Source organism: Poecilia mexicana, unplaced genomic scaffold (assembly GCF_051168715.1).
Source record: "Poecilia mexicana isolate PSO_F unplaced genomic scaffold, ASM5116871v1 scaffold_3, whole genome shotgun sequence".
Taxonomy (NCBI): Eukaryota; Metazoa; Chordata; class Actinopteri; order Cyprinodontiformes; family Poeciliidae; genus Poecilia; species Poecilia mexicana.
The window spans coordinates 10,881,818-10,953,906 of record NW_028263372.1 but is presented as its reverse complement, the minus strand read 5'-3'; the positions used below and the strand labels follow the sequence as shown (position 1 = coordinate 10,953,906).

Below are 72,089 nucleotides of genomic sequence, written 5' to 3'. Positions count from 1 at the left end.
AAGGACAAAAAGGGATCCAAGTCCCCCACCTCCCTGAAGCGACACCATGTCATTTTAAAACTGAAAAGTTTTCTGGAAAATCCTCACTTGTGGTTATGTTGACTTTCGCTGCGTTTTCATTAGAGAATTGCTCAAATTGAAATGAACTGAAATTACCGAAATAAATTAGTTCAATGGAAACAAACCATTTTCAAAGAAACATATTTTTTTGTGCTGTTCAGCTGTATAGGAAACAATGGCAGAAATGTGGAGGGATCTTTGGAGCTTAAATTTTTCAGAACTGAACTCCTAGGCTATTTCCACTGTATTCCTTGTGCTGACAGACAATATATACAGTGACATTGTGACTGGCACATGAATCGCCTGCAGGCGCAGTGACCTTATGTGTGCCCTTAACGGCAAGATAACAATCATCTTTGTGAAGCCAAAGTAACACAGGCGGCCATGTTTGATGCCACAAGATAAGATGCTGCAGCCGTCCCTGTGGAGAATGTGTTGATTTGAGGGCAGGTAAGTATACGTTCTCAAGACACAGGCTACATATCTGCCTGTGGCTGCTACTGTTAGAGATAAGGACTGGTTCACCTTCCGATTTCTGTCCTCTCTTGTGTAGGAGTGTGTTGAGGTAAACAGTTCTGTAAAATACATTCACCCAGCGTAGGCATCAGTACATGGGGTGCTTTTAAGTTTTTTAACCCTTCAGAGATAACCTTGGACAAATACACCCAAAGGACAATTAAGAGTGATTAATTAACCTAATGTTTTAAGTAGGGATATGAATCTGAGATCTTACTTTGAGGTTATGGTGCAAAATAAAGAGGTCTACCATGCAGCCCTTTGAATTTTTTATTTTATTTTATCTAATCTGTTGTGATTTGTGTGACCGACCGACACAATGTACTGATAATTGTGAAGTGGAAGAAAAAAAAAGATTAAAATGAGACATCGGTGTAGCATCGTTTTCTTTTCCCTGCTGGAATGTGAACCTCTTCCTCAGAGTCAAGTTGTTTGCTGCCTCCAACTGTTTGTTTTTCCAAGATTGCCCCACATTTACCTCGACCTATCTTCATATTAACTTTAACCGGCTTCTCGGTTGGTGCTTAAGGGAAACATTTCCGCAGCTGGAGACTGCCACTAGCATGCTTCTTATTCAGGGTGGCTTGTTTTTAGAGTGACGTGCTGGCCACCCTTTGTGCATTGGCCAAAACGTTTAATTTAGGTCTCATCTGGCCAGAGTCGATGAGATGTTTGCCGTGTCCTCTAAATGGCTTTTGGCAAACTGCAAATAGGACTTTCTATGTCTTTCTGCTTTCGGGCTAACAGCTGTTGTATGGAAAGATTTTACACGGACCTGTTGGTTGAGTCTCTAATTACTGCTCTCTTTGTCATTTTGGGCGCATGTGATAGACTTAAGAACGGTGTGAGAGATAGTCACAGCTTGGGATATTGTCTTTTCTTCATATTCCTAACCCTGCTTTGAATTTCTTCACGTTTGTCTCTGACCTGTCCGCTGTGCTCCTTGGCCTTCATGATTCTCTTTGTTCTCAAATGTCACAAGAAAGCTTGATTTGCAGTTAAAACAAATTACACATAAGTGAACTCTATTTACTAAAGATTAAATTTTTTATTTTTATGTTTATAGGTATCAGAGTAAATTGGGCCGAATAGAAATGCACGTTGTGATTTTATTTGGAAACGTAACTTCCCTACATATTGAGGTTTTGGGTTGTAACACGACTAAATTTAAAAATATCTGCAATGCCATAGTGTACTGCAGACATCAGGATACTCCATAAAAGGCTAAATATACATTTAAAAGCAATTGAATTTTGGAATAATTAAATGTGGGAATAACATGTACTCACCAGCATAACTGCAACATGTCCCAGTAGCTAGCGTTTGATTCACCGAACTCAGGTTGTTTTACCTGATCCAGGTTTTCCTAGCCGCCGCTAACAGAAGACACTCACTAAAGAGTGATCAGCAGTTTGGAAAAGCAGTGTTTTTAGATTAACCTCACTAGCAGTGTGGCAATCCCATTAAGAAAGTACTGTGCTCTGATGGTGTGACACAAATTGGTTACAAGTAATCTGGCTTTTCTCCAGGCATGATTCAAGGTGAAGCAAGAGCTGAGAAAACACAAGCTTACTGTCCAGATCACTGCGGCCATATTAAAGAACCATGGTACTTCCAAAATGTGGTACTTTGGGAAATAAACTTAACACAAAAAGGAAGCTGAGGTTCAGGCCTACAGTATGTGCTGCGTTCAAGAGCAAAAGAGGCAGATCACGATCAAATGCGTTCCCAGCGTTTAGCCAGAGCCGAGGCTCCCAGCAGACGTATAATCACTTCCCAGATGTGTCAGATGAGAGGGTCTCAGTGGGCAACTGCAACACACAGCGACTCACACACAAACCCGCAGTGTTTTCCAGGGCAACGCAGGGTTGCATCATAAAGCAGAGTCACTCACATGCACTTTAAATGACAAATAGATTGTGTGGCTTTGGTGCATTTACTGTACTGTATGGAATCCTAGGAGCCTGCAGAGGAAAAGCAAAAATGGCGCAAAATAAATAAATAAATGAAGAAAAAAACAAAGAGAGAGAGAGAGAGAGAGAGAGAGCGCACACAGGGGCAAGAATATTACCACAGGTCAATTTTTACGTCATAGCTAGAATTATATATCACGTCTCCGGAGCTACGCTCTTGTTCCCCTTTGTATTCAGTTTATGTCCTCTTTCTTTTATCTTTTAATGCAGCCTATTCGTCTCATTGTCTACCACTGCCAGAAAAAAAAAATAAAAATAAGGCAGCGTCCCATTTCCTCACAAGGCTGAATAAATCATAGTCTCCCCTTAGAATCCTTCACTGTGGCTTGATCCCATCATTCTAAATCCATGTGTGTTAGGGGAAAGATAAAATATCATGTTTCTTCCTTTTGTCCCCAAGTAAAGCAAATATAGGAGACTAACAAAGGTATCCATCTGTACTCCCATGACGACTCGCCTTATCACTGTGTAGATTTTACTGAAGAAGTATTGGTTTTTTTTCTATAATACCTGACTAATATGTTGTTGTCTTACCGTGAGCTTGACTGCTGGTGTGGGAGGAGAGCCATGGATCGCCGGATGTCAGTTGCGATCAAGCAGTGCAAAGCAATTTTTTAGTGTCAAGACTTGTCCAGGCTTTGCTCCTGGATGACCTGCGTTCTGGCAGAGCAATGTCATCTCCTGTCTCCTGTTTCTGTTTTCTTTTTTAAGAAGTCCACCGTTAAGAGAGCTTGAGAGCAAATCCCGATCACTGGTTTTGTAAAATTCTGATCTGGTGATTCCAATTTTAATCTACTCATTTCTCTTTAAGAACAATAAACAAAGGAAGTAGTTTTATTTATTTATCTTTTTAATCTTTCTAAAGCAATTGAAGTGAATGATGCTCTTTGGAGAAACGTTTAAATTTTTGGGATGTTGACTCTCAAGTTCTCAAGCATCACTCATTCTAGTAGCAATAAAAGCATGAAATGATAATTGCTGCACATTTTGATTATTTTTTGAAAAACCTCACTGTCTCTTTATCCTTTCTGTACTTTAAAGAGACGGCAGGGGATATTATGCAAAATTGACTTTTTAGAGTTTTGTCATGTCATAATGCCATTCCCTAATCAAACACATTTCTCATTATTAGTTCATTTAAAAACAGGATAATGTGTAAAACACATTAATAAAAGATGTTTCGCATCAGATGTGACTTAAGCTTCCGAATGGAGCCCCTTAGCAGATGATTTAATAAAACAGTCTGTCATAAAGCATACAATGAAAGTCTCCATATGCCCTGTATACAATCCCTGTATGCCAAAACTTCTGCTCTACTTAGATTTTGTTTTTAGTTATTCATGCTTAATGTTTGGGGAATCACTGAATGTCCCATGGCAGACGATTGTGGTCAACTTAGCGGCTGCTTCCACAATGCCCCGCCCACTTACACAAAGCTCCGCCTCGAAGCTGCAGCCTCCAGCAGAGCTCCCACGCCACAGAGCGTGGGAGCTCCTCCCCTGCTCCTCCAGACTAGCAGCAGCAGCAATTACCAAACATCTGGTGGAATTGCGTCATGCAAACTACAACGCTCCTTAGAACGATTATAAATAGAACCAATGGAGAAGCATTGTTGCTGAAGGAGGAGTGTTGAAAGGTGTACTAAGTTCTTAAAGAGACAGGCCAATTTTAAGGCATCAGATATGGCTATTTTGTTTTTGAAATGCCCAGTATTTTCAGAACGGCTTGTAGTAACATAGTTGTTTGTTTGTGCTACAAAATGGCGCCTGGAAAATACATTAATTGCCCCTCAGTAATAGCAGCAAATAGTTGATTGAGGGAGAATTTGGCTGCTGGTTGTAGTTACCAGTTTAAAGAGATTTGGGGTTTTTTATATGAGGAATGGAGCTAATAGCGAAAGTTCAAGCTGGAAGACTCCGCCCCCTCCATTCGCCCGTCAGTGTCATGCTCATCTCCGACCTCAGCGCTGGTCCTCACCCGGCGCGTCCAATCATCAATCAAACTCTGCATAAAAGGAACCACACCCAAGCCGTCAGCCGGTTCCCAGCTGCGTTCAACCCACCACCACCCCTTCTCCACCCACAACCTTCGGCTCTCCAGGATAGCACCCTTCCCCAACCTCCACCACCAGCGTCGGGCCCTGGGGGAGAGCATCCCTAATCGGTTATCAGGAAGTTCATCGAGTTCACATCAAATCTCAGCTCAAATCAGCTGCCGGGCACCAAAGAACTGATATTCATTCCTGTCATTAAACCTTTTAATTGTTCCTTTTTCTCCGTCTGAGTCTTTCCAGATTGAATTGAGTTTACCTGCCACTTCTTTTAATAAATGTAAGCAAGCAGTCTTTTACACACTGGCTTATTTATGTGTTTAAGTTGAAGCTTGGTAAAAACGTATCTAATGGCCAGGAACTTTATCTACTACCTTTATTTATTTATTTAACTGTAAAACTGATCAAAACAAAAATAATCATGCAATTTCCCCAGACAATATACTTAGTATAAATTTATACCTGTTGCTCATCAGACGATTCCTTTGTCTCCTACTATTTTCTAGAGCAAGAATTTCCATAAAGGGACGCCCAAACCTCTGCATGAACGTGATGATTAAAATAGAGTTTCTGCGAATTATTAAATTAACTTTCAGCACAAAAGCTCTTTGTAAAATGATGTAGCCTGCATTATTCCTTGGTCCATTTTCCATCTCACTAATTGAAGTATGGCCAATCTTACCTGCTAATGTGAAATATAATATAAAAAGTGCAATTTTGGCATCGGCGTTGAACTATTTCATAGGAAGGTTTCCATCCTAAGTTTCAAAGACATTCATGTCAACATTAATATTAATAATTTTCTCTCTCCCTTCTCCTGCGTTCAGTTTCCCTCTGAAAGTGTTCCTCTTTTAATTCTAAAGTTTGTATAATAAAAACCAGAAAACAAATGCAGTGACTTGACTTTTTAGGCAGGCATTAATGTCACAGACTTCCCCTGTGCTCTTTGTTGGAGTTTGACATACTTCCTGTCTTGGACTGCACCAACATTACTCCATCACAGTGCAAACGTGTAACATGAGAGTCCTGTTTCAAAAGCTCTTCTCCATAACTTTTGTGGTCTTTGTGAAAGCATTGTGTAAGAATCTTTGAGATAAAGAAGTCTAAAACTGAAGAAGTCTAAAAATGCGTATAGAAACTCTCAAAACTTCCAAGTATATTCCTGGTTGTCTTTCAATTGCAACATATGATTAATTGTTATACATTTCTGCAACAAATGTCAGAGGTAGTTTATCATCTTCCCAATAACTACATTTACCCAAACACTGCTTTGTTAAATTTAAGTTAAAACTACAAAACTTTGAAACTGTATTTTTAACCCTAAGTATATTTTTAAAATGTCTTATTTGATATTAGGACCTGTCAAAACATTTAAAAAAACATTGTCTCAAAAGAATATGCTTTAATCCGTCCTTACAAATGAATACAGCACATTTGCTTCACCGACGTGTGACCTCTTTAAGATGACAATTGTTTTAAGTTTAGATTACATCAGCTTTGAGGGTTGGATTTTTTTTATTTATTATTGTTTCATACACCCGGTGTAAAAGCGTGACAGTTTCACACTTGAAGTTACCTTCCCAGACCACCAGCTGGTAACTTGCTCCCAGTTTTATGATGAGCAAATAGGAGGATTGAATCTTTGCTCCACCAGCAACAAAATGGCAGCACTTCTTCTGAAAGCATTTTACTAGCCATTTGTAAAGTGTCTGTGAGCAATTTGGGTGACTAACTTAAGACAAACTGTGTTTCGGCGGATTCTATTACATCTCCTAATAGACCGCAAGGACAATTTAGCAAAGATGCAGCCTGTTTTACAGCTGGAGGAACAATGCTGAGGAGAGAAGGCCGAGTTGTTGGCTGAGTTCTATCATGTTCATTATTGTTTAGTAAAAGATTCAGAGCGACTTTATTTCCCACAACACATAGTGTAATGGACTTAACGTTATACTTATTCATCTGTTTCATTTATGGTATGCCTGAATGGTGAGCTTTAGTGTATTACTGGTGTTGAGAAATAGGATTTTATTGAAATGTAAGATGCTAACGACAGTCTATCTGTACAGAAGGACTTTAACCTTCGGGTTGTGTGCAACTTGTGCAACATTGGGAAGGTACGAATTCAGAAAGGTAAGAAATACTGCAAAACTGTTTTGCAACTTTTACCAAATTTGTATAAGGGAGTATCTATCCACTGAGGTTTTTGTTCTAGCAGAGGTTATGTCATTGACTTCACATGAACAATTAAAAAATAACTCATATATACCCAAAAATAGGGATAGAACATTTGAAATAAATCACATCATACTCTGCTATTTACAGGGATGACATTGTAAGTGATTTTAGAAATGTTGCAGTTGAAAATGGTCTTTAGATCCATAAATCTATCACTACATTCAGCCTATTGTTGGTTGATGATGTTTCAGTTCATATTTATTGTGTCACTAAATACGATCTGATACTTACAGCAGTCTCTGCCTGCTGAGTGCTCTCTTTTTAATTCTCTCTTCTTCTGTATGCTCACATTTTCTTTTTTATTATTGTCTGAGATAAATAATAGAAAAAGAATAAATCTAAACTTCAGACTAAAACGTGTCTTACAAAGGTCTGTTTTTAATGTTGGTTACATTCAAACTTTCTGCTGTTCTTTCCTAAAAGTCCAGATTTCAGTTTTTTTTTTTAAATAAAAATTTGCAAAATGAAGTCAGCTAATATAATTTGGCTTTACTTACAACAGCTAGTTAAATAATTAGTTAACTCCAGGCCTGTGCTTTTCTTAGTCTCTCTAATCAAGGACAGTGCCAACTCTATGCCATGAGTGCAATCAAACAGCATGCAAGTGGAACCAAATGCCCATTAATAAATCTGCATACATTTCTATTGTTAATTCATGTGGTGCCTTCAAGTCTTAAAGTTTAAGTGTTTCAGTTTATAGCAGCTGCTCTTCCAAACAGGATCTGAGCTGTACTTGGTTCAGAAGCCTGAGACTAAGATGGTCTCTGTTTTAAGAAAGTATCCGTGTCACCAACACACTGGCTGCTCGGATAGTCCTGGGTAGTTTTAGATGGCACATTTAACACGTTTTGAGGATCACAAAGCTTTTGTTGTATTTGTGAAAACACAAAATAGAGCTTTGATTCTTCTTTCTTTACATTCTGACCACCTTAAAATAAGACAAACATAAAAAAACAGTTTCATAAATATTACATACACATTTTGTTATGCAAAGGCAAAATAAGTTTTCTTAGTTTTTCCAAAATGAAGCAAAAACAAAAATATTGGCATGTCTCTCTCTTACCTGAACCCAACATTCTGTTTGTGAAATGGATGCATCAGCACTCTATGCTTTTTCCTTCATCGTTTTTCTCTATTATTTATTTAACTTAATACACTATTAAACAAGAACCCGTGTATCATCATGCATTTCGGCGCATTGTGCAACGACAGCCTAATGTTGGTTTTGTTCCATGCAAACATCATATTGTAAAATCAATCACACTGAAACCAGCTAATGTAGAAGAGTAATTGATCAAAACAATATCATAATTACAATCACTGTGTTTATAGAGGCTCATTACCCTTTCAGGATACAGGAATTTGTTCAATTTAGCGGATGGTGACAGAGCCGCGCTTCGCCTCCCCAGACTGCTAATTTCTCGCCGCCATGCTTGCATCATTTTTCTTGGACCGAGATCTGTTCTTGAATGGAAGGATTTCATTAAGTCATCCAATAATGAGCCTGTTTGTCGAGTACAAATGCCACGACTGCCGAGGGCATTCTTTTCAAGGGCACGTTTCCCATGCTGTGTCAACTGCTGCGCTCTCTTTACCTAATCCCCGCCCACCCCACCTTAAACAAAATCATTTACATAAACGGCGGGTTTTCATGTGAAGCTAACGGTTATTTGAAGAAAGCATAGCGTGTACTCTTCCCTACATTTCACTGAAATTTTAGTTTTTTTTTAAATACTTCCTTTCAGCAGGATTTTTCTTTTGCTTTCATAATATACATTTTTAATTGGCCGCCCCTCCTCCTCCTCTCAGGCCTGCTTACATGCAGATAGTCAGTTCCTTCAGTGATGGGGTTTTACCTTGTCTGATCAATACAGAAACTCCAACAGGGTCTCTGGTACTGTCTGTCAGCGGGTCAACTTGAAGCTGTGATAACTCAACTCTGGTTTTCTTTTTCTGGAAAGGGAAAAAGACTACATGTCAAAGAACTAATTAGTATGCTGGAAGGATACATTTTGGCAAGACGGCACGTCTGAGACGAGGCCTTGCTTGATGGAATCCTTGTGACAGAGCAAACCTCCTGATGCATGAGGACGGAGAGGATCATGGTGTCACACATTTAGCCAAAGCTTCAAGTAATTTGCCTCTAAATTTGGCTGCCCCTCTGTCTTAGACTCCACCATTTAATGCACTCTCTGCTCTTCGCAACAGCTCAACCTCTCTCACCACGTCAGATATGCTTTTTATCATCTGCTGCTTTTCCGCACAACGGAAACGGTCAGAAAAATGACGCGGAATCGTACCAGTTTCCCCACCAGGTGGCCCCTGCCACACCGCCGGGCAGATGAAGGCAAGTTTGGCGCTTTGCATACAGCATGCGCAACGGTCTCCACATGCGCATCATGGGCCGGCGTAATATATTACGGCTGGAAAACACAACGGCTGGAGGGGGGGAAGGAGACAGCAGGCGGAGACGTGATGTGCATGAAGCTGTAGTTGGAAGCAGAGAACGTCCTGAATTATTTAATACCAAACAAGGTCTGGGTGAGCTCTGAGGATAACGGTTCATTTAGGTAATGCATGGTGAGAGCACTGTCAAATTTCCCCCCCAGATAGTTTTTTTTAAGTCTTTCAAAAGAATTTCAAAAGAATACAAAAATTATTATTTTTTTTTTTTTGTAAATGACTGTGTCTACATGTGAGAAAAATCATCAAGCTCATTAATCCTGAGGATTTCCTGTGGAGTTTAAAGTCCTTGAAAATTGGCTTGCGAAGAAAAGCTAAGTGATATTTATGTTTTAATCATGAGCACCAGAGCCAGGTAACCAAATACTTCTCAACAACCCTGTGTGTACGAAAGTGTTTTTAAAAGATACAAATGCATTTGATGAAAAAGACAAAAGAAACAGTTTTTCATGCAGTACTGTTGTTGATGAGTAAGGTTAAGTGGGATAAAGAATCACTGGTATCACCAGACTGAGGAAGGAATTCACTGCAATTTCTTTACCATGCACATTTTACACCTATTGGACTAGTACAGATTGTTTTCAGTTATGAACTCAAACTTGTGACAGGCCAACGCAAAGAGCATGACTGTAAAATGAAACAAAAGTTATGCATGACTTCAACTGACCTGGAATCAGACCTAGGACAGCTGCACTGAAGCATCTACTCCATCACTGATCCAGACTACACCCCTTGGCTTTTTTTAATTTTTTTTTTAAATAAGCCTTTTTAAAAAAAGTTGTATTTAGCTTACCACAGTCAATACTTACCTCAGTTTGCTGCAATAAAACAGCTATGTATTTTGAGAAATCCCTCTCCCAGTCTTGCCTTTCTACTGACTGAAACTTCTATCTGTTTGCAAAAAAGTCAAGATATGTCAGATTGAATGGGGAGTACCTGTGTGAATACTTCTCAGACTTTCATGAGTTCTCACAAGGAGTGATTCCAGCATAAGAACATGCTCTGAGGTGAACTATCACGTTTTAGCACTGACTCTATATTCAGGTCGACTGTACAGATTGGACAAGGAAGCTGTGCCAAAGTCTTGAGTTCTTTGCAATCTCAAAATAATTTACTTCAAGAATTCCCTTTAAGTTAGCTCCGTCCATCGTAGCACTTTTTAGTGCAAAAACTCATCATTCTTCACACTTTTGTGCTTTCATTCGGGTCTCTGTAGCTTCTAGAAAACAGTCCAAGTGCTAAAAGTGGCGATAGCTTCGTGTTTTTGGGTATCTGGAAAACAAGTTTTTTTTTTAAAAAAAAGCTCCCATTTGTTAAGTCACAACCGGCGACCAATGCCCCTCACCTAGGAACCCCGGCCACTCCCAGGCCCTCACCTAGCAAACAGAGCTCTGCTCAGTTCATTAGTAGAAGACAACAACGTTTGTTCAGCTGGTTTTACCACTGTATGCTCTGTATGATGGGAGCTGGGAAAGACAAGTGTTTTGTTGTTGTTTTATCTTCAGAAATCACTTTCTGCATCCTTCAGGGTTGTACAGGAGACTTCATTTCTTCTCTACTTCAGGGTCTGACTCAGGGTCAAAGACGTGCGCTCTGCTACTTGGTGATGAAGGTGCTAGCTCTGACAAACCGCCACAGGGCAGCTGTGTTTATATAGATTATGTAACATAAAGCTGGACTCTACTAATTAATAGCAGACCTTATTAGGAGCGTCTGCTATATTTTATTTAGGGGAGTTAGATTAAGAGGTCTCAGCCTCTCATTGTGTTAACAGAATTGTCTCACTTTAATATCTTCTCCTGCTGTTTGTTGTGGCTCAACGTAACAATTTTCCGTCACTCTTGTTTGCAAAGTTGCAACCTTGACTTCTGTTGCCTTGCTTGCTTCACACCAGTCAGTCCATATTTTCCATGTGTCAGTAAAATAATTCAAGTCTTTAGGCTTCCTGGTCTTATCAGTTGTTTATAGGATAGCAAGAACTGGAACTTTATTTGGGGAGGCGGCGGGGGAGGGGGGTTGGGGATTCCCTCTGGCGCTCCTTGGCTTTTTATCACAGCCTTTATCTGTGTATCTTGTGTTGAGCTTACTGTCATCAAGGAGCCCTTTCTCATATCCATCCACAGTAGTTATCGATGTCCCTATTAACACCAGTGAAAGAAGCACGCCGCTTCCAAGAGATCTTATCAAGGTCATCCCCTGGATAGTGCTGAGGAACAGAAAAACAGATAAGAGATCTTCCATAACTTAATTAGCTTTTTTTCTTTCTTACTTTCTTTCTTTCTTTTTTTTTTATCACACAATGCAATTACAAAATTGTCAAGCAGCTGGCATAAGAGGCCAGGAAGGCTTTGAAGAAACTAACAATAACAAAGTGGTCAATGCCACTGGGAGAGCGATGGCCCCTTTCACGTCCGGCACAGAGTTACACTCTGTGCCGCGGCGGCTGGATCGAGACGAAGCAACGCGTTTTATTCAGCATCCGTGGAGTAATGGTAGGCCGACGCGGAACATACCAGTCTGAGGCCAGAGCACCCACTGAGATGCTGATAAGAGAGATTAATGGTGTTGTCTGAGTGGCTGGCGTACGATCAGTGCTTGAGCAACCTAAATGTGTCTGCTATCTGAAGCATCTGTATCCCTGCAAAAGCACTGAGCTGGATGAGGCAAAAGGACGGGATGTCACATGAATAAATAAAGCGACGGGAACCGAGGAGAGGACGCCGGGCGGGGGAGGTGAAACAACCCCGTGCCCACACATTCTGGTCAATGCACAAAACCTGCATTAAGATAACTCATGAGGAAGAGACAGAGACGTGGAGATCAGCAGGGTGGGGTGGGGGTGGGGGGCATCGTGGCTTACAAGATATATAAATATAAATAAAACAAAAGGTTAAGAAGAAGAAGAAGAAAAAACAGAGGCTTTCCATTACAGTCACGCAGAATATTTAAATATTATTGTAAGGATATTCAAAATTTGCATGGATATTGCATTTTGCTCCCATGGCCCTTTGTGCGTCTGTGTGTATTTGGTAAGTGGGATCAGGGTCTATTTGTAATCTCAGCAACATAGGACTACTGAAGCAGTTTTACACATGGCCCAATCAAGTTGTGCCAAGTGCTCCGGGTTGTTTAATTAGAGTAAAAAATGATAGGAATCAGATGATGACTAAAAGTGTGGAGATGCAGGCCACTCTTCATTTCTCACAGTAAAGTTGACGTCTGAATGAAAAAGCTGCAAACTTCAGCTGTTAAAACATGCTGGTGTAGCGGCTTCTGTCCGTGTTTTCTGTAAAATTATTTACCTTGAGCAACTTCATCTGCTTCATCTGTCACTTCTGCCCACGCCACCTTTGTTCTTGCGTGCCTGACCTGAAGGATTCTGCTTTTCCTCGGTTTCCATGACTCAAAAGGTGAAGTCATATCTTCTGCAATCAGATCGCAAACGACAAAACGACGAGTAAAACCACAAATTCAATGCTAAAATAAACGAGAGCATCCAGACAGCATTAGTCTTTAACCAGGCCACATTGGTATGCAACTCAATTTCTATTATTTTCAAATTCACCACTCGCTCTTTTAACTTTACGTCACATCGTGAATGGATTATGCTTTTCTCGGTGCAATTTGGAAGATGGAGATTTCAGAATCTGACCCTCGCTGCGCATTTCTCCTAATATTTATTTCATAATTTTTATTTTTTATTTGTTTTGGAATACTATTATTATAATTTCTTAAGTTGTCTAGCGTCCAAGTGACCAACAACCAGCTAGGTACGAGGTTAAAGGAACAGAACACTTTCTTTGTTAGAATATAACCCTTTTCTTTAGTCACCCCTCATACCTAAATCTAGTTCTGCTGCTAGAAAAGCTATTATTAAATCTTCAATTTGAACAAAATTCATGCAACTCTCTCCGTCTTTGTGGACCATTTGCCTGTTGTGACTCCATTTTTCGCAATGCAAGACCAGACATATACATCCAAACGACGCTCTTATGAGGCCGATGCTTGAATCTGAGGTGAAAACTGTGGATGTAGATCAATGTGCCTGCGACCAGTTTGTCACTGTCGCTTGTCAGTGTCTGGTGCAAACCCCCGGTGCCAGTGTGGAAGTAATGTCTGTAGCCATGGCGACGGACTGTCACGGCTTGTAAACAAACTGTGTGCTGCGAGCTCACTGCAACCCTCCAAACAACTATTTGGCAGATGATTGATCCATTTCGCTGCCCTTCTGGTGGCTATGAGTGATGCCAGTGTCAAGAAAACAAAAAGGCCATATATCAAAAAGCAATCATTCAAGTTGTCATCTTCTGTTATTCCAGACTGAAGCTAACACAAAGAAAGGGAGGAGGTGGTGGGGAAACAACTTCTAGCATCATTATGCTGTATATCATTTGTCGAGATGTTTTTAATTAAATCAGATTTGTTTTATGTAATTCTCCATCCCCTTTTTGTACTCACTCTGTCCTTGGGGGTGGTCAGTGGACGAGAGGTGGGATGAACAGTGGACAGGTGAGCTTGTCTGTCAGAGGGCCACAAGGTGACAGGTAGGATAAAAAAAACATACACACACACTTAACATGCAGGTTTTGAAGGAAACCTGAGGACTCTGAGAGAATCCATCGAGATCGCCGTGGTTCTATTATGATTATTTTGCTGTTGGTTTCTCCATTTTGCTACTACATGCTTGATATTTTCCATGATTAGACTTCCTGCAATGACAGTATACAAGCTGATGGTAGAGGTGCTTTCTAACACATCCATACAAGAGTAGGTGGCTGGCAAAAAGAGCAAAACATCCTTTTGTCTCATTTATTATTGTATGTGCAGTTTGATGACACATTTTCTGACCTTTTGAAAAAAAAAAACAGGCGATAGCAACTGTTTATAAACCAATTGGTTTTTCAACAGCAATGTAAACGTTTGCAGTAGTGATGGTTGTGATGCCATTGCCCTTGAAATGTGTTGTGTTATTTACCGAGTGCTTAAAAAGCTCTAGAGAGGAGAGAAACCCGCAATACATTGCCTTAAGTTATAATGTAAAAAACAACAAAAAAACTCTCCTACAAAAGTTGTTTTCACTGTCTTTGATATTTGATTAATATTTCCTCAAACTCAAGGTGTAATTTGGTAAAAGAATCAAATGATCAGGCAGCAGATCTAGAAATATCTGAAAAAAGTGTATATTTCTTGTAGACTGAGAAGACCACAACACTCCGTTTGAGTCTGGCTCTTCATGCTTCCATCCAAATTTTGAATCCGAATTACAGGCTCCAAATCTAGATGGTTCCTCCACAAACTCTGGACTCACAATATCCAACATTCACACAATAACTTACACCAGCTTACATGAACACATGCTAAACTCAAAGCCACTCAAACAAGCCCCAACGAGATTGTTGCTTTACTCTTTAATATTTTTCTGTACTTCTGAGCTCCTGCCATAAATACTCTGCTTTTATTACAAGTGAAAGACCGTAGTTGGTATCTTTCCCCAAAGTGGACACGTTTTACTTTGCCATTGTGGCTCACTTCCAGTCTCAGTCATGATATTTCCATCAAATTGCTGTTTTGTTCAGACCAAAATAGACCACAGGTCTACCTTGGTTGGTCAGTCTGAGGTACGGATGGTCTCAGGGAATTGCTAACGGTCTGTGAGGCTCCCTTAACTTTAATTTGTCCTAAATTCTGCAATTTCCCATCAGATCGCATGCCAAAATGGATCCAGCATGTCTTGGCCTTTAGGATCACCCAGAATAATTTTGAGAGTGTCGCTGAGGAGTAGGAAGTCTGGTCTCTCCTCTTGGACTTGTTACCTGTACAACTCTACAGTTTAATTTACACATATAGATATTTTTCAGTCATACTGACCATGAAACACACTTTACATTGAAGACAGTCAGCATTTTTTCTCCCACTGCATACTGAGAACATAAACAGCAACATTTGTAGACCTTTTCCATTGCTTTTTTATATACTTAAACATATATCAGTCTCAGTCCCTATCAGAAACAAAGTTCTTTAAAATCTATACCTGCCCTGGGTATGAATAATTTTGATCTTGACTGTATAAAGGATCAACAACTATCACAGTTAGTTGTGTTTTTGCAAAACAAAATGATTGTTGTTTTGCATGTTGTGAATTTGTTGGCGAGGTATAAGCATGGAGTTGAAGTAAGTTTGTACATTTTCTTTGCCATTGTGAAACTGGTTCCTTGAGTGAAGTGTCTATTCACAAGTTTCACAGTTTATATCTGAAAATCGGTTAATTTTCAGAAATTAACTCAATAGTCACTACATTCTAGTATTTAAAAGATATACACATTTCACTAGAAATATAAGGAGAGCAAAACAGCTCGATGAAAATCCGTTCAAACTTTGCAGCAGATCTAACATATTAGAGTGGCTACTAAGATTTTGTTCACGCTGGTTTGTTTGATAGATTGGAGGCTAAACTGGCTTTTTTTACAAAGACAGAAATACTGTGGTGCTCCGTGATAAAGCTTTCTCCTCTGTGTTGCTCCTCCTCTATAACTGAACTTCTAGTTGCACTGATAAAGTGCTAAAGTGGGGTTGCAGTAAGATGGCTTCTGAGCCCAATTTAGCTACGGGGGGAAGACAGCAAGTGTGCCTTTGGAAGCCCCTTCATTGGTCCAGATTGATTACTTATCAATTATTTACTCATTAGACTGACATTTTCAGAATATTTAGTGGCTCATGCTACATTAGAAAATCAGCCTTTTTGTTAATCACCTGAATCCAACATTACTAAACGACATAAACGTTTAGGTTTTTGGTCTGCAAAAAGAAAAAACATAAATGCATATTCAGAATTTTTTTCTCTTTTATTTAAGACCTGATTAATACACCTTACTTATTGAACGGTTGCATTTCCCTTCCCCCCCCCCGCCCCCCCGAGCGAATATAAATTGCTTTCACCATTTTAATCATACAGTAAACAGGAAGCGAATCCATACCATATTTATCCATTCTTTCCATGTGCATTCATTGAAAGGTCCTGATTATCCTTATACATTATTCATAGTCTAGGAGGTGCGCGGGGGTTCTGGGTTGACTGTGTGAAGAAACAGGCTATAATTTAAAAGGCAGGGAATAGAGGCTTGGCCCGTCTTGGAGTGCTGCCTAAAGAGCACATCCAAATGAAACCACCCTTTTTTTTTGTAATCTGGCTGGCATTTTTCAGCTGGATTGCTTTAATGGGGATGTCAGCGGAGGAGGAGAAGAACTGTCTTACTGAGCGTCACAGGAGGGCCCCACGATAGAGATGGAGAACCATGTAAAGATTCCCCCCGCATCCCCAAATGAGACCCCCAGTCATATTAGAAGGGACGGGGGGGAAATTGTGCTCTGTTATCTGCGCCTTGTTTATCACGTTCCACTAATGGCTTTATCCAGGTCATAAAAATTGATGGCTTGTTGATCTCACTTACTAACTCATACAGGATCAGTCATCATGAGTGTCCAGTGACTCACTGTGAAATCACAGCTGGAACATTGCAGCGATAATGATGACAGATTGAATTTTGTTGACCTGACAGCCAAAACACGCTTACTGGGTGGCTGTGCCGCATGAAAAAAAGAAGAAGAAAAAAATTCCCGCTGCTTCTATATAGGCTCCACAGTGGTCTCTAAATATAAATGTCATAAAAAAGACATAATCTGATCCAGACAACCCACCTATGACCAGGTATACAGGTGAAAAGGATACAACTGTTGAGAGCATGAATGATGAAAGCATCATCTACTGATGTGAAAAAGTTTGTAGGTGACCAAGATGCAGATATAGGTTGATGATATGCTAACACAGAGAGAGCGAGTGTTCCTCAGTAATAATGAGCAATACTTGATGGATTACATAGGTATACTTTGAAAGGGATTATCACAGGGTTCTCAGTGTGGCTGATTGGTGGATCAGGCCGTTGATCGTTGCTTTAAAGAACGTGTGAATAAACCAGTTTGTATTTTCCTGGGTTCTTTCTGGGAAGCTACCCAGAAAGAGCCCAGGATGAGGAATCGCTCTCCAGTGAGATTCAAAAAAGGTTTATGGGAAACAAGTAGGGAGAGCAGTCAATAACAAGCAAGTTCCCAGTTGCCACAACACAAAATCTGACAAAGAACTCCATCTCTGGAGAAGGAAGCTTGTCGACGGGGCTGAATCCCAGACCCAGCAAGTTACAATCCATCGGGGCAGCGCATCCTTTCCAGAATACCTCCCCAAATTTTCTAATTTTTATCTTTTAAATTAAAACTGTTAATTTTTAATTTAACAGTTTAAATTAAAAATTTAAACTGTTAAAATTTTTAACAGTTTAAAAATTTGAAAGTTTGACAACTTTCTTTGTCAAAAAAGTTGTTTTTGACAAAGATGGAAAATCTGAAATAATAGGGTTGTTTTTCATGTGGTCTCTACCCCTATTAAAAAAGAAAAGCAGTAATGGGTGGAACTACTGTTTCAGCCTTCCTTCAGTTCCTGCCTCCATTTTCCACCGTTTTGTTACCATTTCCTACCTCCCCTTTCGTACATTGGTGCAAAGTTTGCACCAATGTACTTAAACAATGGCCATTTATATGTCCGTTGTAGCTAAGTACATCATAAAAATACTCTACTAAAGTATAATTTAATTAAACTGTAAATATTCTGAAAACTTTCTTCCCACTATGCCCCTTTATTGCTGTTATAATTCCCTGTTTTGGCCAATTAACTACAAAATATAACAATTATTAACCCTGAGTGACTAATGGTGGTCGTTATTTATCAGTCATTAATTACAAGGACCTAGAGAAAACACTGATTACAGTACTGAAAATAACTTTTATCGGCTATCAAAGCAGGTCTTGTTGTTGGGAACAAATTTCACCAGTTAAAGTACAAAACATTTTGGCATCTAAAAAAGTAATGTATGAAATGACCTTGAAAAACCTAAGAGACAAATTAAAAATGTGCAAAATAATTGACACGAATTTATCTTTTTTTATTTTTTATTTTTTAATAGGTATGCTTTTCAGGTAGTTGTGTCATCAAACAGCTTAGGCACCAATTCCTACACCAAGTATTTCAGTTCACATACTTGAACTGAAATCTAAACACGCACACATCTATATGCACATATTATCATATATTACATATACTCTCAGCGATTTTTGAAGAAAAAAAAATCAAAATTGGTTAAGTTAAATAGAAAATAAATTCTTTACAGTACAAACTACAGGGTGCCTCACTTCCCTCCCCTGACCGCATGTCACTGATGCGCACAAATACAAAAAAAAAAACTACTAAAACGTATCACTTACTCATTTTGTTTTAAAGTTAAAAACAGAAGCGTGGAAACTGCAGTGAAACAGAACCCCCGTCCCTTCATATCTGGCTTCTACAGCCTGATGCAAATTATTTGTTTTCGAACCAAACCTTCTTAACTTATAATTTTATGCTACTGATATAGCATTTATACAGCATTCACCCTCTTTGACTCGACTATCATTTTTATTTAAGCCACCTTCCACAACCAAGTCTGCTTTTATGTTGGAACTTACTGTTTATCAGTGGGAATAAAAAAGCGTGGAGAAGAAACAGCAGTGGTTGAAGGGAATTGAAAATTATTCATAGTTTTCTTTTGAAGTAGCTGAAACTCCATGGCTTGAGAACAGGTCCACAATGCATGCAAACTAGACTACAGCAACTGGATGTAGCTCAAGACCAGCTAGCATTTTTTTCTGTCCGACAAGACGTGACAGAAATACATGACAAGGTTTTACAACAAATAAACAATACAGATGTAAAAAATATCTGTTTGATTATCTATCTACCCCAACTAGATTTAATTTATTTTGATAACATTTAATCTCATAGTCTTGTTCTTTGTTGCCAACTGTGCTAGACAGCTAGACCTCAGTATGTGCAGCTCAGGAAGTCTTTCTGTTGTGGTAGTAACAGGGGACTGTGCTGTGCACATTTTGTTTTTACTTTTACACTCACAAATGTTTCCTCATAGTGTATGGACAGCTTCTCTGATAACTCTGCAGTGGTCGAGCAACGGACAGAGATCAGAAAACAAAAGTTACACTACAGCAGTGTTCACCCAAATGTCACGGAAAATCAGGGATATGGTGGCTATCTACTTTTTACTCTTAGACTTGTTTCCTACTCAGAGTTATGATTGTTTTGGCCATTTAATACTTTTGTTAATGTTTTAACAAAAGTAAATCAGTTTTAAATTTTTAAGTTTAAAATTTTTTAAGTTTTAGTCAGTTTTAATCAGTTTTAAATCAGTTTTAATCTTACTGTAACACCAGGCGGAGGGAACTCAAAATCATTCCTTTGCTTAATACCAGGGTTCATACCAGTCACGGAATTTAATTTTTCCATGTTCAAGGCCTGGAAAGTCATGAATTTCCATTCCAGATCATGGAAAGTCATGGGATTTGCAAATAATGGCAATTTTTTTTTTTTTTTCTTGGATTCGACCACATTTGATGTCATCTCGGTCTCGGACATTGAGGACTCGGGATTTTATTTAAAGACCACAACTGTGGAAATGACACTAAATTGAAAGCATATTGTCCAGTTTATTTGTCAACATCCTTGTTTTCACTGGATGCAAAACACACTGACTCAAATCCAAGCAATAACGTGACTCACTAAGTAGGTGTTCCTGTCACCGCTGTCACCCATCGCCTTCCCCTTTAACTCACACGCGAGACCGTACGCAGTGTTTTCTTCGGAGTGGGAGAATGTGTCTGTCTTATCACTGGTAATAAGCGATAAGCATCAGTGAGTAATTTTTCACGATGGCGGACAACAGAAAGTACGGCAGCAGAGCTCACGAAATAAAAAAGGGCGTCTTTACATATTTTAATGAACGTATTAGACACGTTCAACAAAATATGTAAAGACGCCTATCTGTCTTTTACAACATGATCAACAAACTCAACGTACCGCCAAACACAGACAGGTAGTTGTGTTTCTTGTATTAAGCCACTCCTGAACCAGAAGTAGAATATCAGAAGCATCTTACCTGGATTCAAGAACCTAAACAGTTACTCAGTGGTCCAAATTTCTCTTCCAGGATGAAAACAAATTGTGCAATTTGTCAAAGCGAGTCGGTGACAGTCGTCCAAAAATCTGGGGAGCCTTGCTATCTGCTGATGTTAATCCACTGTTTTATCAAATCCAAAGACAGCACAGCCATCTAACAGAATGTTTTAGATCACCACATGCTTTCCTCCACTGATGAGGTTTATAGAGATACAGATTTTATTCTCCAGCAGGACTTGGCACCTGCCCACACTGTCAGGAGTAGCAACGGCTGGTTTAAACACCATGGTGTCACTGTGCCTGATTGGCTAAGTGGCCTGACCGGAACTCTAGAGAGTTCATGTGGTTTTGTCAAGAAGAAGAAGAAGAGAGTAACCAGATGAGCTTGAGTCAGTCATTAAATCAAAGTAATTTATGGAAAAGGATTTCCAATCAAATATTGAGTTCATATACTAAACAGCAAATGGACATAAATTACTTTTTTCTTTCTTTACATAGTTCAGTTTTGGCTTTTCACTAGCAGTTAGCTGCTTTTAGGCCTACTGATTTATCAAGTAATCGCATGATAAATTATAGTGAGCTCAATAATTTCCATTTACATGATTTTTTTCTCGTTTTTTTCCTTCTTTCTCTCTTTCTACCAAAAACTGGATAACAGAAGTTTTCAGTCTGTTGCTTTGGTCTCAGCCAGCTCCGATTTTTTGAAGGGCAATTTTGTTTTCACCAGTGTTTAATGTTTATTAGAATTGATACTGTATTCATCTTTGAGAATTTGCTCTTGCAGTATTATGCCATTACCACTTGAAAATAGTCTCAAAACAACAATATTACCATTTATCGCAATAACTTCTGGTGTAACTTTGACGTTAAAAGTTAAGAGAAATGAATACTTAAAATGCACCGTGACCGCACTGTATTTGAATTGTATTGCTGAAACACATTAGCTTTTTGAATATGCTACAATTTATTTGCATGCACCTTCAGTTTTTCCACAACGAAGCTTTTCTGCAATGAATAGGAACTTCACTTTTTTTCTCTCCTGTTTTTTTTTTTTTAAATAACCTTGAAAAATGTAAAACTGAGTCTCACAGCGGACAGCGTTACGAGACAGAGGCATGTTGTAAAGTCACTCTGCGGTCCAGAGACGATAATTATTTCTCAGGTCAGTCAACTCGACCCGAGAACAAACTTCTAAACTACCCATCACTGCCACGTAAGAATTAAGAGCCGCAACCACCTGAGGTGCCGAAAATGGCACTGAAACAAAGTGGCCCGTCAGAGTGATTAAAAAAAAAATATAAAAATCTCGCTTGTTTCACAGAAACCAACAGCTGTTTGCTAAATCACCTGTTAAAGAAAGTACAGTGCCAAAACTCTGTTTAAATAGCACACACTAATACCGCTCATATTTAATCGCTCACTGAACAGATGCTGGTGGCTTTTAATTAGGCAACTTTGTAGTTTTCTTACTTCTCATTAAGTGCTAATCTCGTCTGCTTCATGAACCTGTGGTCGGAAATACTGAACATGCTATTTTCCACATTGCTGAACTGCTTCTAATGACCAGTGGATAATGGCCTGTAGCCACTCAAGCCTTGAAGTGGGTAGAGCGCCGAGTCAACAGGTTCAATACGTGGCATCCGGCTGGACTCTCAAAAAAAACTTTAAATGTAATAAAAAAAAAGAAAGGAGGTAATTATGACTGTACTGATGGTAACCAAAAAGTGGACATTTGTCTAATTCATCTTTTTAAATTGCCTGCTAAATGTCTCTTACTCAATAAATTACAATTACACTTCAGAAGGTGTGACAAATGTCTATCAGATTTAAAGGCAACAAATCCATGAATACTTAAAAAAAAACACTCACTAACTAAGCATTACACAACAACTTATAATAGTCTCTATCTTTTATGTTTTAAATGTTTTTAAATCAATGAATTGTACATTACGAACTATTACATATGTTTTTGTGATTAAATTTGAAAACAATTAATACATATTAACTCATCATGATCGTAATGCTGGACTTCCTCTCGGTTCTGGAGACCCAGCATCTCCACTCCCTGCAGTCCATGTTTAATTAATTCCAGACACTCTTGATTGAGTTAGGTAAAGCCATGAGCCCCTGACTTTGAATTGGCCCATTACAACATATTAACATTGTTGTTTTGCTGAATTTTAAAATGTTTTTCCTTAGAAGACCAGGCCTGCTGGGTATTTTGCTGAGCTCCACTGCTGCGGTTGGCACAGCCAGCCTGAGTTCAATCCCTAGTCTACGACCTCTGACCCTCCCCGCCCTCTTCTGGTCTGCTCACTGTCAAATAAAGGCCAGTCTTACCTGAAAAATCTTTAAGGTACTGTAAATAGATCAGGAACCTTCAGAAGTAGAACAAGTGATGTAGCAGTCCACCCAAAAAAATATTAATTACAGAATGATTACACTACAGTTTAAGGGATTTTTTTTTTCCTATTTTGCACTGAAATTTTGTTACTGCAATACAAAACAAAATGATTTCAAGAATTTTTACACATCTTTGTCAGGGGTGCTAATAACAGACTATAAGAAGCTACATTTCACAAAGCACTCTGCAGTTTTATTGTGATTTTTCATCTCATGGAGATGAAACATAATAATCACAAAATGTAAAACTGTCTCAATCTTAGTTTTTTCTTCAGCCAACAAGCTCTTGCGTTTTTTCCCTGTACAGCAGAGACACGATTAGGATGTTGCAGCTATTTTTATCTAACTGGAGTTGATTTTGACTTGATGCAAAAACAGCATTTATATAATATATTGTCTCACTTACAGCCAATTTAGAACTCAAAATGTCCATCAAAACATATTTTTTTTAACACATTGGTGTAAAAATCTGTGTTTTAATCAATACCTCTACTTACAGCTTATGGAGGGATTGCAGAGGCAAAAATGTCATCCTGCAGCTGTATCTACATATTACCCTGAAACCTCTCAAGTCTTTCAATTTTTTTTTTTTTAGCTGTTTAGCATTTTTTTTTCACAGTTTATCCTAAACAAGATGCTGTTTTGTGCATTCATAATTCCTGTGCCCTCAAAACTTCCTAACGGGGCAGTGCATTTTCTCACTCATTTCCTTTTCTGTGATCATTTGCATAACTAATCTGGTATTTATATTCATCAATTGCCTCATTAATTAGGTCAGTGATCAAAGCAGGATTTCTCTGTCACTCGAAAAGGGAAAGGGAGAAAACACGACGTTTTTTTATTGGCTCTCTGCTACTTGCTCTGCGCAGCAACAAAGGGAAATAAAAGCAGGGAGTTTTGGGCTGAGATCTAAAACATAATTTCTTATGGAGAGCCTGCTGAGAGATACTGCACTCTTATGTAACTCAGTAACATCATTATGATGACAGTCTGAGAAGGCAGAAAGCCCTCCATATTTTTTGCCTGTTACCTCCAGGAGCGCCGGTGTAGGATCGCCTACGCCATCTACTGGTAGAAAAGAGGAGTGTTTCTTAACCTCTGCTAATGACCACACAGGGGAGAAGGGCCAGAGGCAGACAAAGAGGGGAGGGGGAGGAAAACAGTCCTTTAAGGGACTGGATTTGAGGTTTTTGAATAGTGTTGACATGCATGATCCACTGTGTGAATGTGTTGTTAGTCAGGTGAGGGAAATCCAGATTCTGAGGCTGACGGTGGCGATCTGCTGCTCTTTTGTCGACGGCGGTGTGCAATTTGTCCACCTTCTCACCATTCAGTCAACTTCAGCCTTTCATGAGGCATCGCCCCGAAGACAGCTTTGAGTTTGCCGGGCATTCATGTCGCCTTGCTGACACACACACACATACACGCACCTACACACACACACACACACACGCACACCCACACCCACACACACACACACACACACCCCCACACACACACACACACACACACACACACACTGTAACCAGAAAGTACATCCTGTAGGTCCCAGGCACTCTGTTTCTCCAATCTCTCATCTGCTGAGGGATTTTAGCATCATCACATAAAAAATAAATAAATAAAAATAAACACTGCAAACAAGACATGGAAGCAGAAAGTGCTGAACCATCTGTTTTATGCATGAGGAGTAAAGCAAGAATGGTGAAATATGAACAAAATTGAAAAAGGCATGATCAATTTGAAAGGCATGGCTGCACTGACAAATGAGTGTTGGCTTGCTTTAATTGTGCATATTGAAGTTTTTGCACCTCAGTGAGTTAAGCCTCCCATTCTCTCACTCATTTCCTCGCACTAAAATAAACCTTCCCCAAACACAGGGCTATAAATTATGCTCTACTAGATTTAAAAGTCATTCAATAAATGACCTAAATGACGGAACAAACCATATATTAACTCAGGCTTAAACTGTTGAGCGCCACCAGGTTAATTTGAACTCTGACAGCATGCCAAGCAGCCCTCATTTACTGTTTTTAATAGTTTAACATGAAGGTGTTTTTTGTTTGTTTTTTAGATTTAACTGAAAAAGACTTAACTTTGGAGAATTTTGAATTAATATGAGTTACTATGACATTTTATTCTTCTTTGGGAGTATTTTTGAATTTTGAATTTGAACATAGTATTTTAATTCAGTGAACAACTTTTGCTTTTGCTTAAATCTTTTCTCCCCCTTCCCAAGGAAAAAATAATTAGTCCACGATTTACACTTTTTGTCATTCAAAAGTGAAACACAAAAATGCACACAGACTTCCTTGCAAAATGATGTACACCCCTTAAGCTTTTCAACACTTGGTCACATACAAACACACATTTTAATGTGTTTTACTGGGGTTTATGAAATAGACAGACACAAGGACAGTGTGTACATGTGAAGTAGAAGCAAAAGAATATGGGTCTCAGAGGTTTTATTAAATGCAAATATCTGAAAATTATGTCAATCATTAGTAGTCAACCTTCAGGAATCAATGCCTTATTGAACCGTCTTTTGATGCTATTAGAGCTGTAAGTCTTTGGGGCTTTGCACTTCTAAAAGTCTCACACTTTTGTCCATTTTGTTTTATGTAAGTAGAGCATTCTCAGACAGAATCCATGAAGAGCTTGAAAATAGCAGTTTTCAAGTATCGCCAAATTTTCTCAATCAGATTTAGATCTGGCTTATGTACCATGATCTAAACTGTTTTCTTGTAGTTCTGGCTACAAGTCTTATCCTTCTGAAAGGGCTTTGCAGCCTCGAACGAGTTTTAGTTCAAGATTGCCGTGCTTCCAGCATGAAGAACTCTGGTCGGCTTCATGCTGCAGACTCACATTCCCACAGCGTGAGGCTGTTTTATAGTACAGATTCTGTATCAGGGTGATGTGCAAGTGTTGGTTTACTGCTACGCATTTTGCATCAGATCAGATCACTTTCCTCCACATGTTCACTGTGTCTCCCACAGGACTTCTTTTGGCTTCCCTTCAACAATGACCTTCTTTTTGCCACTCTTCCATGAAGGCCAGATTTGAGCAATGTCTAACTTTTAAATTGTCCTGTCAATCTGTGGATGTAACTCTTGGCCTGTCAGTTTGGTTGGACTGCTGTGTCTCAGTGGCTCTGCATTTGTGCCATACTCCTTATATCACAGTACTCTGTGATACGCTTGAGATATTTTTTTAACAACCTAGTCCTGTTTTAAACTTCTGTTTCAAACATGAAGCTGATTGTTCAGTAACATCCTCTGACAAACCTCCAAGGCCTCAAAAGAGATCCAGATGGACTCTATTGACTAATTAGGAGGTTCTTAATTAGTTGCACTGACTATTATTTAGTGGCATCAAAGTAAATTGGGTGAACAGAAATGCACCCCGTACTCTACCGTTTATCATTCTCCTTCTACTAAGCAATCATGTGACCCATCTTGTAAAGTTTTAATAGTTTAAAAGGGACAAAAGAGGCCAGAAGGACAGTCTGAGGCTCAAGGTGGTTCTTGACATTGGCGGTGTGGGCGGTTGCCCAGGGTGACATTAGAAAAGGATGGGGCACTCAAGAACTAAAAAAAAGAAAAAAGTAAGTTTCTTATGTTTTCTGGTGAGTAGCAGGAGACTAGCTTGCCTGTTTTCTACTGAAAAAACAAACAAACAAATAAAAACATTGAATTACTTTCATTTTAATTGTTTGGTGGGATGAGTGTGGAGGGGCTTGCCCAGGGCACCATTATGCCAAGAACCACCACTGCTAAAGTGTTAAACGGTTCTACCTTGTAAGGTATTTCATTTAGACCAAACAGAAAGACACCAATTATTTAGTAATTATGTGTTTAACAAGAACTGACAGTAAAACTAAGCGAAGATAATTCTACCAGGAGACAGACTCTCACTTCAGTCTCCCCGCCAAATGCAACACAAAGATGCCAATTACAGTTTCCTGAAGACTCAGTAAGAGTCCCAGTAACTCTTCTTCGCCATATAGATCATCTCTGTAAGTAACAAGATGATCATATTTAGAATATCCCCCATTCAGGCTGGCAGATTCCTCTGCCACAGACAAAGGAGGGATTTATAATTCACATGACAAACTGCCATGGATGCAAGATGTAAAAAAGAACTGTCCTCTTTGTTAACAACATAAAAAAAACCTTAAACTATTTATAAAATATACTGTCAAAATATCTCACATTCACTCAGCACTGCAGCTTTTTCAGTAAGAGCAGCCATGACTAATCCAAGATGAAATGAGCTGGAAAGTGTGTGAGGCCTCAGAAACTTAAAAAAAAGAGGGAGAGGGATGATGCCGTTCATACACAGTGGTGCACAAAAATATCCACTCATGGTTCCGCGGAAATTCTTTCACGAGGCTCAAAGAGCAGAAGATTAAATCCCATTAAATTGCCGCTCTTTCAATAAAACGAATAAAAAAGAAGAAGGAAAAAAAGTGAGCTGATTACACTTTTAGGCAGATCTGTGAATATTTCTGATTGAATGAATGACTAAATCAGCTGACGCTGTAAAAGAGCAAAGTGGGGGAACGCCGACGGAGTGGCTCAAAGGGGAGGAATGACGGATGGCGGATGGAGCGGAGCGGCGTGCGGCCGCGGGGTTCGGTCCCACCAGCAGCAGGTCGAATCTCCGACTCTCAGGTGAGGTGCTGAGCTGTAATTACCTGCTGTTGCTCTCATCAAACTCCTGTCACTTTCAAGGCGTACTTAGTTTTGTTATCTGTCTCCGACCCTTGGGAACAACCTTACTAAAACAAAAAAAAGAAAGATAAACAACCATTTTTTTTTTCTGTTTTTGATTTGATTTTTGCCATAAAAGAGGTAAGTAACCCCAACAACGTGACGACTAAAAGGTTCAGGCTCTCTGTAGCAGTGACTGCAGTCACATTACAGACACACACTGATCTGTTGGCTTTCTACATGTCTTCCTGTGAAGACAATATTAACATGGAAGAGGCATTATGTCACCCTGATAAATAGTTGCTATAACAACTGGTGACACAATTACTGACACCCCTGCTGTTTCAGGTGTTTTGCACATCTCCCTTTTGCCAACAGGACAGCTCTTATATCCCCGTCACACAATAACAACATGTGGCTTTTGTTTCAGTAGCAAAGGAAAACTTGATTCCAAATGAAATAGGAATTTAACAAACTGGCTTATTGATCAGCAGATCAGTAAGCTTGTGAATGTCTGATGGTTGTCCCAGGATACTAGACGGCAAGACGAGGATCTTTATGCATATTTATATTATTGACTCATAAAAATGGTACTCTGTGTCATCTCATCTATACCTGAAAAACTGAGTCATGCATTCAATAAGTTCACTTTTTTTTTTTAAGTTAGATATAAACTTCAGTTACTTTGAATCATGGAGGTACTTATAGAAGTGTTTTTCTTAAAAGCAAGTAGCTTTAAAGAAAGCATTTTTGTGTTAAAGGTGAAACTTTTCTTAAATTTTCACTGGCAAGATTCTTCTTCAACTGAAAAAGTTGAATTTATTTTAAATCTTTTTACACATTTCTACCAGGGGTGCCATCAGATGTGTCTGCATCTGTAGATGATTTAAAACAGCTGCCGGGAAAAAAAAAAAAAAAAAAAAAAAAAAAAAAGCAACCCCATGTGATTTTCCTTCCCATCTTTTTTCCCAACGTTTTTCCTATCGGTAAGCATCTGTAATGAGACAAAATGGAGGTCAGACACTTTGCTTAATGACAGTTCAGCAGGGAAGACCTCTCGCCATCATTCAGCATGATAAGTTGCGAGACAACCTGCGCGATTAGACTGGCGAGGAGCTGAAAACTGGGTTTGCCTCTGAAAGGGTTTTATAGGTCTCTGATATTCAATTACATTTCCTTTGACTTTTATCTGTAAATCAAAGTTTTTTTTAAGATTTTTGATCTTTTAAAAGTTTGATTTTTACTGTTACCACCAGATTTGTTTTGATTTCTCTTACACAATTTTCTTTTTGCAGATGGGGAGAATTTGCCTCATTTCCCATGCTTGTCAAACAAGTTATGTTTTAAGACACCTAAACAGAAACTGCACAATTCTCAACGGCAGTTTCCGAGGAATGTGGTAGAAAATTCCCAGTTTTGCAAGAAAAAACCCCATAATTTTCAGTGTTTTGTTGACATGTTTGTTTACCACTTGTTTGGGCTTGTATGGAACATACGCACTGAATACATCCATCAAGACCTTAAGGAAACAGGAAAGGTAAGTTAGGAGAGCGAAAAAGTTAAATTGCATTTGGGGAAACACACTAAGGGCCGAGGGAGTAAATAAGAGCGTAGATGGCTGCGATGCAGCACACTGCAATAAGCAGACACATCACAATCCCATGTGATTTATTACAGGGACAAGATGACATTTTTCACTGCGGATAAGCTAGAAACTTTTTTCTTTTTTGTCTTTTTCATTATTTTTCTTCATTTTCTTTTTTTAGCTCGGAGAGCAAATCTTGCAATTTTTGTCACACATTTCCCGAGTAAAGAAGAAACGGCGTGTTTATCTCACGAGAAGGGGAGAATCCAACTGAGAGGCTGTCCTGAAAGGCAGCATATTGGAAAATAGGAGCGGGAGGCAGAAGCTTGATAAGGACTCAATAAGGGCATCATAAAAAGAACGAGTCATTTAAAAAAAAATTATTTATATTTAGTTGAATATTCTCTTTGAAACTGATTAGTATGAGAAATACAGTTGAAAGTGTACATCTGCTGCATAAACATAAGTAGCCATTTTTCTCTTAATCTCTGATATTAAAACATACCTCCCTGTTTCAGTTCATAATTTACTGAAACTTGTGGCTTAAATCAGGAGGGTGTGACCTGTTTTAAGAGACTTTCTTTGTTGAGGTAATAATTATAATTTTCTCTTTTAATATTCAATTTTCAATACTTGCCCTAAACTCCAACTTCTGTCCCCTCTTGTGATTTCTGGGATTCAAAGCAAACGTCTTAAACACAACAAGGCTAACACAAATCCTTTTCAGATTTTCATCACAACTTCCTACTTAACAGGTCACATGTCTCCAAAGTACAGGTGCTGGTCATAAAATTAGAATATTGTGATAAAGTTCATTATTTTCCATAATGTCATGATAAAAATTAAATTGTCATATATTTTAGATTCATTGCACACCAACTGAAATATTTCAGGTCTTTTATTGTTTTAATTTTGATGATTTTGGCAAACAGCTCTTGAAAACCCAAAATCCCTGTCTCAAAAAATTAGAATATTATGAAAAGGTTCTCTGAACGAGCAATACAAATAATCATCTGAATCAACAAAGTAACTCTAAACACCTGAAAAAGATTCCTGAGGCCTTTAAAAACTCCCAGCCTGGTTCATTACTCAAAACCGCAATCATGGGTCAGACTGCTGACCTGACTGCTGTCCAGAAGGCCATCACTGACATCCTCAAGCAAGAGGGTGAGAAACGGAAAGAAATTTCTGAACGAATCGGCTGTTTGCAGAGTGTTATATCAAGGCACCTCAGTGGGAAGTCAGTAGGAAGGAAAAAGTGTGGCAGAAAACGCTGCACAACGAGAAGAGGTGACCGGACCCTGAGGAAGATTGTGGAGAAGGGCCGATTCCAGACCTTGGGGGAAGCAGTGGACTGAGTCTGGAGTAGAAACATCCAGAGCCACTGTGCACAGGCGTGTGCAGGAAATGGGCTACAGGTGCCGCATTCCCCAGGTCAAAGGTCAAGCCACTTTTGAACCAGAAACAGCGGCAGAAGCGCCTGACCTGGGCTACAGAGAAGCAGCACTTTGGACCACTGTTGTTCAGTGGTCCAAAGTACTTTTTTCGGATGAAAGCAAACTTTGCATGTCATTCGGAAACCAAAGTGCCAGACTCTGGAGGAAGACTGGGGAGAAGGAAATGCCAAAATGCCAGAAGTCCAGTGTCAAGTACCCACAGTCAGTGATGGTCTGGGTGCCATGTCAGCTGCTGGTGTTGGTCCACTGGGTTTTATCAAGGGCAGGATCAATGCAGCAGCTATCACAAGATTTTGGAGCACTTCATGCTTCCATCTGCTGAAAAGTTTTATGGAGATGAAAATTTAATTTGGTCTGGAATCGGCCCTTCTCCACAATCTTCCTCAGGGTCCGGTCACCTCTTCTCGTTGTGTAGCGTTTTCTGCCACACTTTTTCCTTCCTACTGACTTCCCACTGAGGTGCCTTGATATAACACTCTGCAAACAGCCGATTCATTCAGAAATTTCTTTCTGTTTCTCACCCTCTTGCTTGAGGATGTCAGTGATGGCCTTCTGGACAGCAGTCAGGTCAGCAATCTGACCCATGATTGCGGTTTTGAGTAATGAACCAGGCTGGGAGTTTTTAAAGGCCTCAGGAATCTTTTTCAGGTGTTTAGAGTTACTTTGTTGATTCAGATGATTATTTTTATTGCTCGTTCAGAGAACCTTTTCATAATATTCTAATTTTTTGAGACAGGGATTTTGGGTTTTCATGAGCTGTTTGCCAAAATCATCAAAATTAAAACAATAAAAGACCTGAAATATTTCAGTTGGTGTGCAATGAATCTAAAATATATGACAATTTAATTTTTATCATGACATTATGGAAAATAATGAACTTTATCACAATATTCTAATTTTATGACCAGCACCTGTATGCCTCAAATGTTATCTTGGCTCGGCTCGTTGTAAAGATAGAAAGGAAGTGCTTTGAGATTGAGACCTTAAAGTAGTTAGCTAGAGCTGAAAGGATCTGGCAACGCGCGACTCAATGTCCAGGGTGTGTTCCAGGGTGGTTATGCCTGCCAAGGGAAGCTCATAATCTAGAAAACGTGAAAGATAAAGGCGCTAAGATGGGCTAGCATAGTACATCATCCCCATTCTGAGATGTTTGCATGTGGGTAGGAATCTGCAAACTGCGGTTCATGTAGTATCTAGGACATAAAACTCAGGGGGTCCAATGAAACTAAACCGGTGGGCTGAACTGTCAGACTCTTCTTCAGAGGGGGCCTCAATAAGGCAGCGTGCTATCAGCCCATCTCAGCTACAGGCTTATCTTTCACCAACAAAAGCAAAGCCTGAGCTCATTGTCCATAAACACTGCGTGCAATTTATAATGGCCTATCTAGCAATCGATAGGAGCCCTAAATTAGGATTTCAAAGTGCGAGAAATACAGTTTCGGTTACTTGACTCGATCTTTGCAACAGGAGTCTATTTCTTTAAGTCCATGTAAACTAAATAAGATAAATACGTATGTAAAGAAATGATTCTGAATGTGCAGTTGTGTCATAATATTTTCTAGTTGCGATCAGATAATGTGCGATTTATGAGATAAAATATGTGAAAATCCTTTTGCCTTTGCCTACTCCTACCCCACCAGGGGGCGGTGGTTTCTTGATGTGCTCATCAGTTCTGATGCAGCTGAGGAAATATGAATTATACCATGCTACCTGCAGCTTAGTTATGCTGCTCCATGAGCTGAATTAACGTTTAAGACAGCCACAGCGAACTTTGTTTAGAGGAGATGAGCACATGGGTGTGCTCCTTTAAGAAACTCTACAGCACAAGGAAAGAGAAGGAGAAAGTATGACCTCATTTCTTTACTTCTATGGTTCCAGGGTGTGATTTAGGCCAGTGTAACCCAGGCCAGGATGTTTCTATTTACATTGTAAATTCGAGAAAATTAGGTGTGACGGGTTTGAACGACAGAAAGTTTTACAGTTCATTGGAGAAGTATCTATATCTCCTTGAACTTTGTCAAATTTTGCCTGGTTACAACCAAAATTCACTGTGTGTTTTCTGAAGCGTAGTGTATCTTATTTGTCCACTTAACTCTGATTACTCTGAAGAAACAACCAATCACTGGCAATCACTGAAGAAACAACCAATCACTGGCAATCACTGTTATGACCACCTGCCACAAGTGGTTTTACAGAGCTGCAAACATACCAAGACACGTGGCTGTCCACCTTAATTTACCTGCCAGCCAGGGAGAGAATAGAGCTTTACCTTCTAGTACAACAACAACCCTAAAACAGAGCTGCAATTCAATTATTTAAATTCAATCCCATTTCTCAGTTGCCCTGTCAATGTCGAGACCAACATCTGATTGGGAGTCTGTGCTGAAAATTGTCATTGACAGATGTTCTCCATCCAATCTGAATGGGTTGAGTAAGTCAGCAAAGATGAAATATTACTCTTTTTTAGGCTCTGGAGGCTCTTATTGAGCAGTAAATGGACAGGAAATGGAGAGAAGTGAGAAGGAGAAGATGTCCAGAGTCACCAAGTTTCCAAACGGTTCATTTGTTAAGTTGTATATTGTTTTGTGTTTGTCTATCACGGTACTATTCACATAAAACTCACTGAGGATCAGTTACGAAAATTTCCTCCTAGTAAAAGACCCAAAGGAAAGTCCAACTTCTGTCTTTTATGGTCTGTCCTGCCAGTATGTTCACATTTTCCCCGTTAATCTGCACCTTATAGTAAACACCTAGCTGTTTTACCTTAAAAGTAGACCCAGGCAAAGAAATGTGAAGTCATTCAGATTAAGACAGAAAGCAAGTCCCAATAAAGTCATTTTATGTGGATAGCTATAATTTAGGAAGATATGAACAAATATTAAAAGAGACAGGAATACTTTTCTACTTTGCATATATATTTGGCAGCCCAGAACATGCATTGCAGTCGTTTTGAGCTTTTTTTTTTCAGGGCTGAAATATGCTTGCAACAAACTCTCACTCACTTTTTTCGTTTTTTTCTGTTAATGTTCTTTGGCACTGACCCCACACCTCAATATACTGTAAATTCATTGGTCAAAGGCATGCATGGACTCTGGAGCCCTTAATCAATTACCATATAGGACTGGAACTGGACTGAGCAGTGTATAAAGGAAAAGCTACATTTGACTGCAAAGTGGAAAATCTTCACAAAGCAGCTCGTACTGTACATATTGGCTCCTACAGCTACACACACACACACATATATATATATATATATATATATATATATATATATATATAGTACATATATATATTTTTTTTTTCTTTTTTGCTACTCCTCTGGGTCTATTTTACATAAATGTGAAAGTTGTTATACATTTCTATGAGTTTTTTTAACCGCTCACTCTGGGTTGGCTTTTTTGCAACTTTGAGCGAGTTAGTCCAGTGAATGCTAAACTCGAAATGCATTCAGTTCCCATAAGGTGCTTCGGTCCCCACAGCCACTACCCTGACCCATGACTTTAAGCGGCGCGAGCTTTTAAAAGAAGGAATTTCGGCGAGACGCTCCACATTCAACACCTACCGGAAATGATTAGAATGCCTCACATTTTTTTCGGCTCGACCGTGCAAAAAACCCCGAGCCACGCTTTGAATCTCAAACACGGAGCAGCGGCAGCAGCCGCGGAGCTGAACGCTGTTGTGAAATTTAGGAGCCTATAAAATGTAATCAGTGTGCTGAAGGCCCCCAGATCAAAATGAATAATGATATCTGGCCACGGAGGCTAGTTCTCCTTTTAGAAACACAGCCTCTTGGAGGAGATAAGGGGAAAGAAAATAGTTGTTTCGCTATTCCCTTATCAGTGAGAACTGCATAATGTAATCTGACTCAATGGCGTATCAGATCAGTCACTCAGAGAGCGAGAGAAAGAGAGAGAGGGAGAAGGAAAGAAAGGCGGAAGGGAGAAAGATGGGGAAGTGTAGCTGATTAAAAATAAAACTTTTCTTCTCTGAAAAATGAACTTTGGCAGAGAGGAAGTAGGATTTTTTACTTACATTTTCTTAGAACTATTGTGCTTTTGTCATATGTTTAACAAATTGCAAAGTGACATTTACATTTCATATTTTATTCTGACTAGAGTGTATTTTTGTTGCTTAGAAACAAGAAATTAGACTGATTTAGTGATAGTTATCTACAAAAAAAAGTCAAATTTTACCAGAAGTAGCCAATTTTTTTTTTCAAAATTCTTCCAAGAGTACCTCAACGACTCATCCAGAAAGTCAGAAAAGATCCAGAAAAAAAAAAAGAAAAAAAGAAAAAGGTTGAAATAATGACCATCCAACCTTCGGCTTAGTGATGATTAAAATTCATGGCTCTACAGTCAGAGGCTGTGGTATAAAATGGTATCTATTTAATTACCATGAACACGGTAGATGAATGTCAAGGCTCATCGCAAGAAAAAAAAAAAAAAAAAAAAACTATCAGGAATGAACCCGAGCCTTCTGAAAAAAGCAAAACCTGAAAACATCTGCATTAAATCATACTCGGGGTTACTAAAAAAAGGGGGGCAGGGAAAAAAAAATCACTGGAGTACGAAAGCAATCATGTAATATTCTCTAAATCTCAGAGGGCAACATGAGGTCATCTTCTTATGAGAATAAGAAAGCTGTCACATATATGACTACAGTCACTTCAGATAAGTTCAAAGTTCCATTATTATGCACTAGTTCGTATTTTTGCTGTTTTAGAGCAAAAACATAAAGAAGTTCAAATGATCCGAATCCCATTGAGGCATTTTTTTTTTACTCTTTAGTTTGTCTTTACCAGTAATTTAGCTAACTTAATCAGCTACTTTGTTTCAAACTAAAAGGTTGCGAGTTTGTAATTCCCTCTACATACAGAGCTTTTCTGTAACCATGCAGCAACTATACCACTCTGCATCCATGGATCCTCTAAAAGCTGGCTTTTATTTTTTTCACATTATCCCACATTGTTCTGATTGCGAGTGAGTTTGCACTCCCTTCCGCCTGTGCAGAGGAGGGTCGTGGGTGACTCCTTCTTTTCTCATTGAACAATATCAAGTGGGGGAGTGAAAATAATTTCATATTCAGCCCCGTTGTTTGTCTCGGTGCTGCGCGTGCCGGCTCAGCCAGGATTTGATCATCGGGTTGTGTTGTTCAGAGGAGGGAGCGGGAAAAAAAGAGAAAAAAAGGAGGAAGAGACAAAGGCTTGTTCTCTGGACTGCGAAGACGACAACAACAAAACGCAGCACATCTGTGGAGATAATTCCCCCGGTGACCAGCTGTGGACATTTTGGAGCTAATTGAAAAGGCAAGCAAACCGTACAGGCTCCTCTATCTATGGGAAACATATGACAATGGAGTCCTCCGTCTTGCATCACTCCCACGCCTCCTTACATGTCTCCACTTTGTTTTTTGTTCCCCCCCCCCCCCGTCTATTTTCCCTTTGACTCGATTTCGCAAATGTGCTAGGGGAGCCCGAAGGGGAAAAAAAGCACGCACGAGGCTCTTGCTATGCCAGTCACTTCTTTCCATCTTCACATTCCTGAGAGACCTAATTGATATTCCAAAGCGGAGCCGAAGCCGCATCTCAGGCTCACCTTAGTCATTAGTGAGCCCCACAGGGCTGTTTGCATTATAATCTCTGATTTAAGGTTGTGTGTTGCCTCGGCGTCCTTCCCTCCAGGTTGAGCCGAGCCGTGCGAAAAGGCCGGCGGGGTATTCGAGCTCAAATTAGACGCTGCGTCTAAAACGCGGGGGTTACAGGTTGTAGGCTCACACCTAAAAGAAGAAGAAGAAGAAAAAAAAAAAAGACATACAAATCAGCTGAGCAGATTTAATGTCCTCGCCCTCATCCGCCTGAGTTCCGTCACAATGTGCGAGGAGAGAAAAGCGCCATGTAAAAGGTTCATCTGGACATTTGTACGGTAACGAGGGAAGTGAAAGTGCTCATAACTCATCAGATCTGGCTTATTTATGGAGGGAACGTGAAAAGAATGCTAAATATTTCCGATCCTCACTTTTTAAAAATGTATATATTCTCTGTGCAGCCAAACAATGGAAATTATAGGTTAATGAAATTTGCCGTATGGGTGTTTCTACCTTTTGTCAACAACACCGAACTTGCAAATATAACCCCGCCCTCATCAGCTGCTTGATGATGTGGTCAACTGAGTCCCAGTTCACCAATTACACAAGATAAATTGTTTACATACAAGCTGGTCACCAATTACAAGGAGGGTTTGATTTTGTTATTGAGAATGGTGAAAACAATAACCAGCGATCAACGTGTTTTATTAAAATATAATTAAAACCTGAATAATTTTGATACTATTTTTTACATTCAGGTTCTTGCATGTATTCTAGAGTATAGAGAATTCATTTACCTTAAACGAGGCAAAGTTTTGTGATATTTTTCCCCATAAATTGCAATATTTGGTTTCATCAGCCCCACACCATTTTGTGCCAAAAGGTTTAGAGATTCCAGACAAGCCTGGATGGTCTCAATGGGAGAGAAAGATCTTGTCTTTGGGAAGAGAAGGATTTGTTCCAACATGTAGAACACAAGCAGTACTTTCCTACAGTGTTGCTGTTCGCCCCTTAGCAGAATCCTTGCCAGTTTCTGTCTTTTGTTTTCATTTATTTTGGGGATACAGCCAGTTTTTTTTAATTCTTTTTGTAATGCTGTGTTGTAGTTTTCTCACATTTTCGCCATCTACTGATAACTGTCTGTACTATGTCTCGGTATATGTATACCAACTAGTACTGGTGGGTTTCCTTTCAGAACAACCTCAGTTTGCCTTTAGATGGACTCCACAAAAATATTGGGAGTATTTCTTAAAGTTATACTACAGTGACTTAAGATTTAGTTTAAGAAATCAGTTTGAAAAGAGTTTTATACACCAGATATCTGAAGGCCCAACAGGCCCACGTATTGCCAACAACACACTCAGTTTAATCCCCTTTACCTCCCCGTGGGTCTTTATGACGTTTACATGTGTCAAGATAAGATTTGACTGATTTTACTGTTTACAAGCCATTGAACTGGTTTATCTAATAAAGGAACCGAGATCAATGATTTTTATTACGTTGTACTCCTCTTCTGACTGATTACTTTAAGAGATGAGGTCTTTTAGACCCCATGAGTTTTTACTCTGTGCGCAGTCCAGCGGGGTCGCACTGACCCCGTGTGAGCTTTTGCGAGTTTTTTCTTTTGTTGTGCCGTTTTAGAAATTGACAGTCAGACAGGACAACATATCTGTTAAGTGCAACAAGTTTTGTAGCCTGTCTGTAGACAGTGGTGAACTAAATGAACAAATGAGCTTCACCAATAAATTGCACATTTTGTCCTATTTATACAGATTAGTTTTTGTCTCAGTTGAATTGCGACATAACAGTGTAAAAAATATTTTTCGAGGTTTGATTTTTTTTTTTTTTGCCCACACAAAATATAACAAGTATTTGTACACTTTTTTTGGATCAACTTTATCTGTTTATGCCCGATGGTGTCCTCTGACGTTGGGTTTCATCTGAAGATGTGACCAAATCTCCACAGCTCCAGTTTTAATGTAAAAGGTTACACTGAAATATAACCTTTTACATAAGAATTGCTATCTTTTAAAGTACTCTACAGAGAGAAACAGATTACAAAAAGGATTTTTTTTTCCCCTAATCGTAATATACAATCGTAATATTCAACATGTGTGAGCAAATTCCCGTAATCCCGTGAATGGAATTATTTTTGGCGTTCTCTGTCCCCTTGTATCTGATGGCGAGCCAAGCGGAGAGTGCAGGCGCCTGATGATTCTCCTGGAGTGAAAATTAAATTAATAAAAAGCAGGTGGGTACTTCAAAGGCTGACTGCTCCGGCAGCATTACTGCTGCTGCCGGGTCCCTGTCACAGGGAAGTTTTGAATGGAAATAATTACCCAATGTTGGAAGCGCTGAGAGAGAAGATAAAAGAAACAAGCAAACAAACAAAAAGATCTGATGTGCTCCTTAATACTCAACAGTTTTTACAGGGTCAAGCTACAGATACAGTGCGTGTCGCCAAGTCTTTGAGTTTCTTATTTCAAAGCTATTGGGTCGTAAGTCACTAAGCAGTGTGCAAAGGATGTGTGCTGTGTTGCTCCACCACAGACCCGCTTTCAGTGTCCCAATAAACCCCCCTTACCTCCACCCTGTTTTTTTTTTTTTATTGTTGCACCTTTTAAACTGACCTATTTTAACACCTTCATCACAGATCAAATCAATGCTCCCGAAACAACACAAGCCGCAACTCTTCTTTAATGTTTGGATTGGATGATAAAGAAATCCCCTGCGTGACCCAAGTAAAAAAAAATAAACATGCATAAAAAAAAAATTATAAAAATTTGCAAAATAGCTGGAAATGTTCCACGGAAAATGCAGCCGCAGCAATCTTTTCTGTTTCTCCAGCAGATTGCAGATGGGAAGGAAAGCTGCAGGACAACATGTTGCTGAACTTGTCAGATTCTTGGGCAACTTCAGGAAGTGGTTTATTATCACAACTGATGTTAAAAACATCACTTCAGCATCTCAAAAAGTCTTTCTTCATATCAAACACACTGACAACTAGTCTACATTTCACAGTTGTTTTGTTTCAATTTATTTTTTTATGTCGTGTATCCTTTTTTTCTGCTCGAGGAGACGTTTTTGTTTGGAAAAGAGGAAGCACTAAATTAGGGTGATGCAAGTCCCAGTATTGCAACACATGACAGCTGCAAATTTAAACTTTCTTTCTTTCTTTCTTTCTTTCTTTCTTTCTTTCTTTCTTTCTTTCTTTCTTTCTTTCTTTCTTTAAGAATGATGTTTTTCGGCATAATTATGAGATCGTCTCATTTGATCTTCTGTTGCCAGCTGTCAAAATCAACATTTAATCAGCCCTGGGCAAAAACCTGCCTAAAACTATTTAACAAATCATCCATTGATGTTAAGTCTAGCAGAAGTGATTGAGCTTTTCCTATGTTGATGTTGGAAGAGTTTTTGAACAGCAGATGCATCCTTTACCACAAATGATCAAGTGTTCTCTAAAGGAATGGTATGTCATTGTATTTTAGGCAATACAATGTTTTTTTTTTTTTTCTCTCATTAACAAATTGAATTGTTCGTTCATTTGCATGTCTGGTAACACTTTATTTGAAGAGGTGTGCATAAGACTGACATGACACTGTCATAAACATGAAGTCTACTGTCACGAAGTCTCACTTGGTAAATAATGCTACTTGTATTGGAAAATTGATACTTTTAATGGACTTTTGAATGAAACTATTAAAAGTGTCATTTATTAAATCATGCAGTTAACAATTTTACTGAAAATTTTAGTGCAACTTTGCAGTAGAAGTGTAATTATTTACCAAATGACATTTCATGACAACACTCAAACATTCATAAAGACTCCTTCATGTTCGTATTTGGCACTTTGTCATCTATATGACACCGTCATGTCCGCCTTTCTCACACGCCTACAAACACAGTGTTTCCGCATCTTTTAATGTATTTCCAATAACGTATGAAAGTCTTAAGTGGTTACATGAAAAATCTGCATAACGTGCCAAATATTTTAGACAGATTAATCGTCAGAATAATTGCTAGATTAATTGATTGCTAAAATAATCATTAGTTGCACCCCTGATATGCAAGTATACGAAAACATATCCTCTTGTGATGTCGCTATCTCGAGAATAGGATCAACGGTCTAAAAATAGAAGAGATTTTGTCCACAGCTGTTGCCTTGAAAAAGGCATGAGCGCTGATAAATGTTTTGTGACAAGACATGAGTGAGCTCCCAGCTATATACATTCACTGACTCAGAGAGGAACATCCCTGTCTGACAGCTCTGATTCTGTGCAGCTAAAGGTTGTTCTCTGCAGGGAACCCACTCCCTCAGATTTCCGTGTGTGTTGCATCCTCTCTGAGATCAATGCAATCCTTGCTTCACAGGGTACATGGTGTTTCCAGTAGGTGCCGCGCACACATATAGCCGTCGCACAAAAACAACCATCTTTGACTTCACAGCTTTGACTAATCTCAGGGGAATGTTTCACTGAAAGACTTTCAAGGCATAGCGGTACTCTTTTGGTTTGCCTCCTTCAGGCAGCACTTTTGGTTCCTGAGAAAATCCCATGGGATTTGCCTGTAATTAAAAAAATAAAAAGAAGGAACAAAACAAAACACTTTGAGCTTAATGTAGCCAAACTACTGGTTGTGGTTATTTAACAGACATGCATAAAAGCAAGTTTTAAGTAGGACAGATCATTTTCAGACAATGTTACCTCAAGAAAGAGCTGAACAGAACAGAATAGAACATTGTGAACTTAAATTTCTTTTAAGGAAAATCCCGTATGTCAGTGCAAGACAACGTCTCTGTGGCATGTTTAGCTTTTCATTTTGATGTGTGTATTTCTCAAAAGTTGCACAAGTGAAGAATTAGTTCTGCAATCCATGCTTTTGATTCATCTCCATGAAGTTGAACAGCAATGTTTTGGCCTGAATTCCTCTCTTTCCTCTGTCCTGAGACGGGTCTGAGAGCAACTCGCTTTCCTGCCGTCTCTTGAAATGAAACTAGGGCACCTCACACCCCGGACCCCCCTCCAGGTCGCAGACCCCGACCCATTCTGACGTTTTTGTAGTTCGATAGCAGAGCTACAAGTCGGCATCGGAAGTCTTGTCTGTCCAGTCTTGCAAGTTCGAGCCAGTAATGTGAATGATCACGTCTTGTAAACAAGATGGCTGACGCTAGCGCCAAGAACATCACCGAATGCATTTGGATCATGTGCTTCCTCAAAACAAAAATGGCAAAATCAATACCAACCTGGGTGTACAACCATGTGCTTCCATGTATAGCAGAATTATTTCTACTATACAACTCTACAAGCCTTATTATTACTTTTTTTTTGTTCTGCTCATGGACTATCCCATTGTTTTCTTATCTACAGTGCCCTAGATGCCACACTTTGACTAGGTGTATTTTTCTCATGGACACTTGCGGAGACTTTTGCAGAGCAAACTTGTATCGATGACGAAAAAAATCGTATTTGGCTAAATACAAAGTAAATAACTGAATGCATAAAATGAACTATAGAAAAATAAATGAGCACAAAATTAGCACTAGCTTCTATATGAACAACGAAAATATGACATTCTTTTTCATATGTACTGTATCTTGTTTATATTTTCTCCTTTAATACTTCCATTTTTGTTAGCATCCCTTATTCTTGTGAAAATGACATCTTTTTAATGCTGTTTGTGAAAAGTTACGAGAAAAATCCAGTTGCTATATCCTTCTTTCATCACAAGAGGTGCTGTAGTTCCTGCTCTTCCCTTGTTAATTCCTGGACTGATGGATTCTTCTGTATGCAGATATTTTTTTTATGATTAAGCTCCTCTTTTTAAGCTGGTCACTTTCCAGACTTTGAAATGAGTGCGTTTTCTGTTAGAGCCTGTTCCACCAAGACATTATCATCATTTACTCCCAGAGGAGTACAATGCTTGTTCAACTGCTGTAGCCCTGGAAGAATGTTGCTTTTTCCTTGCTCTGTGGCACAGTGGACACTGTCCCGACAAGCCATGCCAAGGAAAACACAATTACCAACTGCTGAGTTTGATAACAAAAGGAATTCTGATTCTATCTAGCATTACCAATTGCATGCACACATAAATAGTTTGAATGCATGCACAGATTAAAACTCACAGTATAACCTCATGTGATTGAGGTGTTTGGGAAATGAGAAGTGTGTGTGTGTGTGTGTGTGGGGCGGAGATGGGCAGGGGCATATGTGTCTCTACATGTGTGTTAGTGTTTGGTGAAAGGAAAGCATTGTGAGTTCTTTTAACTGACCTTGGTTTGGTATTTCTTAGGGTGGAGTATCCAAATCACATTTTCCAACAAATTCTTTACATAAACAGATGACTGTGTTTGAGCAATTGTGTTTTTTTTTTTTTCTTCATACACTTAGGTGCTTCTTGCTTACATTCCTGGTTTCAGTGAGACAGATTGTCATAATTAACAACTTCTATTTCGAAATGTCTTACAGACGTAAGTGGAAATTGTGAAACAAATCTTTAAAACGCCTGCTGATGACTCTGTGAGAGCACACGACCGGAGAGAAGCCGCTGAAAGTCTGACCTGCTTTACAATATTTTTTGAATGCCTTTGCAGCTCGTGGTGTTGACTTTGGAAACCTCACAGAGGCTTGGCTGCTGCAGGCCAGGAAACATCACTAGCACTAGGGCCATGTGGGACCTCTCCTTTAAAAGAAAAAAAAAGTTTGAGTTTTTTCTCAGCCCATTGTAAGTAATCAGGCAAATAGAAGCTTGCTGTTGTGCAGTGAACAGGCACTTCTTTCAAGAAGGCGGAGAGCAATGCTTACTCTACTGGAGGAAGAGCCAGTAGACCGGCAAGAAGTCAGGACATATTCTCGCTGCACCAGCAGACGGTTACACCAACAGTGGGTCTTCTGAAGCCAACTCGTACTCCACTGGATGTGATTCCCTCTGAATGCAAATTCAAGCTCCTCCAATTGCTGGCAAGCAAAGAGCAACAGATGCACTCAACCACAGGCTTACTTTGCAACCCTGTCTCAACACGCACACCAAAGCTGTGCCCACGGGAAGAGGATACACATGTTTTATTGACAGAACCGCAAGTGGCTTGAACCCGTGGCTGACTGGATTTATTTCTTTAAACCATTCCACCTTTGTTTTTCTGTTTCTTTTTCTCTCTTGGGGTGAACTCCTGAATCGCTTGAGCCAATATGATGTCTGTTGCTGTGGTATGTGTGATGTTTTTTCTCGTGGGCTCAGGGGAGGCTCAGGTTGCTTCACAAACTCTGGGGCAAAGCCAGAGACAGGGTCAAGAGCAGGACAGTTCCGCTACCCCTTGGAGACAGGTGATACAGTGGGAAAACAACGGACAGGTGTTCAGCCTGGTGAACAGTGGATCTGAGTACGTTCCTGCCGGAGCCGGAGGTCAAGAAAGAGCAACCAGGGTCATTTTGTCAGATCCCCGTCCTTCACGCAGACGTCAGGGAAGCAATCTCCGTAGGCAGGCTCCACCGAGGGGGTCCTCCGAAACTGTTCGTGGGCAGGCAAGGCATCCTTTTGGTTTTGGACAAGTGCCTGATAACTGGAGGCAAACCACAGGCAGCACAGGAACCAGCCAGTTCCACAGTTCCTCAAGCAGTCAGCGCCGTCCATCGTCGTCGTCGACTTTTTCCTCGTCTTCATATAACATACCATCCTACCCACAATACCCATTTCCCCAACAGCCTCCCTTCCAGCCTTTTGACGGCGGTTTTCCAGACGCTCCTGTCAGAAATTACGAGCCACCTTTCCAGCCTGTTCCAGGCACCGGATACAGCGGAGGAACATTTGGGACTGGACAAGGCTTTGCTGCAGGTGGATTTGGAGGAGGACTTGGCTCAGTGTTCCCCGGTTCTCCATCTGAATTCCCCGAAAACGGTTACTATTACTACCAGTCGTACGGCTACGGACCCAATCCAGGGGTACCCGCAAGTGCCCCCCAGCCATCTTTTGCAGATGGTCTGGATCACAGGTACACCCACAGCCTTTTCAATGAGGAGTCTGCCCCTGCCAACCCAATCCCTGATGCCAACCAAGCACTTCCTGTTGTGGTGGATAGACCAGGAGCTGCTGGGCAATCAGCAGTCCGAAGCCCACAATATGAGCAGTTTCCTCCCTATGGAAGACCCCAGCCTCCTTTCTCACAGCCTTTTCCTCAAGGCAGAACCTCTCCAAACTCTGCCCTGGAGAACTCTGGTACCAACGTTGGCAATGTGTATCGGGGAACCCAAAGAGGTACGTTACGATTTGGTTAGTGAATTACAAACCACAACACCACAAACAACACAAGTTATTTTGTAAGCATAGTTGGGCAAGTATTAATAGAGAGCTGAAGTTCATGACTCATTTACGTTTTTGTGAAATCCTGAAGCATTTTGTTTTACATTTTAAAAAGAAACAAGGTTCATGCCGTCTCTTACAGATTTGCTGAAGGTATTTCTGTCTCGAAGGAGAAAAGATGAAACGCTCCTCATTTGATCTCAGTTGTTGCTGTGCATACTAATATGAAATATGCAGAATCCGCAGGGGAGTAGGAATGCCCACCACACCCACCTTCACCCCTGCACGCATTTGCATTTTTTTTTTATTCTGATATTCTTGTTTTTAAATTTTGTCAACAATCTGATGTAATCAAAACGAAACAACTGGTTGAAAGTAAAGCCTCTTCCTTTTTCCTCTTTTGTTCAATTGCAAATAAAGTGAAGCTGATCCGAAGTTCATTTTCCCCTGCCAGTGAAGTTATTGAAACCAGGTGTTGTGCAAAAGCCTGTGAACATGTAGCGAGCAGACACAAAAACCACTTTGTTTTTGGAGGGGAGGGGGAGTACGGAGTTACAAGGAAATCAACTGGTTCTTGAGGCATTTCGATTCTGCTAACGGCTGCGGTGACCTCATAAGTGGGCTAGTGTCAAGGGGTGTTGGTGGCTGACTTCTGGGCAGGAGAGAGGAGAACGAGGGCGGGAGAAGCGGTTCTACCCCAATCCCTGAAAGGAGGGAGAGTGGAAAGTCCCTGTAACACATGGGGTCCATTTCTTTGGCTACAGGAAATCAAATAAATATTTAGTCAGGGTACTTTGGGGAGAAAAATGAGAAGTGTAGAAGCATGCAGCCTGCTGTCCCAAAATGTTTATTGAACAAAGCAGACGCTTTCTGTGGCTCTCCACGCAACCGATTTAGATTCCTTTTAATGAGCGGGATGAAGACGTTTCTCTTGTCACTGGTACAGATTACCACACGAGGCAAGATTAGAGATCAGAAAACAACAACAACAACACGGGTGCCTGAGCTCTGAGTGCCGGAGGCTGCACATGCACCGAGTGGAGAGCAGATTCTCGAGCTCGCTGATGCAGGTTTATCATTTTTGTTTCTCGCTACAACCTGTTGTCCTGCACAGCAGGCGCTCTGGTGTGCCGTGTGCTTCCCGACCATGGTTCATTAGACGCTTTAGAGCTGAGAGCCATTTCTAGCATGCAGCACAAAAAAAGTCATCCTGTGCATAAATGCCTTGGCGCTCTCAGTAATCACAGCAGTATGGATTCTGCTGTTAAGAGCTTTTGAAAAGCAGACATCTTTATTGCACTACTTCGCAGTAAGACATAAAATTTTTTTTACAGTGTTATAACTTTTCCGATGTATACTTTCAGAGTGATATCAAGAGGACAATTGTGTTTACAGGTTTTAGTATTATTTGTTTTAAACAAATAGTGTTCAACGTATCCTTGAATGCTGGATACTGTATCCTAGACGGGCTTCTGATGCTTGTGATCGCACGTAACTTAGGGTATTTTGAAGGTTTCTAATATTTTTAAATATTGGTTCAGTAATTCAAGAATGCTGCAAGAATACTCTTGTATTTGTCACTGAAATTGAATCACAGAGCAAAGTGATAAAACAGATAACTAGCCACTTGAACATAAAGACATCAATCCTTGGAAATTTCACATCTTCCCATCTCAAAAGTTTGTTTTATTTAGAAATTAAACCCAACAGGATTTTGAATTTATAAGATCTGAGCAATGACTCAAAGCAGGCAGTGTCCTTTAAAGATAAATAAAAACGATGTGCTGTTAGGCCAGAGGAAGCTGGCGTTACCAGGATCCCTGTGAATCACAGAATCTCCATAATATTGCTGTTTGGACACCCCTGGATACCCTAACAAAGCTGAAACAATCATTAAAATACCACTGGCATTACTCTGTTCCCTTCAGCTGTACTGAGGATAACATTTGGTGTCAGTTAAAGCCAAACAAAGTGAATGTCACATAGAGGACGTTTCTAAAGAGGAGCTCAATGAGTGGAAAGTAAAGAAGTCAAACTGCAAGCTGTAGTGTACAACAGCGAGGGAGGAATAGAGGCTTTCATTTCCCTCTGAAGTCAGAGTCAATTACAAAATCAGATTCTGTAATTGATTAGTTTAGTGACCAAGCTAACTACCATTAGCTGCGCATCCTAAAAACAATGTCTTTCTCAGATTTGTACTGTACTGACGTGTAGCTACATGTTCGCTATGTGAGGTTTTATGGAGCTTTGTCTAAATGATATACTGTACTGTTAGAATTAAAATTGGTTTTGTTTCTTTACTCTACTTTAGTTTTTGAATTAAATTTCTCTCATTTCCAACTTCAAGGAAACTTGCTGCCAATTTTCCAAATTGAAACCTAGGAGATTTCAAACTGACGTGATTAAACGGCACTCTTTAATTAATCATGTCATATGCTAGTTAGCACCATGTCATCAGTCCATGGATTTAATGTTGACCTTTCACTCTAAATAAAATCCTCCCAATCTCAGTCAGTCTTGACTGAGATGACCTGAGAAATGGTCACAAGCTTAAAATCTGTCCTGTGAAACTACCACTAGCCCTTACCTGAAGTAGAAGGGTAATGAGAGAATGTCAAATATGTATTATTTACTACCATCTAACAGGATGTAGCAAAAAAAAAAAAAAAAAAAAAAAAAAGGAGAACCCTTGTTCTTCCTTTATCTCATATAAGCCAGAAACCCTGCCCAGACTTCTTTTCTCTGTGCCCCACTTGGAGAGTAAGAGGGAGTTGTCGCTTACAGTTGAGGGCTGATCAGCTTTGCCTTCTCGATACACTTTATACCCCTAGAAAAAACCCACTTTCACATTTCAAAAGATTAGAGGGCAGAGACCAAAGCCGTTTAAAGGAGAGGAGAAAAAAAAAACAAAGTTGGACTGAGAGTGATGTTTGGAAAGCTCAGTCTTTCACACTGGTTTACAGTGTTTACATGGTCTGCTCCAGGAAGCCTCCCACTGCCCTACATGTCAGCCTCAGATAGACATGTCAGATTGGCAGTTTGCACAGACCCTGCAGAGGGCAAAGGCTGCACTGAAAGTTGCAGCTAAGGTAGGAAGACTCACATAGGTGTGAAGTGCCAGGCAAGTGTTTCAGGAAGTTTGCTTTCTGGTTCTTTCGGCTCGCTTCTGTTAAGCAGATGGAATGGAAACCGAGCTAAATTTTTGAGATGGTTTGAACAAGTTCACATCAGACTATGTCTGGCCTTCGTAAGTTAAACAGAAAAGTTTGATAAGCCTTGACAGAGATCAAGTTGGCATGGCCTTTTTAGGTAATGCTGCAGGCATACAGACCTATTCTCTGACAAGGCGCCTGCGACTGTATCGCTTAGGCATGGGCAGGTTTCCACAGTCAATATACTAGCTCCTATGGTTTAAAGTTATTTTAATGAGATGCCAGAGAAAATATTGGTGTAACTAGGTATTTTTTTTGTTTCAGTTTTATGGAGCATAGAGTACCAGCACTCTCTGTCTTCCACCTGTTAAAAGAAAGTTGAACTTGTCTGATTTTTAGTATCTCCAGTGAGACCAAAATCAGACAATAATGGTATGGAAACTTGCTCTTATTAAGCAAGCGACATCTTTTTTGTTTTTAGGGATGTTTACTCAAAATGTATACTTTAGTATGAATCCCAGTGAAAATAGCAACACTTATACGGCATGAATAGAAATATTACACCAGTGAGCTACAAACCCATTCAGTACATTTATTTTTTTAAGTATATTTATTTTAGTGATGTATTTCACCAAGTGAATAATAATATATGGATTAGTCAAATTTTTAGTTCCAGTAATTACGATGATTTTCTTCTCACATTTAATAAATATTATAAAGATTATAATATTAATGTCAGACCACAGAAACATGGGCTTCATGAAAAGTTTAATACCTGCTCAAAGGTTGTTATTTTTTTATTAGCCGCTTGTGGAACCCTATTTAAATTTATTGAACAATATATATATATATATATATATATATATATATATATATATATATATATATATATATATATATATTATTTTAACAGAATTTGGGATAATTGTTGTGTTTTGGTTTTGAATAAAAACAACTGAATAATGACATGCTTTTTTGTAAATACAGTGTGGTTTTTACGTTGAGAAGAAATTACCCCTCGTAATAATGAGCTACATGTTGTAAACCAGATGAAAGCGAAGCTGAGAATGAGTTTATTACAAACCTTTTTTTGGTGCAGTGATTCTGCAACCACAGACCTGAATGAAGCTCTTGTGGCCTCTCTCGCTCTCTCAGTCAACAACTCTTATCTAGTGGCTTGAACTAAAAAAAAAAAAACCACCTCTTATTAGAAAGTGATGATAAAATTCTGAATAGCAGAATAATTAGTGTCTGAGTCTCCCTGATGTGACCCAGACCTGAACTGTGGGTCCTGTTGCTCAGGGGTTTTTTTGGGTTTTTTTGTCCCTCACATCTTCATTCGGCACCAACATATTTCACAGATCACAGAAGATAATGACCAACATGCTAACAAGCACTCTGACGGTGCTGACCTTTGGATCGCTTCGGATATATCTGGAATGATAACAGCAGCCCCACGAGTAAATTTGGCAGGTTAAATAACATTCACTCTTTTAAGACCTAATTAACTCTTTTTGGATTATGCAGTAGCTTTAACAAACATTGGAGCGTTCTGTTACAGCGTTGAATATGTGGTGAGGAAAAATTAGCTTTTTTTTTTCCCCCATCGTTTCAGGTTTACCTGACCTGGTTCCGGATCCAAACTATGTCCAGGCTTCAACATACATCCAAAGAGCCCACATGTACGCCCTCCGCTGTGCTGCAGAGGAAAAATGCTTGTCGAGGTAAAGCAAAGTCTGCATGAGTTTCAAATGATAGACCGTACATTAACTTGAAAGAAATTTGTTAACATGATTTCTAGACTTGCTGTGTTTCCACGCCTGATAGTCTGGTAGACTGTGTTCGATTGAGGAGCAAAATTGTATAATTTGTGATATTTTCAGACGGTGTGGTTCACTTTCATACTGTGCTGTGTTAAATTAATTAAATGCTTAAAAAAAAAAATATATATATATATATATATATATATATATATATATATATATTTGTTCACTTCCTCACCTGTGGTGGCGCTGCAACAATATCCACAGAAGGAAACAACACCAAAACCTCTGAAGAAGAAACTTCCTTCTTCACAAAATGTAAAAAAAAATATCTGAATGGCATCATATTTTAGCGGTTGTAGGATTTTTCTTTTGTTTTTGTAAAAAAACAAAAAAATCACTGGTCTCATAAAATGGTGTTTGCCCTTTTAAAAGGGAGTTCCTGTGAGACAGATGTAAGATTTCCCAAATACCCAGAATGCTGAATGTTATAGCCAGAATTGATTGCATCTTCCAGAAGTGTTCAAAGGGGCTCGTCCGGAATCTCGCACCCTAAACATACGCCCCAAATCAACGAGCCTCTTGTAAATGCATTTCACCACTTGGAGGTGCTCTTGAACCAGTTGGCTTAATGAGAAAAGCATGTGTGCCAACCAATCTGCGACAGGAATGTCCTGCTGTCTCACACTTACAGGTTGCTAGCAGATGGCGGCTCGTTGGTCTGGCGGGTAGGCTTCTCACTTTGGGTGCGAGAGGTCCTGGGTTCAAATCCCAGCCAAGCCCCAACTGAATGGTTTAAGGGAATTGCTTCTTTAATTGCAGTTTAAGTAAATTGTTCTCATATGCAAAAGGCTGCATGTTTATGCCAAATGGTGGTGTGATTGGGTGAGGAGGCAAACTGAGCCACAGCCATCTCAGTTGCAAAATATCTAATAATAAAATATCTCAGTCAAACACTAGTTTTAAATTTAACATCGTAGTTTCTGAAGGTCTTCTACAAAACCCCTGTTTGGTTGCCAGTCTTCCAGGCCTCCACTTTGAAAACCGTAGTTTTGAATTAGTAAACTAATCAAGCACAATATTAAACACAATTTAAAGAGAAACTAAACCTAAGAGCACAACATCAGTAAACTAATTCCTTATTTTTTTAGGGATGAAGGTTTAATGTCTGGGTTTGTGAAAAGCCTCCTCTGAGCCCCAGGCCGGCCGCTTCTGAAATGAAATGTGTCGTCCCTCTGGGTGTTCACTTTGCCCTCTTCCCATCAGAAGCACACCCATCCCTCAAAGCCCTGTATATCCTCTCTGAGTTTGCTGCAATCACCCACAGATGGGCTTTTGTAATTTGCCATCCACTCCAATGTCAACAATAGTCACAAGACGAATGGCTTACATCTTCAGTGGTTGTGAACTGAAGGTTATGCCTCCTTTTCTCACAAAAAAAACCGGTCTGTACAACAGAATATGTATCTTGTTTTGTTTAGTGTTTTTCACATTGAAACAGTGTTTGAAGAGACGGTTATAATCTGTAGGATAAATTATTTAGTAGATATACTTCTGGCTCGTAGTTTTCCAGTTCTGCCTCTTTTTTTATTTATTTTTTTTTACTTCCGCTGTTTTACTTATGAGAAACAGACACGCAGACATTCCTCTCGCAAGAAGTTGGACATGCTCCCTTATCTGATTTCTTTCCCTCCACATTTGTCTCCATCCTATAGCTCTGCCTACCGCCCTGAAACCACTGACTATGACGTTAGGGTCCTGCTCCGATTTCCGCAGAGGGTGAAGAACAAAGGCACAGCTGACTTCATGCCCAACAGGCCTCGTCATACCTGGGAATGGCACAGCTGTCACCAGTAAGTCTGCAGCGTACTTCCTGTAGTCCATGTAGTCAGTTACATGTGTGCAGTAGGATAGAACTGTTCACCAGATTATGAATTTTTTGGTAAAATTATGTTATTTCACTTCAAGAAATACAATTGTTTCATGCGTCTCATGTTCAATTGTGGTTTCTAGTGAACTGTAACTCTGCTGAATTGTGATTTTATTTTTTTATATTACCTTTAGAGCAGGGGTGCCCAGAGTCGCTCCTCGACGGCCAGCATCCTGCATGTTTTAGTTCTCTCCCTGATTTAACACACCTGGATCAAATGATGGCTCGTTAGAAGACCTAAGAGGAACACTGACATGCTGAAAAGGTTGTTTCTACCACCAGGGAGAGAACGAAAACGTGCAGGATGCCGACCTTCGAGGACCGACTTTGGGCACCCCTGGTTTAGAGGTTCAAGCAAATGCGTTTTCATTTAATTATTCACTACTTTTGTTTTTATATCATCTTGACCTGCTACCGACTTTTCCAGCAGGTAGTTTCTCTCAATGTTTTCTGTTTTTTCAATTAGCGTCAATTAGCTTCTGTTAATGATCTGTGAACTTCTGTATTAAGAAGTAAAATTGGTATTGTTGTTCCTTTTTACAGTTTTATTTTACTGTCTGTGGACAGTAAAATAAGGTATGTATGTTTAAAGTACAAAACCAAATCCACCATCGCAATATGAACTGGTTCTATCCTGGTCAAAACATTATTTCCCAGTTAGCATATAATTTATGTCAGCTTTAGCACCCCGGCCTTTGTGAACATATTTAAATGCTTTTTTTTTTTTTAATTACTATTTCACTCCAGTTCTTCTCCCTCATACATATTTTATTATGGCCACATTCCAAAAGGGTACTGCTAATAAACTTTACTTAACAAGGTGGTTCACGATTATGATTTGTAAATCAAACTAGCTTCTCTGCAAACTGTGGCCAAAGTGCGTTCCTCGAGCCGCTTTCAGGAATTCCTACCAGCGCAGCTGAACTTCACATCAACTTTATCAGAGTGACTATAATTCAGAACACATGTGGACTCAAGATGTCTGAACGCTCAAGTCAAATCAAAAGGTATTTTAGTATTACTTTAATAGTGTGCACTCCTGCAGCTGCATCCATGTTACTGGACCCTTTTGGATACTGTACATATGTCCTTCTGACAGCCTTGTCTGCTTTTAGTTGAATCTTATATGAAAACATAGATTTTTTTTTTCTTTCAAGTCTCGAAACCTAAAGTTGGACAGTGAAAACAACCCAGGGCTCTCAGTTTTATAAACTTCACTGCAAATCTGCGCCCTAAGCTAACGTAACCAAAACACTCGCATTTAGGCATTCTGGCCACAGAAGATGCACATTTTCCCCCTGACATTATACAAATTGCGAGGCGACTTTTATCTCGTGTCCAAACAAATCACCCTCTAAAGCCGAATCCAGGCTCTCTTTTCCTGTTCTCATCGCGGAGGAATGTTGAGTGGCCGATAGGAAGTCGGCAATGTTGTCGCTGCCTGACAGCAGTCTGACATGTACGCAGCGGCTCCCAGGAGATGGATAAACCGAGCCAATCACTCCCACTGCCTGTGCGATCAGAATCACGATTCAATACTTTTCTTCCTGTCAATTCATCACAACAGGCCAGGAGGCCGCCAGAGTACGGTGGGGTGGATGTGGGTTTCTGGGACAGTGTTTGGTTACAAAGAAATCTCTTTTCAGGGGGAGAAATGCACTAGCCCAGATTCTTACAATAAACTTTGCTGCCCTACATTTTTGTCAAATACGCCGTGTTGCTTTTCCCTGCGCTCACCCCAATCTTCTACACCACAGTAACAAAACCAGGGAAGTGAAGCGTCGCTCTCCTGAGAATCGAGGCCTTTGAAATGTTGGGAATTGTGATTTTTTTTTTAATAAATTTTTTTTAAACCACCAAAGGCAAACATTTTCACATACTGCATATGGCCTGTTTGAGTAAGAACGGAAAGCGTGGGCAGTTTTCATTCATGTACGTTTTCTGTTTTTTTTTTTTTAAGTTGCAAAAATACTTCCTGAATCCTACACGTTATCTGATTCGCTCTCTTATGAAAGCAGTCTCGTGTTTGTTCAGGTTCTGGGACGTGTGTCCTGCTCGCGCATTTCTGATCGCAAATGTCAGGACACTGTGAGACAGTTCTCTAAGCAACATGCTATTGCTGCCTGTGTTTTATGCGGCCCTGAAAAAAACAAAAGACGTTAAAAGTCCTGTTGTATTCGGTGCGACACGAGTTGAAAAATGCCTTTGGGCCATAAAAACGGAGTGGAATTTTTTTTTGTTTTTGTACATTACATTTACGAGGCGTTCTTTGAAATCCTGTGTGTCCTGCCAGCGCTACATTCTCAGCAGGTTACACAGGCAGTGAGGGGATCCAGGATTCCAAGGAAGCTGGGGACACATCCAGGCAGCTTATCGTCTTGCACCTCCGGCTTTCTAACCTGCTTTCTGTTTCTATCTCTCCTTTCTCCCTGGAAATGACAACATATGTTATAAATAATAAACTCAAGGCAGCCTTTGAGAGGTAGTTTCCGGAACAATGATTGTACTTTAACCTCTTAGGTTTTACATACACACACTTTTTGAATGACTGCATGCCACATGTTTCTCATTATGTCCAGAGTCTCATAAAAGCACTAATACATTTTAACATTAATGTGATTTCATGTTAAGCAGAGTATAATTGTGAAGTGGCAGGAAAATGACACAAGGTTTCCAAATGATTACAAATAAAAGTCTGAACATTGTGATGGATATTTGTTGAGCCATCCTAAGTCAATTATTTGAGGACCGTTGTTGCAGTAAAGTCTTCTAAGTGCACTTCTGACAGATTTTCCACCAGACTCAGATCTTTGATGATCATCATTTGCAAAATCTCTGAAGCTCTGTCAGATTTAGTGGAGAATGTCTGGTAACATATATTTCCAGGTTCAGCCACAAATTCTCTGTTCAATTCAAGTGTTAAACATAATTGGGTCACTTTAGAAAACATGCCTCCATATAAATCCTTCCTTGGCAGCTCTAGGTCAGTAGCTCTATGGTTGATGTTGTTGTTCCACTGGAAGGTCAAGGGTTAATCCCCCTTTCTCCCTCCAAGCCCCTTTTTCAACCATATATTTAACTTTATCCATCTTCTCATCAACTATTACCAGCTCTCTTGTCCTTGTAATAGAAAAGCACACCCATAGCATGATTCTGCCACCACTATGTTCCTCTGTGAGGATAGTGTGTATTGGTTTGCTTTACGCCAAACGCAGAGTTTGGTGTAAAGCAAAACGGTTTGATTTTGGTCCAGTGGGAGTGAAAGGTCTGCAATTCGTAACAAATTGCAACTGAGACCACAGAGTTAAGTGGATGACTAATAGTTACCCTGTCATAAAATTCTGCCTCTCCAGCATTACCTTGGACATTTCGACTGATTTTGTGAGGAATATTTTCTCTCCCAGGCCTGCAGGGTTGGGTGAACAGTCATGTGCTGGTAGGTCTGTGAGGCTGTTTCTGTTTTTGGGTGAAGAACTGAACAGTTTTCTCTAATTACAGCTATTTGCTACGGAGCCCCTTAGGGGAAATGTGGAAAAATGTTTCTTTTGCGTTCCCTCTCAATACGCTTACTGTAATGTTTGCTGGTCTTTTTTGTATGCAGTCACAAATGTCAATTTAAAATGTCAAATGTGTACATATTTAAAAAGCCTCAGTAAAAACGTGTTTATTATTATTAACTCTTTGGTGCAAAAAAAAACCCTGATTGCAAATCAATTTATTAACTGCATGTTTATGTCTGTTTGTGAGTAGGGTTGAGATGGAACTGCACATGAAAACATTCAGAGCAGCACAACAGAGACACAATCAAAACTGTCAGATGACTTTGCTACCCTGTGATAATAACTCAGAAATAGTCCAAATAGTTTAGATGTAATCTTCTTCTTTCCTGCTTACGGAAAGTTTCTGTTTATATCATATGTTTGTTGGTGCATTTCTATGCTAAAAGAAAGATATAAAACTTCTGATATTTCACAACAAGATTTTAACCTACATGGAAAAACCTCACAAGAACCTTATATAACAGCAGAAAGTACGATGGCCACCGTAAGAAAGGCTTACAGCATTCAATTATGCCGCATGAACTGATCAGTACATTATTGCAAGGTAACGTAAAAGAAAAAAAAAATCCTCCATGTCCTGTAGGGGGCTCCGTAATTTACCTCTCAGGTAAATTTTCATACACAAAGACTGCAAAATGTGAAAATGTTTAAGGCTTGGGTGCCCAGTTCCTGTTTTCAAGAGCTTCTATCCTACAACTTTTAGCTGCAACCATGCTCCTCATACAGCCAAATCCAGAACACAAATTCCCCGACTGACAGTCATTCAGCTCTGCAGAGGCCTGGCAACAGGCCATTCATCTGATTCAGGTGGACCGAAGAAAGGATGCATCCAAAAGCTGCAGGTTAGCAGCTCATACGGACTGGACTTAGCCACCCCTAAGGGCCGTGAATTCTTAAAGCACTATGAATCTTTAAAAAGACAGAATCAGGACTGTTAGCGTGTCGGCAAGAGGATAAATTACATCGACACCCAGAACCGTGGCAACACTATGGTGTTCTGTACTCCATAACATCAGACAGGTTTCTACATGGATGTTATTTTTAGTCAGTCACCTGTCTCCAGAAACATATGAGTCCTTGAATGTCTACTTGTTCCAATAGTGGAAAGTGCACACTTTCCCTTAAAAGTCAACTAACAATCTTTAATGACTTTTCCAGTAAAGCTGTTTTGAGAGTTGGGAGATGAAGTAAGGCAAAAGGGGCAATATTTTCATAGTCTGAGATTTTCTGACAATAAGAGACTGTAGGAGCTGCTTACCTCACCGACATATTTAAAGTCAGCAGCACTTAGTCATATTTTGTAATATGTACACAGTTACATCATGATGGGGAAGAAAAAACACACAAAAATAGCGGTTACAGCAGAAAGTTGGACTAAATTTAAGTAATACTTAAGTCCATCCTGTGGTAGCATTGAGATCAGCGTTTCTTCCATTTTCAGCCATATTATTGGTTTAACAGTGAAATATCTACTCAGTGTACTTTATGAAACCCCTCTTAGGAGGATCATTTGGACTGTACGTTTATTCTCAACAGCAAACACTTCAAATGTACGTGTCGCTACTGCAGGGGCATCGGACGTGTTACTAGCAGCAGGGCAGCTCGTGAGAAGCATGCGGCGTTTTTAGTAACTCCCATTCAGGACGTCTTCGTTTTCTTGAATTTGTTTATGATTCGTAAGACTAGTATTCAAATATGAATACATTAGAGGGACAAAAAAAATCCCTGTGTTGAATAACCATAAAATTGCACAACTTGAAATTCAGAAAATAAATTCGCACAATAGAAACATACCGAGTTCTGAAAAAAAAATCATGTTTTTTTTTTTTTAATAAAAAGTTTTTGCTCTAGGATGAGATGGTTTTTCAGTCGTATGAAAATAGATGTTTTTCACAAAATTGTAATGGAAACACTTTTTTTGCATCACATGAGTCATGTGATCAACAGTGGAGGTTACTACTGACAGAAGCCATGAAGAAGACAGCAGGAATTAGTGGGATGATGGGTTTTTTTTGAGCATCACACAGAGCATAAAAAGGTGTGTATCATTTGAACCTGTTGAATCCATAGGTCTTCTGTAAAATCGCCAACCGCCTACTACAATTTCCCCAAAATGTTGTAGCCACTCCCAGGTATTCGCTGTTTGGGTTAGGGTTGCTAACCCTAACCCTCTCCCATCTCCTCTGATGGCTGATAAATGCACACTAGTACCATGGCTGAATTATGAATATATATTAGTAGCTGTTTACATAACATGGCTGCTATGCTTTTTAATGACTTATCATGTAAACAGGCTTATTCTCGCATGATTTTAATTTAATTTCTCATTTAGTGGAAACACCAAAATTGCTAAATTGTGTTTTTTGGACATCAGCAGAAAACAATGATTCGCTCACATTTGTAATGGAAATGCAGCTGGTGTTTTGCATAAAGTCGCCAGTAGCAACAAATAAACGTGGAACTTTCCTCTTCCCTTCTGAATTATGCTGCTGTCACTCCCTGCGAAAACGCACACTCGCAACCGAGCGGCGTAATAATGAGCACAGCAGGCTTGTAAAAGTGAAAAGCAACCTGGGGGTCACTTTGATACTTGGGAGAGCACCAACGCACACGGCAGTTAACACCTCAGATGATTTCAAATGGACCAGCTCATTGACTCGGTCTCTCACCAAGAGTAACTCCATGATTCATGCTACGCTTCAGCAGAGAGTCGATCAGTGGCCTTGTGTATCCAGGCTTGCCTAAGCTCCTACAGCTGTGCAAACACGCATTCACAAACAATCGCACGCTGCGACGCGCGTGCTCAGACCCTGCCCACACACACCTATTTGCCGAGGCAAACAAAGATGCGTGTGCATGCTCTCGGAAGCGGCGACGCGCACACATTCCCACACACAGACGGCTCTGATCTCGCCAACTGGTACAAGTTAATTAACTAAAAATATATCCACCGTTGGGGTGGCGATGCTTTGATTCGGCTATGCTTTAATGAAAGCATTAATTAATATCCATTATCCGCTGATCGGTCATGATGATGTGCTGTCAAGGTGCAGCGTTGCTCATGAAGACGTTGCCTTCTGAGGTCAACAGTTTCAATACACACAACATAAATCTATTACAACCACAAGTTACACTGTGAGCTGCGTGTGTTTTATTTAAGGTAACCATTATTACCAGTGTGTATTTAAAAAGTACTAAACAGTTTGGAGTTTTTATATTTGATACACACGACAGCGTGACTTGTTGAGAGTGGCTGGTTGAACAGTAAGTCGAACATTACATCTATGATATCAATATATGTTTCAGTCTTTTCAGTCTGTTACAAAGGGTCAGTAGAAAGAAATATGAGAAAGACACCAGTGTAGAGTTTCTAAATATCCTAACACATCCACACTGTGACAGGAACCTGAAAGTTCCAGAGAGACGGAAATACACCTGGTTTGAACCCATGACCCTTCTTGTTCGTTCACCCTCACGTGTTTTGAACCGTGTCGCTCCAATGCTCATTTTGACAGACATTACCACAGCATGGACGAGTTCAGCCACTACGATTTGCTGGAGGTCGGCACGGGCCGCAAGGTGGCAGAGGGACACAAGGCCAGCTTTTGCCTGGAGGACACCACCTGTGACTTCGGTCACCTGAAGCGCTACGCCTGCACTTCTCACACTCAGGTAATGTCACAAACAAAAGCAGAATAATCAGCTGAAAAAGGGCCTTCTGACTATAAATCTGCAGTTGTATGCCTGCATTTATATATATATATATATATATATATATATTTTTTTTTTTTTTTTTTTTTTCCCTGGAACAAACATGCCCTTCAAAATTTTGACTATTTTATTAAATTGGGCGAGAGACGGGGTACGTCCCGGATAGCTCGCCACTCCATCGTCACAGGGCAACATGACTGACAACCACGCATGCAAACACCCACAGGGCAGCTTACAGAGACCAGTTAACCCAGCAGTCATGTCCCTGGACTCCTCCCGTTAAGGTGGACGACCTCGTCTTGGTAGTTTTGTAGTTGTGCCATCAGTGTTGTGGTACTCGAGATCGGTCTTGGTCTCGAGTCCGGTCTTAAGACCGTTTTCTGATGGTCTCGGTCTCGTCTCGGACTCGACCGCATTTGGTCTCGGTCTTGTCTCGGTCTCGGGCTCTGAGGACTCGGCATTTTATTTCAAGACCAGTCGAGACCGCAGCTGTGAAAATATCACTAAACATGCAGCATACTGTCCAGTTTATTTGTTAACATCTTTGTTTTCAGTGGATGCAAAACGCACCAATTAAAATCCAAGCAACTACGTGTTACTCCCCCCACCCTCCCCACCTTTCACTCTCCTTCCCCCTCCCCTCCCCACCTTTCACTCGCACGCGGCGCTCCAGGACATGCGCAGTGGTTTTCTCTCAGCGGCAGAAAATGTTTGTCTAATTGTCAGTAATATAATAGCGCTGCATAAATAGTAAGAAATCCGATGGCCAGAGCTAACTCAGCAGCGCTTCGCTTTCACAGACGGTGGGGACAACGTCTAACTATTTTCGTCACTTAGAAAAGTAGCTCAAAGAAGGTAAGCTCCGTTAACGTGATGTTAGCAAAGCTAGCTGTACAGAGACACATAAGAATTTGTGATGAAAAAAAGTCACTCACTGCCTGAATTATTGTGCGGAGATGTTGACTGACTTGTCGCATATATAGGACAACGCTATGTCCAAAAGTCTGCAATATAGTGATGTGACATTCAGAAACAGTCGATTCTTCTCCACGGCTCTTTATTTATTAGATAGGACTGGAGTGTCACTCACTGAGAGCCGTTGTTCTATCAGATTACCATACACTGTCAGAATAGCATACGTGCAGTGAGTACCATGCCTGCGCATGCGCATTAAGAAGTCCGACCGTCAGAGGAGTTGTCAGTTCACCATATGCAGCAAGTTATGACGAAAATAAGTCATTAAATTGTTTTCAATGATAACTATATAGATATACATGTGTTGTCATGGTTGCAAAGTGTATTTAAAGCAGGTCTGGCTGCAGCTGGAGTCAGCTACAACACACGCCCGTGTAAAACTCACTTAACCGCTAAGTCAGGATGCCATACAACTGTTAATAACAGATCTACGTCATGATTCTATGTTCCTAGCATACATGCAGTGAGTACCATGCCAGCGCATGCACCTTAAGAAGTCCGACCGTCAGTGGAGTTGTCAGTTCAGCATATGCAACAAGTTATGACGAAAATAAGTCATTAAATTGTTTATAATATGACATAATATGATAACTAGATAGATATACATGCGTTGTCGTGGTTTCAAAGTGTATTTAAAGTAGGTCTGGCTGCAGCTGGATGCCATACAACTGTTAATAACCAAGTGTATGATGATCTACGTCATGATTCTATGTTGCTGATTAAATAAAATCATATGGTAATGACAGCGTATGCATGTCTGAGCTAAGCGTACGACTATCTGACAACGTATGCTGATCTGACAGAACACCATGAGTTCGTGTTAAGCGTATGACGATCTGACCTGACAGAACACCTGTTCTTTGTTCTAGTAATGCTATGTATCATTATTTAATTATGTACGTTGATATTTAAATTAACAAATAACTAAAACACAAGAATGAAAGAGCACGCAGAGCATGCACATTGCTCTTTGTTTTTGTTCAAAGTGGCAGCTGTAATGTCTGCCATGGTGTCAGACTACCTGGCTTCATGTACTGGGATAGAGAGTGAAAACAGTCACGGTGAGCGCCTTCTGTTTGGTTACTTCTTGCTTGTTGCTCCTTGGTCAGTGTTCATAGTTGAGTGTTATTTACCATCAGGGCATTGCCTCAATTGCTATGTTTAATGGTGCAACAGTGGTGGATTCTTATATGAGCAATATGGGCAAATTCTCAGGGTGTTATGTTTTTAGGGATGGCACGAGACCATCACACATTGTAACACAGAAATGGAATATTTAATATTGGTAAAATGTATTAAGTATTTAATATCTAGGTGTTTTTATGGGAATATGGATCTTTCAGATTATTCTGAGAAGCAATTTTGATCATATTTTACATTTTATTGTGTCATGTAGCACGGCCGCTGGTCTTGGTCTTGACTCGGTCTCGACTTTCCTCGGTCTTGGTCTTGACTTGGTCTCGGACCCTAAAAGTCTTGGTCTTGTCTCGGTCTCGATACGCTCTGGTCTTGGTCTTGTCTTGGTCTCGGGTTAGGTGGTCTTGAACACAACACTGTGTGCCATATATTCAGATGATGGAGTGAGACATCCAAAGCTTGGGATATACTGAGATGAAATTACACACTAAGTTCTAGTTACAAATTCTAGGGGACAAAAAAACCACAACCAATTATTGGATATTATTTTACGGATAGTAGCTTGTCACCATTAGCGTATAAATGTGTGTGTGAATGGGTGAATGAAGTGTGAAGCACTTTGAGGCTGATAAAGTGCAATAGGAGTAGGTCATATCAGGGTAAAGAGGGGCTCAATACAAATACACACCAAGCCTTTTATTTTTTTTTGTTTGTTTGTTTTTGCGGTTGGTTAATCCAATGAAATCAGTATCAAATCCATTGAACTTTTGTGCTTGCAGCATGAGAAACGTGGGAGACCTTCACTGGGTAGGAATAATTTAGTGAGGCCCTGCGTTTGACCTCTGGAGCTCAGTCCAATCAGTATTCTTTTCAAAGCCTCTCCCCCTTCCCCCGCTGCCTCTTCAGGGTCTGAGTCCAGGCTGCTACGATACCTACAATGCTGATATTGACTGCCAGTGGATCGATATCACCGACATCAAGCCTGGAAACTACATACTAAAGGTGAGAGTCTGGAGAGAGCTGGGTGTGCATTGAAACGTGAAGATTGTAGACCGCGAGCGCGGCTGCATTTCATAGGAACGGGAGAGGGTCAGGGCCACGAAAACAAATCGATCCGATTCATAAAGTTTTCAGCTTTCAGGTGAGAGATGCTTTTTTTTTTCGGGCTGCAGTTCGCTTCCTTCCTGAATTGTTTGTCTGGTCACATTTTGTGTGCCTTGAAAAAGGAAAAAAATAAAAGATGGAGTTAAAATTAGTTTGAAAGCAGTGCCGGGTCGTGCTTGTGCATGTGTGTTGTTTGCCCCTGAGTTTTGACTTTATTCTGAACGGCTTCATCTCCTTTCCTTTGTGTGCTTTTCTTTTTTTTCTTCCCGCCAGCTTGTGGTGAACCCCAAATTCTTGGTGCTCGAGTCGGATTTCACCAACAACGTGGTGAGGTGCAACATTCACTACACCGGGCGATTCGTCACAACAAACAACTGCAAGTTAGCGCAGTGAGTAAAGCAAACGACAGAGTACTTAAACGAAAACGGTAGATTTTAATCGACTCTGACCGGTAGACCTGGAGCTGCAGCTGTTCAGTTCAAATCGGTGTTTGTTTTTGTAAGTTAAACCAATACTCCACCAGTCGAATCACTGACACTCACCTTTATAAAAGAGCAGAGACTAAATACCCTCATACAGGGAGCCTCCTAATGTTTTGAGACACTTGAGGAACTTAATAGGTTCCTGGCTAAAATATTTGATGGTTTAATGTATTATGCTCTCATTCTCCCGTGAAGATTAACAGCCTCTCAAAGTTTGATATTTTCCCTCAGACGGGGCTCCAAGGGTGTTGAACTTGCAAATAGCTCTATTAGAAAGTGTATCATTGCAGTAAATTACTCCCAGATCCTCTCAGAAAGAGCTTTTATAGAGGTTCAAGTACTCCAGCCAGCCTCTCTTATGTGTGCAAGAAAGACGTATTTGTTAAAGCATGTCTGAAATTAGGTGAAACGCGCTAGCTCAGTTTGAACGTTGACAGCGAGAAAATTGCATCCTTTAGGCAAAAGCTTAAAGAGCTGCCACCAAAATCTGAAAATGAATTAAGAATGTGTTTTTTCCCCACCTTTACCTGCTTTTTAGTGATACATGGGCACTGACCTTGAAATTATAGATGTGTACAAAAGACGTTAAACAAAAAGTTGAAAGTTTAGAAAAGTATCAGAAATACATATGTCCTTTAAAATATGACCTCAGGTATGTGTATGAAGGCCAAGACTAAAAATATACAAAAAAATACACAACATAAATTTAGAGCTGGTTCTTTCCAAAATTCTAACCTTTTCAGACAGGATTGAGAATCTAAATAAATCTAAATAAACACTTTCTGTAACTGTAAGAACTGACAATGTTGTCTCCGATTTTCTCATATTTCCAATGGGTTTTTCTAGTCATAGTACTGATCTTTTTTCATTGTACAAGTAAAATCAATCAATTTTGATTGATTTCTATTTTTTTTTAATACAGCAAAAAAAAAAAGCTAAGAAAAGTATCACAATTTCTTATAAGAAAATCTTGATCAAAACTTTTTCACACTTTCCATTTGTAGAAGGGTTTGTCTTAAAGAAAACAAACCTTTAAAAAAAACATTCCTGAACGGAGTTTAATCCAAAGGTTGGCTGTAATTTCACCTATTTGTATCAAGTAGGATTATCAGTACTTCAGATTTATTTAAAAACACAAACTGTGGACAGCAGTACAGAACAAACTACAATGGATGGCATAAAGGTTTCAAATTCTGTTTTCTTTTTCTCAAACATCCTATAAATAACAAGTAAAGAGAAACTCCAAAATTGAGCATTTAAAAAAAATCATATTGTGTCTGTGTATAAAGAAAATTATGTGAAAGTGCAGCTTTTTTTTTTCTTTTTCAAATGGCACAGAAATGTTGCACTGAGTACGGAAGCGCATTGCTATCATGCAGTAAAAAAATTTTTTCGATCGCTATCTCGTTATAACGAGTTACGTATCTCGTTTTAACGAGTTACGTATCTCGTTATAACGAGTTACGTATCTCGTTTTAACGACTTACGTATCTCGTTTTAACGAGTTACGTATCTCGTTATAACGAGTTACGTATCTCGTTTTAACGACTTACGTATCTCGTTTTAACGAGATAGCGATCGAAACATTTTTTTTACTGCATGATAGCAATGCGCTTCCGTAACTGAGTGCTCAAATTCTAACAAAAATTTAAAAAAATGTTTTCTGTTTTCCTTCGCAGGTCTTGATCCAGCATAGGAGTTCTGCCACATTATAGTGATATTCCATTGAAATGTGAATGGAATCCATTTGTTCTTGGTTAAATCTGACTTTTTTTTTTTCTTTTTGATTTTTTATGTTTTTTTTCCATCTCTGTTTAGTTTGGTGCTTTGGGATTCCTGAGCCAACAGCAAACCAGAGTTTCTCTAGTTCTAAAAACACTGAGGTTTAAACATCCCCACTTTACCTTTTTCTTTTTTTTTTTGCATAATGCATCTCACACATTGGCATCCCAATGACGCGCCAGCGGCTCGCACGGCCCCGCATTTCGTGCTAAGAGCGCTCCGCTTTTATGTGTTTCAAATGACAGCGTTACCAGCCTGGCTCGGCTCCGTGGCAGTTGACATCACTGACTCCTAAAAGCCGTGTTTACTGTATTTCCACGCAGTTGAGGCTCATTTCAGCTACAATCTAACAAACGAAATTAGGGAGAACGACGGTCCGCATTCATGCGTGCTGTGTGGCAACACACAGAAATGCCCAGTGATTCAGAAGAGCTGTAATTTGTCAGTTTGTGTTTGTCTTCCTCTCTTAACCACCTTGGCAGACCAGCATGGGATCCTGTGATTTTTTCTTTTTTTTTTTTTTTTTTCCGGCCTCATCCTGTTAAATGTGTTGACAGTGAGAAGAAGACAGCAGGTCTAATTTGCATATGTGTTAACATCAAGACATACCATTCGTTAACAGGCCGCAGGAAGCCCGACTCTTCGCAAAAAAAACAAAAACAAAATCAAGGGAGTTGCATATCTTGGCAGAAAATTGTGCTTTTAAGAAAACAAGACTTGGCGGTATTTTTATTTTTTTATTTTTTGCTTAATTATTATTACCCTTTTTTATTTGTACTTCACACTCCAACACTGGTCAGATGGCACATAGGTCATCTCTACCTTTTTTAAAGAATGTTTATACAGATATTCAACCAATGCATGATTTTAGTGATGGAGATCATTTTATGTAACTGATTGTAATTTTGTAATTTGCTTATTCACTTTTATCTGTTACTGTAATTGCTCAGTTTAACTTTGGTATGTTTTCTTTTCTCAATTGTTTAAAAAAAAAAAACATAAACAGAAAAGAAACCGCCGCTGCAGATACTTTGCGTATGATGCAGGCGGTGCAGCGTTGCAGAAAGCCTCCTCTTCCTACCTCTCCCTTTGAGCGAGTCGCCGTTTCCAAGACCTTTCACCCGCAGAGTTTTAAGTTAGAAGCGCAAAACCCTACTGTGTTTGCTGAGGAAATTATCTGTAAGATATTTAAATGATTCCTGCATGAATCAACTCTAATTTGATGGCAAAACTGCATCTCAAGAGGAACTCCAACAACTGTAGGATTTGACTTTTACTAATGCTTCCGCACTTTCTGGTGAAAAGCTAATCTCTATATATCAACAACATATTGGTCAAATAATGCATTGATGTGATTTTTGGTGATTTTTGGAAACATATTTTATGTTAAGTTCAGAGCAGGTATACTCATTGTTACTGTAGGACTTTCATTTAGTACTGTAAATGATCAGATCTTTTGATTTGATATTTAGTAGCTTGTAAAAAAAACAAAAACAAAAAAAACATTTCTTGGACCTTAAATGTCACATTGTAATATGCAGAATGCTTGGAAAGGAGCGCATGTGTCACGGCTTAATGGTGCCATTTCAGAGCTGGATCTGTTGGTTAGCACAGATCACACAAAGCTAGAAGCTATTCATGTCAAATCTTTGCTTAGACCCTTAGTGTGAAGTTTACATGTTATTACATGAATTTGAACATCCTTCACCCCCCTTCTGGAGCCCTGAATGGGAAAAGTGAGTGAAGCACCAATTCATCTGGTTAGCTCAAGTTTTTTTTTTTTTTTTTTTTTTTTGACATCTGAAATAACAAAGAGAGTGAATAAAAGACATGGGATTTTTTTTCTTTTTTGTGCCGACAAATATTTACAACTGTGTTTAATATTCCCATGCGGTAAGCAGATGTACAACCTTTAACTTAGAAAGATGTAACTTCTACTGTAACATTAATTGAAAAGGGGTCCCGACTTGCACACTGCATTGTTAGATCACAATTTACATAGACAAAAAAAATTACAAACACCAAAGAGTCTGACAGAAACCCTTTTGACATGTTTTGATCCAGTGTTGCAATTTTCTAACAGTGAAATGTAAAAAAAAAAAAAAAAAAAAAGCCAATAAATACGTTAATGTCGTCTTTGTGTGCTGATGTTATGAAATTGTGTTGTGGTGCAGCGGTACTGGCATAAAGTGATGAGGATCAGTAGGAACATGCCTAACTTATCCTGTCACACAAAATGTATGTTCATAAAATATTAGGTATGCTATCTGAAAAATCAGAATGTCACATCTGACCACTGTGTGACTACAGTACGTTATGTTTTCACAAAAACTTTAATCCTTGAAGGAAGCTCATCTCTTTACCACAGGGGACTGCAATGGTAAGACACAAAGGATGTGAAACCCCCTTCTTCGTTAGCGGACACTTGATCCAAAGTAAATATTCAGTCTGCCCTCTGGGTAATGGGTGACTGTATTCCAGCTGAAGAACGTTGCCACAGCATAGGAGAGAAAACAGCTCCACACTTGGTAATTTTGAACTAAACTACTACTCTGGTAAAAACCAGCCCCTTATTCTATTCTGTGTTTTGCTTCGTAGAGGGTCTGGACCCTCTGCTATTGAGAAACGACCCTTCCTGGAGGCGTGGGCTCTGCTGAGGTTTTAAACTTTATCCAGTCGCTAACGCTTGGCCGGTTCGACTCTATGACGCTTACCGGAAATTGCCCGCGGCGCAAACACCCGTCCTCAACTGTGAACAGAGAAGTGCCAAGTCGAACGAGGCGGCTGTTAATATTAATTCAGTATTTAGAAGCGTGGCCAACACAGACTGAACGGCTTTGTTCGCTTCCTCCGCTCTCATTGTTGAAAATACAGGCAGACGGCAATTCTAAAACGGCGCAGAAAGATGCCATCATCATTCACAACTTCCCTTTCCATTCGCCTATTGGCCCTGTAGAAAATCTACCGGAGAAATCTAAGCCCCGACTGCGCTGCAAGCGACATTTGAATCGAGTGGAACTGCGTAGGAAGGCGATGTCTGGGCTACTGCATTAATAATTGTCTATAATTTGCTATTCGTAAACAAACTAAACGTATTGTCGCAGAACAGTCAGAAAAACTTGAACAGAAAGTTTGATGTAGAAATATAAGTGGACAATCCATGCTAAAATGTGTGTGGGAAAGCAGAATTACAAAAAAAAAGTTTGAAAAAGCCTCAAAAAGTAACAGCGAAGGCTTTATGGGGAATGTCGGTTAATTCTCTTAGTTGCAAAAAAAAAAAAAAAAGACAAGATGAGGGTGGAGGGTGGGAGCACACGGCGATCTGCTCTGAGGTACATTGCTCATGGCAGTTGTATTTGGGTGTATCTAACTAAATAGTTTACCTGCTAAACTGGGGACTCGGTGTAATAAGTTTCACTTGTGAAATATGTTATTTGAACAGCAGAGACATTCCTCACGCAGGAATTTCCTGCCTCCCGGAGGAATTGGGACCCTTGATCTGATTGTTTTGCTCCACAGTTCTTCTCATTTGCTTTCTGCCCCAACAAAACCCCAACGCTCCCCTGCCTCCTCCCCCTACATTTGTTTCAGGCCTCCTCTTGGTTTGAACTGTTTGTTCTGGCTGTTCACACAAAATCAACTATTTCTGCCGCTCTCTCAACAATGCTCCAACAGCGTGTACGATGTGGCACTCTAGTTTGTCCTTTGCTTTGCACTGTTACTGGAAGAACAGAGTGCAAGACAAGCAGACATGATAAAGGAGAAAAGCTGAGTGATGTACTGCATGCCACGGAAATGAATTGTAAAGTAAACAAAACGCAAAGAATAGAGGGGTTTTCCCTTGTCTTTTTTTCCTTTTTATTTTATGTTCTTGCCACTGCAATTCAAATAACGCTTAATAAGTTTATTTTTCTCTCTTTCAGTAATGCTCCATGGACTATAGGCAGCAATGTTCAATGTCCACCAGGAGGCACTTTTACAGCTTTAGCTCTAGGTTCTTGTTAGCGGTAACGACGAGACTCACAACAGCTGCTTCTGTAATGGCTGTCAAAGCCGTAGAGCTGCACGCACACACACACACACACACACACACACACACACACACAGATATACACAAAGGATTTAGGCACAAACAAATATGCAATTGGGATTTTTCAAGAAAAGAAAAAAAAAACATGCCAGAGGATGTTTCCCCGAGTGAATCCAAAGAGTGTGAGATTCTAAGCGGAGCATATGAAAATACCCCGAGGGGTGTACAGAGCAAAACCCAACAGACATATGCTGAATCACTGAGATATGGAATTTGCGATGTGTGCCCGACGCCAAGACGGGCATGGTGAACGAGTTCTGACAGCCAGCAGTGGTGTGTGGTATGAGGGAGTGTCAGGGCAAGTAGTGGACAGAACCACTTAATGTGTCGTATTCCACTCTGATTGAAGGAATCATTTAAATCAACAAGGAAACTGTGTATAGAAGTAACATTTTGAGAGAGGCATTTCCTATCTGAACCCAAAAACGTGCCAAAGAAGAGATTGGCTAAATGATGAAGCATTGTATTATACATTTCACTGATCGTTCCCTGTTTGATCCATTGTGTAGAAGTCTGCAAAGCATTTTTATTCTTGCAAAGAGGAGCTGTTACAATTATTAGCAAAAGACTTCAACTTAAAAGCTGTGAAACTTTGCAACCCGGTGGACAATTATACTATGCAAGTTATGTTTCAAATTCAAAACGGTATATTTTCAGCACGTTTACAAAAAGGATGTATTAAAGCTGATAGTATTTAAATTGAGAGGAATAGACATAAAAGAAAAACATCAGCACTAAACAAATGAAACAAATATGTGGAAGAATTTGTCTAAAGAAACCAAACAGAGCAGATGAATTTTTACTTTTAAGAAAATGAAATATATGATATCCTGTCAAGGTATAATGAAGCATATTGATTCAGTTGAGTGCTATATCATTACAAAGATATATGTTGTTTTCTTTGTTATTAATATCTTAATGTATACACATTGTCTTGTGTATGAAACTGTATCTACATGGATGATTGATTGATGCTTATGTTGTAGCAAACTGACTTTTGAGAAAATGGGTAGAATATATAGGCATAGTGTTGTTGTTTTTTCCAACTACTCATTTTCATCATTTTAGTTTATGTCTACATGCGACAAACAAACTGTAAGTGAATTAAATAAATGAATAAAAACGGGAGAACGTTTTCTCACAGTCATCCTATTTGCTCGGCAGATACTAGCCTACTGGACTGGACTATACAGTAAACATGTTCAGGAAAAATATCCGCGCTTGATATGACATGAGAGCAATGTTGAATTTTAAATATGAAAATAGTATTGCGGACCGCTCCAGCAGATCCTTTCCATATGTTTGTGTTTTGCTTTGGGCAATGAAATGCTGCGCCCGAATTTCGATAAGCCGAGGATCTGAAAGCGGCGCTGTAAACACATTCAGACTCAACGTTTCCTTTAACAACGAGCCACACTGACTTTAGCCTATGTAAAAGCAGCAGACGTCGTGCTGCCGCAAACTCACAACCTAATTGTGGAAACGGATCAAGTGAAGTGAAGCAAGACTGATTACATCTTCTGGCATTCTCAGGCACAGGACGCCATTGTGTAGACAAAAGAACATGAGGACCAGAAGTGAAAAGGCACAAGGAGACACTGACTTCTTGAATGCCTGCCATTATGAAATTAAGTTGTTTTTTGTGGGGGTTTTCCATTGCGAAAGTCCTTTGGCTTAATCTCCAGTTGTTACATGTGAAGAACGACTGGTCAGCCTTTACAACTTTACTCAGCTGAATGATAGAACGGGACAGAGCAGGGAAACGATGGGGAATACACGCCTGTGATAGCAATTCTGATTAAAAATTATTGTTTCAATTTTTTTCAGTCCTGCTCTATTAAAGTATTACCAGTATTAGACAGTCAGTGTTCGACGATTGACACCAAGTGAAAAAAGAAACCCATAGAGCATTTGTACTTTTAAGAAAACAATGCTATATTAGCTAGTTAGCATGTTTACTCTTTCTTAGAGCAACTTTTAAATCTGAAGTTACTATCAGATGTTACTGAAGGGATATTGTAGTGGTTTTTTCTACAAACCCACTACAGTATGACACTGTAGTGGGTGCCCTGAAGCAGCAAACCTTGCTGCTTCAGGGTTTCCCCCAGAGTTTTATAAGCCTGGCGGGCCACCAGGCTTTATTTGCCCTCCCACCAGGCTAAGAATTGTTTGTTTCAAAATTTTAATGGAGTTTTTTTAAGCACCAGTAACAGTGAAGACATATTAAGCAAGGTTTACATTGAACTGGGTGCAAGGGAGTGCACACCAATTGTTCTGTCCTTGTACATGCCCATTGGCTTCACTTTATTATTCCCAATTTATTTCTGCTTGGGCACATCCACATATTTATAACTTTTAACATTTTTACCAACACAAAAACATACCTACCACTGCCCTTAGTGGGTTTTCACAATGTTTCTGAGGAAACATTGTGCTTTATTTATTTCATAAACTTGATCAATTTCAGTATTTAAATTAAAAAAAGAAACTTGTCAACAGAATCACTGCTTTAATATCAAGCCATTAAAGCAGTGAAGGCAGGTAAATGACAACAGTAGAGAATTTACTTGCTTACACTGGACTTCAAAAAACAGCTTTTAGCAACACCAGCAGATGACTCAACCTCCCAAATCATCACAGATTGGGAAACTTTCACGCTGGTTCCTCAGGCAGCTTCTAGTTTGTGCCTCTCTATAGACTCTTAGACCTCAATTTCTAAATCAAGTTCAAAATGTACTTTCATCTGGAAAAAAAAAGAAAAAACTTTTTTTTCACAACAGTCCAGTACTGCTCACCTCAGCTCGGGTAAGACTCTTCAGGAGTTTGTTAGCAAAGTGAATGTGACAGTTTACACCTCATTTCCTGGAGACATCTGTGTGCGCTGGCTCTGGAAGTACTGAGCCCAGCTGCAGTCCACGTCTTGTCAATCTCCCCACAAACGTTTGAAGGGGCTGCGTTTCGCAATCCTCTCAAGGCCACAATTATCCTTTTTTTTTTTATCCCGAAAAACGCCTATGTTTGTCACATTTCTTTCCCTCAACTCAACTTTCCATCTATGAAAACTTCGTTTCAATCTGGAGAGACTCAGACGGAGAAAGAAGGCGATTAAAAGAGTTTAATGACAAAATGAACATGAAAATAAAAAGTCCTTTGGCGTTCAGGCCCCGGCCGGGGACATCGAGCTGGACTTCGATGAGCTCGATGAACATTCCTGATGCAGCATAGGAATGTAGACCCCCAGGGGGCTTGTGCTGGTGGCGGCGGTCGGAGGAAGATGAGGCATGAGAGCAGAAGGTGGAGATGGGGTGGAGGTGGGTTGAGCGCAGCTGGTGAGGAGAGGAGGCTATGGGTGAAGGTCCTTTTGAACTGAAGCCCAAACGATGATTGGCTGGAGCTGGCTTGGTCCACACCGATAGGTCCAGGTTGCAGAGAGGTGGGCGCTGATTGATGAGGCAGGTGTAACTAGAGTCTTCCAAACTGAACTTCAGTCAAGACTCCATTTCTGTGGAGGATGTCAGCGGCCGTCCGCTAAACAGCTTTTACCTCAGTTGTCCTTCCTGTGAAAGTTTGGACTCTAACCAAACCATTTTAACTTAAATAATCTGATTTTAAGAACTGAATTTGGAGTTTATTTGCATTTTCCCTACTAACTTCAAAATGTGACTTTGTGAAGTTGCACCTGCATTTGCCACAATCGTACCTAAATCCAAGATGCAGTTTCTTTTTTATTATTATTATTTCTTTCCAAAGATTTTATATCGCATAATGATTCACAGTTTATCTTCCCTTTATGTCCGACTTTGGCATCATGTTGACTAAGTCTCTCTATCCCAGCTCCTCTTTAGCCACAGCTAGCTTGCATGTTATTCGGTTCATGCTGGGTCACATCAGGAGTGGAGTGCTAGAATTTAAAATGAAATTACTGCTTGTGTTTTATCAGATTTTGTTGTTATTGTTCTTCTGGGGAACTTTGCCTGCACAATCTGCATATAACATGTCCAGTGGCATAATGACGCTTTTGCTG

General features: G+C 39.7%; 1 protein-coding gene across 2 annotated transcripts; it reads left to right on the top strand.

The window, feature by feature from the left end:
- The first annotated feature begins 42,264 nt into the window (after positions 1-42,264).
- loxl1 (lysyl oxidase-like 1) lies at positions 42,265-66,110 on the top strand. Of its 2 annotated transcripts, XM_015009061.2 has the most exons (7): positions 42,265-44,334; positions 49,147-49,255; positions 51,010-51,147; positions 58,300-58,456; positions 61,514-61,609; positions 61,985-62,100; positions 63,873-66,110. In XM_015009061.2, the coding sequence occupies exons 1-7, from the start codon at positions 43,272-43,274 to the stop codon at positions 63,877-63,879; spliced, it is 1,686 nt and encodes a 561-aa protein (XP_014864547.1). In that variant the 5' UTR covers positions 42,265-43,271; the 3' UTR covers positions 63,880-66,110. The 2 variants fall into 2 exon arrangements, with proteins under 2 accessions (XP_014864547.1, XP_087860276.1); XM_088004150.1 differs by lacking the exon at positions 63,873-66,110 and having other exon boundaries at positions 61,985-62,104.
- The last annotated feature ends 5,979 nt before the right edge of the window (positions 66,111-72,089 follow it).

Excerpts from the sequence above, each read along its gene's own strand:
- loxl1 (XM_015009061.2), top strand. The coding sequence starts at position 43,272 with ATGATGTCTGTTGCTGTGGTATGTGTGATGTTTTTTCTCGTGGGCTCA. Across the intron at positions 49,256-51,009 it reads GAGGAAAAATGCTTGTCGAG|CTCTGCCTACCGCCCTGAAA; the intron begins GTAAAGCAAAGT and ends TCCATCCTATAG. Across the intron at positions 61,610-61,984 it reads CTGGAAACTACATACTAAAG|CTTGTGGTGAACCCCAAATT; the intron begins GTGAGAGTCTGG and ends TCTTCCCGCCAG.